The 72,089-nt window shown below is 48.4% G+C and overlaps 2 protein-coding genes and 1 pseudogene across 3 annotated transcripts in view; all 3 read right to left on the minus strand.

The window, feature by feature from the left end:
* Positions 1 to 4: 4 nt before the first annotated feature.
* Positions 5 to 797, minus strand: LOC145339817 (protein FAM110B-like; annotated as a pseudogene).
* Positions 798 to 13,802: 13,005 nt separating this feature from the next.
* On the minus strand, positions 13,803 to 38,184 carry LOC145339818 (uncharacterized). 2 transcript variants are annotated; one of them, XM_080184346.1, is made up of 6 exons: positions 38,109 to 38,184; positions 37,892 to 37,993; positions 29,634 to 29,762; positions 25,809 to 25,889; positions 20,704 to 20,811; positions 13,803 to 14,095 (listed from the first exon to the last, which is right to left on the minus strand). In XM_080184346.1, exons 1-6 carry the CDS (start codon positions 38,149 to 38,151, stop codon positions 14,046 to 14,048), a joined length of 513 nt encoding a protein of 170 aa, XP_080040472.1. In that variant the 5' UTR covers positions 38,152 to 38,184; the 3' UTR covers positions 13,803 to 14,045. The 2 variants fall into 2 exon arrangements, with proteins under 2 accessions (XP_080040472.1, XP_080040473.1); XM_080184347.1 differs by lacking the exon at positions 29,634 to 29,762.
* Positions 38,185 to 54,283: 16,099 nt separating this feature from the next.
* Positions 54,284 to 72,089, minus strand: part of LOC145339816 (uncharacterized) — a 23,933-nt gene continuing 6,127 nt past the window's right edge. The window contains exons 4-8 of the mRNA XM_080184345.1: positions 69,583 to 69,711; positions 63,090 to 63,170; positions 61,905 to 62,012; positions 59,101 to 59,189; positions 54,284 to 54,391 (exon numbers count right to left, since the gene is read on the minus strand). Of these exons, the coding sequence (XP_080040471.1) occupies positions 59,116 to 59,189; positions 61,905 to 62,012; positions 63,090 to 63,170; positions 69,583 to 69,711 (392 nt within the window). The 3' untranslated portion in view covers positions 54,284 to 54,391; positions 59,101 to 59,115. The remainder of the gene's footprint in view (positions 54,392 to 59,100; positions 59,190 to 61,904; positions 62,013 to 63,089; positions 63,171 to 69,582; positions 69,712 to 72,089) is intronic.

Below are 72,089 nucleotides of genomic sequence, written 5' to 3' on the forward strand. Positions count from 1 at the left end.
TGATGGAGACTCCGTAGGAAATGGCCTTTGCCGTCCTCTCTCCGGGGGGTGTGTGGGGGGTGTGCTGTGAGCTGCAGGCGCTGACGCTCTGCAGTTTGAGGGACAATCTGAGCCAGGCTGAGCTAACTGCTGTTCCAGCTCCTCGGGATCCAGGCCACAGTAATTGAAGAAATGCTCCAGGTCAGCCTGGGCTGGGCAGCATTGCTCACTGGACTGTGACTCTGACCGGCAAGGTGATGGCTTTCTCCTCGGGGTCAGCTCGGAGCACCCTTTCCGTGGGGAAAGCTGCGACCTGGCCGGAGAGGGCTCCGGCCACCTCCGGAAACGCCTGCAAATGTTTGGTCTCACGTCCACCCTCCTCACCACCCCTCGGTAAGCGGGCACCGAGGGACTGGGCTGCAGGTGGGTGCTCTCTCCTTCTGGGTGGTTGGTGCTCTGTAGGTAGCCCACTCCCCAGGGGCTCAGGATCTCCGGGTTTGGGGTTGCCTTCTCCGTTCTCCCATGCCCTCCAGGTTTCCTGGGAGTGCTGTGACCTTGCGAGACGGCGAGGTGGGGCACTGGTTTACCCGGCCTGACCGGCTCCTGCCTGGCACCCACCACTTGCCGGCTCTTCACGTATTTTGCTTTGTCGGCCTCCAGCCTCTCCACGGCACTCAGGGTGGGAGGCACCTTCCTCGCCGGCTTCTGGAAGTACTCCGGCCCCCTGTTGAGGATCCGGAGAGGGGGGCCTGAGCAGAAAGCAGCAGGAACCGGGTTTTGGTTCAACATTTCCCCAATCTGTCCAGCCTGTGTCTGGGAGTAAGAGTCTCAGCCGTTAGTGGAAATGTACCGAATGCTCCTGCTGTGAGAGATCAGCAGCTGTAAACCTGTCAGGCCCCTTCTGAAATATAAAAATATAAATATTAATTATCAGGAGCCAGAGGGAAATGAAAGATTCACTGGAGACTCTGGGTTCAACAAGGCCCACTTTAACCACCTCCAAAGGGGCAATTAGGAAGGGGTAAAAGATGCTGCCATTGACACACTCCCCACTCCCTGTTCCCCTCCCACTCACTCACTCACCCTCCCTCCCCCTCACTCACTCACCCCCCCCTCGCCTCCACTCACTCACTCACCCTCCCCTCACTCACTCACCCACCCTCCCCCTTACCCTCCCACTCACTCACTCACCCTCCCTCTCCCACTCACTCACGCACCCTCCCTCTCCCACTCACTCACCCACCCTCCCTCCCCCTCCCACTCACTCACTCACCCTCCCCCTCACTCACTCACCCTCCCCCTCACTCACTCACCCTCCCCCTCACTCACCCTCCCTCCCTCCCCCTCCCACTCACTCACCCTCCCTCCCTCCCCCTCACTCACCCTCCCTCCCTCCCCCTCCCACTCACTCACCCTCCCTCCCTCCCCCTCCCACTCACTCACCCCCCCTCCCTCTCACTCACCCCCCCTCCCCCCCCACTCACTCACCCCCCCCACTCACCCTCCCTCCCTCCCCCTCCCACTCACCCCCCTCCCCCCCCCACTCACTCACCACCCCCACTCACCCCCCCTCCCCCCCACTCACCCCCCCTCCCACTCACTCTCACCCCCCCTCTCCCTCCCTCCCACACACACACTCTCTACCCCTCCATCTCCCTCCCAGTTTGTCTTCCTCCATTTCCTTTCACACCTCCGCGTTTGACAATTTCTCCCAACCACCATTGCCCCCTCCTGTTTCATTCCCCCCTCTCTCTCTAATTACCCCCCCACTGACAGTTTCTAATCCCCCCTCACTCTCCAATTGCCCCCCCCATTGACAGTTTCTAATTCCCCCTCACTCTAACTGTCCCCCCATTGACAGTTTCTAATCCCCCCTCAAACTGCAACACCCCCCCATGACAGTTTCTAATTCCTCTCTCACTCTCTAACTGCGCCCACCCCTCACTGACAGTTTCTAATCCCCCCTCACTCTCTAATTGCCCTCCTCACTGACAGTTTCTAATGCCCCCTCAATGACAGTTTCTAATTCCCCACCCACTCTCTAACTGCACCCACCCCTCACTTTCTAATTGCCCCCTCACACCACAGACAGTTTCTTATCTCCCTCACTCTCTAACTGCCCCCCCTCCACACAGACAGTTACTAATTACCCCCTCTCACAGTTTCTATTCCCCCCCACTAATTGCCCCCTCCTCACTGACAGTTTCTAATCCCCCTCACTCTCTAACTGCCCCCTCCTCACTGACAGTTTCTAATTTTCTAATCCCCCTCACTCTCTAACTGCCCCCTCCTCACTGACAGTTTCTAATCCCCCTCACTCTCTAACTGCCCCCTCCTCACTGACAGTTTCTAATCCCCCTCACTCTCTAACTGCCCCCTCCTCACTGACAGTTTCTAATCCCCCTCACTCTCTAACTGCCCCCTCCTCTGACAGTTTCTATTCCCCCCCACTAACTGCCCCCTCCTCACTGAGGTTTCTAATCCCCCTCACTCTCTAACTGCCCCCTCCTCACTGACAGTTTCTAATCCCCCTCACTCTCTAACTGCCCCCTCCTCACTGACAGTTTCTAATCCCCCCCACTAACTGCCCCCCTCCTCACTGGCAGTTTCTATTCCCCCCCCCCACTAACTGCCCCCTCCTCACTGACAGTTTCTAATCCCCCTCACTCTCTAACTGCCCCCTCCTCACTGACAGTTTCTATTCCCCCCCCACTAACTGCCCCCTCCTCACTGACAGTTTCTAATCCCCCTCACTCTCTAACTGCCCCCTCCTTACTGAGGGTTTCTAATCCCCCTCACTCTCTAACTGCCCCCTCCTCACTGACAGTTTCTAATCCCCCTCACTCTCTAACTGCCCCCTCCTCACTGACAGTTTCTAATCCCCCCCCACTAACTGCCCCCCTCCTCACTGGCAGTTTCTATTCCCCCCCCACTAACTGCCCCCTCCTCATTGACAGTTTCTAATCCCCCTCACTCTCTAACTGCCCCCTCCTCACTGACAGTTTCTAATCCCCCCCCCCACTAACTGCCCCCTCCTCACTGACAGTTTCTATTCCCCCCCCCACTAACAGCCCCCCTCCTCACTGGCAGTTTCTATTCCCCCCCCACTAACTGCCCCCTCCTCACTGACAGTTTCTAATCCCCCCCCACTAACTGCCCCCCTCCTCACTGGCAGTTTCTATTCCCCCCCCCACTAACTGCCCCCTCCTCACTGACAGTTTCTAATCCCCCTCACTCTCTAACTGCCCCCTCCTCACTGACAGTTTCTATTCCCCCCCCCCACTAACTGCCCCCTCCTCACTGGCAGTTTCTATTCCCCCCCCCCCCACTAACTGCCCCCTCCTCACTGGCAGTTTCTATTCCCCCCCCCCACTAACTGCCCCCCTCCTCACTGACAGTTTCTAATCCCCCTCACTCTCTAACTGCCCCCTCCTCACTGACAGTTTCTATTCCCCCACCCACTAACTGCCCCCTCCTCACTGACAGTTTCTATTCCCCCCGGCTGCCCCCTCCTCACTGACAGTTTCTATTCCCCCGGCTGCCCCCTCCTCACTGACAGTTTCTATTCCCCCGGCTGCCCCCTCCTCACTGACAGTTTCTATTCCCCCGGCTGCCCCCTCCTCACTGACAGTTTCTAATCCCCTCACTCTCTAACTGCCCCCCCCCCCCTCACTGACAGTTTCTATTCCACCCCCCCCGGCTGCCCCCTCCTCACTGACAGTTTCTAATCCCCCTTCTAACGGTCTCTCGCACCTGTTCGCCTCGAGTCCGGGTTTAAAATTGGGATCTGCTGCTCGCTCGCGGCCTGGAACCAATCAGCATCCAGTGGGACGCGTGATTGACAGCTGCCAGCAGCCAATGGGAAGCAGCGTAGAGCCGTCGATCGGGGCGTCAGGCGTCCAATCAGAACCCTCGGCCTCGGGGGCGGGAAATTTGAAATGTGCGGAGCCCCGCCCCCTGCAGCAGCCGCAACAGAGGTCAATGAAAGGTCAACGAAAGGTCAATGAAAGGTCAAATGTGGATTTTATAAAGTTTATTTACTGATCACAATATAAAAGCAAATATAAAGGAGCAAATCTAGATTAATATAGAAACAGGGAAGATTATAAGAGCAGATATGGGGTCAATGTTCCCTAGAAATTGGTAACGTTTGAAAATAAATCCAAATTTCCAGCTTTGAAAGATCCACCAGATTTCACATTTTAAAATTTGCTGAAAATTACACAATAGAACATTAATAACTGAGATAAAAGCCATTTTCATTTTGTCTGCATTTTATAATGAATGTGCTCGAAGGGCCGAATGGCCCACACCTTTTTTCTAGTTTTTGTGTTATGTTCAAAGCTCTGGAATGTAATCTGCCTCTTCCTTCTGTTTGGTGACCCCCGCAAATCCCGATTTATTATGTAGACATCCAATTCTCCTGGGCTGTAATATAGGACACACAAGGGCTGTAAAATACCAACACAAGGGCTGTAATGTACAACAGACAAGGACTGTAATATACCACACACAAGGGCTGTAATATACCACACACAACAGCTGTAATGTACAACACAGAAGGGCTGTAATATACCACACACAAGAGCTGTAATGTACAACACAGAAGGGCTGTAATATACCACACACAAGAGCTGTAATATACCACACACACAAGAGCTGTAATATACCACACGCAAGGGCTGTAATATATGACACAAGGGCTGCAATATACCACCCACAAGGGTTGTAATATACCACACTCAACAGCTGTAATGTACAACACAGAAGGGCTGTAATATACCACACACAAGAGCTGTAATATACCACACACACAAGAGCTGTAATATACCACACGCAAGGGCTGTAATATATGACACAAGGGCTGCAATATACCACCCACAAGGGTTGTAATATACCACACTCAACAGCTGTAATGTACAACACAGAAGGGCTGTAATATACCACACACAAGAGCTGTAATATACCACACACACAAGAGCTGTAATATACCACACGCAAGGGCTGTAATATATGACACAAGGGCTGCAATATACCACCCACAAGGGTTGTAATATACCACACTCAACAGCTGTAATGTACAACACAGAAGGGCTGTAATATACCACACACAAGAGCTGTAATATACCACACACACAAGAGCTGTAATATACCACACGCAAGGGCTGTAATATATGACACAAGGGCTGCAATATACCACCCACAAGGGTTGTAATATACCACACACAACAGCTGTAATGTACAACACAGAAGGGCTGTAATATACCACACACAAGAGCTGTAATATACCACACACACAAGAGCTGTAATATACCACACACAAGGGCTGTAATATACCACACATTAGGGCTATAATATACCACACAAGGGCTGCAATATACACAGACAAGGGCTGTAATATACCACACAAAGGGACTGTAATGTAACACACACAAGGGCTGTAGTATCCCACACACAAGGGCTGTGATGTACCACACACACACAACCGTAATATAACCACACACAATTTCTTGAAAATATGCATGCCAAGCTTTTCCATACACTGACATGAGCATCCACACAGCCAATGGGACATTTATCACAGGTGTTTTTTACTTAAAAGGATGATCCTGTGCTGTGTGAATTTAGAATGTTTCAGGCTGAAATCAACAACAGCAAAAGAACAGGAACAGGCCCTTCGGCCCCTCCAAGCCTGTGCCGATCACGTTGTCCTACCTAGACCATCTGTTTATATCCCTCTATTCCCCGTTGGTTCGTGTGTCTATTCGGATAAGTCTTAAGTGTCACTACTGTGTCTGCATCAACTACTTCACTATGGCAGTGCATCCCAGGCCCCCACCACCCTCTGTATAAAAAACATCCCCCCCCACACATCTCCGCTGAACCTTTCCCCCCTTATCCTGAACTTGTGCCCCCCTTGTAATTGTCATTCCTGCCCTGGGGGGAAAAAAAGCTTCCAACTGTTTACACCATCAGGTCACCCCCCCCAGCTTCCATCTTTCCAGGGAGAACAATCCCAGTTCATTCAACCTCTCCTCATAGCTGATGCCCTCCATACCAGGGCAACGTCCTGGTAAACCTCTTCTGCATTCTCTCCAAAGCCTCCACGCCCTCCTGGCAGTGTCGATGCAGATGAAAAGATGCTGGGTTGGGGTTCGAGCAGTCACTAAGTGGTAAAGGTAGGTGTTGCCTTGAAAAGTCCTCCCACTTTGGCCATATCTATACCTACGTCAATCTCTTGATATAAGGGCTGTCGGCTCAGTTTTACCAGCAGACTTCCCCCGGCACGAGGATGGGCTCCAGGCTGGACAGCCAGCAGCCGCCCGCGATGGGGGGCTGCCTGCGCGTCAGATCTCTGGCAGACACGTGGCGGGTGGAGGAGAGCCTGACCCATCTGCAGACGGAGAGGGGGCTCCAGCTGCACTACGAACAGACCTACTTCAGCCGCAGCAGGACGTGCGGATGGTCGGTGGGGAGGTGGGTGCTGCGCTCAAGTGGGGCGCTGTGCCGCCGTTTACAATCCTACAGCCGCCAGCGGGATGCCCAGGAGGTCCCAGCCTCCAGTGGTCAGCTGCTGATCCAGTGTGCCAAAGATGCTGGGCTTTTCCTCCTGAGCGCCGTGCCCTGGCTGTGCTGCCTCTGGTGTTTGGCTTGTCTGTTTGCCTCGAGTTCGCAGCCCTGTCCTACTTGTCCGCACTGCCTCTGGGGCCTGCCCTGCCTGTGGCTATTACCCTGCCTCTGTTACCTGTGGACTCTCTGCATTCGGAAGCCTGCCACGTTGTACGTCCTTTACCACGCCAGCACCCTGGACACTCTGAAGCTGACAGACGCGCCTGACTCTCTCTATCACCTGTATCTACAATACATGACATTGAAAGTTGGTACGTGTGCTTTGTTCCTTATCACAGCTAAAAATTAAACAAACACGGGCTGTTCTCCTGTTCACAGAAACAGTTTAACCTTACACTCAATGTCAGCAACAAAAGGAACCAAAGACCCAATTCCAGTCCATTCCAACACAGTGTCCACTTTGTATTCATAAGAACATAAGAAATAGGAGCAGGAGTTGGCCATCTGGCCCTTCGAGCCTGCCCCGCCATTCAATAAGATCATGGCTGATCTGTCGTGGCTCAGTTCCACATTCCCGCCCTCTCCCCATAAACCTTAATCCCCTCTCTTATCAAAAACTCATCAACCCGCGTCTTAAAAATATTTAGCGAGGCAGCCTCCACCACTTCAACGGGCAGAGAATTCCAGAGATTCACCACCCTTTGAGTGAAGAAGTTCCTCCTCAACTCCGTTCTAAACCGCCCCCCCTTTTATCTTGAGGCTGTGCCCCCTAGTCCTATTGTCTTTTTTGAGCGGGAAGAGTCTTTCCACCTCTATCCTATCCATCCCATTCATCATCTTATACGTCTCAATGAGATCTCCTCTCATTCTTCTAAACTCTAACGAGTACAAGTCCAGTTTATTCAGCCTCTCCTCATAGCTCAACCCCCTCAACTCCGGTATCAGCCTAGTAAACCTCCTCTGCACTCCCTCCAAGGCCAAAACATCTTTGCGCAGGTGCGGTGCCCAAAACTGCACACAGTACTCCAGCTGCGGCCTCACCAATGCCCTATACAGCTGCAGCAAGACCTCCCTACTTTTATATTCAATCCCCCTCGCTATGAAGGCCAGCATCCCATTTGCCTTCCTGACCACCTGCTGCACCTGCAAGCTGGGTTTTTGCGATTTCAGATATTCAGATGGGTTAAGGGTGGCACAGTGGTTAGCACAGCTGCCTCGCAGCGCCAGGGACCCGGGTTCAATCCTGGCCTTGGGTCACTGTCTGTGTGGAGTTTGCACATTCTCCCCGTGTCTGCGTGGGTTTCGTCCGGGTGCTCCGGTTTCCTCTCACAGTCCAAAGATGTGTAGGTTAGGTTGAATTGGCCATGCTAAATTGCTCCTTAGTGTGCAGGTTAGGTTGATTCTAACAGGACTCGACAGGGTAGATGCAAGTAGGACATTGCTGGTGGTGGGGGTGTCCAGAACCAAGGGTCACAGTTTGAGGACGGGGGTCGACTGTTTGGGACAGAGATGAGGAGACAATTTTTTCACCCAAAGAGTGGTGAGCCTGTGGAATTTGCTACCACAAAAAGTCGTTGAGGCCAAAACATTGAATGTATTGAAGAAGCAGTTAGATAGAGCACTGGGGGTGAAGGGGATCAAAGGATTTGGGGGGAAGTGGGGAATCAGGATATTGGATTGGATGGTCAGCCATGGTCATAATAAATGGTGGAGCAGGCTCGAAGGACCAAATGGCCTCCTCCTGCTCCTATCTTCTATGGATTGGCCATGATAAATGTGTGGGGTTACAGAGATAAAGGGCAGAGAGGGTCTGGGTAAGACACTCTGTCAGTGAGTTGGTGCAGATTTGATGGGCCGAATGGCCTCCATCTGCACTGTAGGGATTCTAGAATTCTGTGAACATCCCCTCTGTTCGAGTAGCGGACAGGCAGATACTTGTCCACGGGCTGACTGGCCCGGAGGGGTGTGGGAGACAGGATGGGGGGATGGGGAATGCTCAGGCCATTGTAACTTGTTGCTTTCTATTCACAGGGAGAGAAAATCTCATTGCTATAATTGATGGTGTGGTCAATGCCCAAGCTGTTAAAGAATCCATTGAGAGGGAACAGCCCACTCTAGGCCAGTGCTGCGCTGGGGTCTTCATTTTCCAGGAGTTCAAGCAGGAATGGGAGACTGATTCCAATGCTGGGGAGGCACGGCGACTGAAGGATTACATGGCCAGTTATTTCAGTACGTCTCAGCCTGCAGAAGATTGATTCCACAAGGTCACTGGCCCATTAAACTGCCCACCAGATCTCCAGTGACCAACTGTTCAGATGTCTCTCCGGTTGTAGGGGGAAGGGGTTCAGTTATTCTGACTAACTGCAATCATGTCTCCAAGGAAGGGTTACTTTGCAGCAGTTGATATTGCATGTTTGAGTTTGGGCTCCCCTGTACTTTCCTAGATGGTTAAGTGCCAACTTGACCAGATGGGCTAAACTCCTAAAGTCTTAAAGAAATCGCTGCAGAGTTGGTAGCTGCGTAGATCTTCAGAAATTTCTTCAGCTCATGTTCTGTGGACCTGGGTTCGAATCCCGCCACAGCAGATGGTGGAATTTGAATTCAATAAAAAAAATCTGGAATTGAGAATCTACGGATGACCATGAAACCAGTGATGATTTTTGGGAAAAAAACCCATCTGGCTCACTAATGTCCTTTAGGGAAGGAAATCTGTTGTCCTTACCCGATCTGACCCACATGTGACTCCAGAGCCACAGCAATGACTCTCAATTTCTCACCCAAAGGTGTAAGAAGGAATTTAGAATAATTTGGGATTAAAAGACTAATGGATCAGGGTAAATTAGATCAGAGTGAATAGAGGATAGAGAAGTTACAAAGTGCCCGAAAAATACCATTTTTGCACAGCGACACCTATAATCACTGTTAGAAAATTTAGACATGTATTTTTGAAAACATATTCTATATTAAAAGCATATACTTTGGTTAATAACACAATGCTTGTAAGGCATGATAGGACGTAGTTAAGTAAAAAGAATCACATTTCTCGGAACAAGGTAACTACTGAGCAAAGAGAAGAGTAACTCATATCAAGGGCCAGGCAGTCCTGATGAATGGGGCACTCATTGCAGCAGATAAGAGAGTCTGGAAAGTATCAGGAGATTGTGAGAAAGACTCTTAAGGTCCACAAACTGATCATGTATTCCCATGCTGTCAGACGGTAAATGTTATTGGCTAAGGTAAGTAATCTATACTAATAATGATTGGCTCATACCCAGCTGGGGACAGCAAGAGATGGGCAAATGGTTTCAAAAATTGTGTAATTGTAATACTGAGAGTGATATAATCCCAGAGTAGATTTGGAACCGCCTCAAATCTCTCTCCCTCAGACATTGCTCAAGCTTGGAAAATAAAGAAACATCTTTTACCAGAATACTCGTTTCTGGGAACAAAGGAAAAGATAAGTTTATTTTGGGCGGGGGGGGGGGGGGTTCTCAGAGCAGTAGGGTAGGAGAGATCTAGGGGGCACGGTGGATAGTGGGGGATTGGCATATTGGGGGAGAGGCCTGCAGATGGAAGGAAGGAGGTCAGCAAGCTCAACAAGACCTGTTCCCACCACTTCCTGCCCGTGGCCTCCACCTGAATTCAGGCTAGGCCTGAAAGGGACCCTCAAGTGGACAATAACTGGCCACTTAAGGGCTTCACTCAAGGGCACGAACCTGGCCTCCCTCCACAGCACAAGGTCACTGACAGGTCGAGGCTGGTGGGGCAATAACGGGAAACTCACTTATTCTACTTCACATTCATCCCCCTCCACATTTGTAAACCTGCCAGCAAGTTAGCACAGCCGCCTCACAGCCCCAGCAATCCAAGTTCAATTCCAGCCTTGGCTGACAGTCAGTGCAGAGTTTGCACATTCTCCCCATGTCTGCGTGGGTTTCCTCCCAGTTCAAAGATGTGAAGGTTAGGGGGATTGGCCATGCTAAATTGCCCTTTGTTTCCAAAGATGTGTAAATTAGGTGGATTGGCCATACCAACTTTCCTGTTAGTGTCCAAAGATGTTCAGGTTAGGGTGGATTGGCCATGCTAAATTCCTCCTTGGTGTCCAAAGATGTGCAGGTTAGGGTGGATTGGCCATGCTAAATTGCCCCTTAGTGTCCAAAGATGTTCAGGTTAGGTGGATTGGCCATGCTAAACTGCCCCTTAGTGTCCAAAGATGTATAGGTTAGGGTGGATTGGCCATGCTAAATTGCCCCTTAGTGTCCAAAGATGTGTAGGTTAGGGTGGATTGGCCATGCTAAATTATCCCTCAGTATCCAAAGATGTGCAGGTTAGGGTGGATTGGCCATGCATTGGAGCACACCTGGACTTGTAAAATCTCACTAACTATCCTGCCTGGAGACAATACACATCTCTTTAACCTGTGCTTAACCGTCTCTCCACTCACATTGTCTGTACCTTTAAGACTTGATTACCTATAAAGACTCGCATTCCAACCACTATTTTGTAAATTGAGTTTGTGTCTTTATATACCCTGTTTGTGAATAGAACTCCCACTCACCTGATGAAGGAGCAGCGCTCTTAAAGCTAGTGGCTTGTGCTACCAAATAAACCTGTTGAACTTTAACCTGGTGTTGTGAGAATTCTTACTGGGGATAGAAAGCAATGGAAGGGAGGTTGGAGACAAGCAATATTCCACATGGATCAGTGCTGGGGCCACTGTTGTTTGTAATATATATAAATGATTTGGAGGAGTACGTAGGTGGTCTGATTAGTAAATTTGCAGATGATACAAAAATTGGGGAAGTAGCGGATAGTGAGGAAGTTTGTCAGAGGATACAGCAGGATATAAATCAACTGGAGACCTGGGCCAAAAATGGCAGATGGAATTTAACCCAGAGAAATGTGAGATGATGTGATTTGGAAGGTCTACTGCAGAAAGAAAGTGTACAGTAAATGATAGAGCCCTTAGAAATATTAACATACAGAGGGATCTGGGCGTGCAGACTCACTGTTCCCTGAAGGTGGCAACTCAGCTGGGCAAGGTGGTGAAGAAGGGGTATGGCATGCTGGCCTTCATCGGTCGGGGCATTGAGTAGAGGAATTGGAAAATCATTTTGCAGCTGTATAAGACTTTGGTTAGGCCGCATTTGGAGTATTGTGTACAATTCTGGTCACCACATTATTGTAAGGATGTTGAAACATTGGAAAGGGTGCAGAAGAGATTCCCCAGGATGGTGCCTGGTTTGGAGGATATGGATTACGAAGAAAGGTTGAACAAGCTTGGATTGTTTTCATTGGAGCATCGGAGGATGAGGGGGAAGCTGATAGAGGTTTACAAGATTATGACAGGCTTGGATAGAGTGGATAGTCAGAGTCTTTGTCCCAGGCTCGAAGGGTCAATTACTGGGGGCGTATAGATTGAAAGTGAGAGGGGGCACAGTTTAAAAGAGATGTAAAGGGGCAGGTTTCTCACACAGAGAGTGGGGAATGCCTGGAACGCACTGCCGGAGGGAGGTGGTGGAAGCAGGTTCTATAACAATATTCAAGAGGGATCTGGATAGATACATGAGTAGGGAGGGAATAGAAGGATATGTGTATGTGACGTACACACACAGACAGAGACAGGCACACAGACAGATACACACACACACACACACACACAGACAGTCACACAGACAGATACACATACACAGACAGAGACAGGCACACAGACAGATACACACACGCACAGACAGAGACAGGCACACACAGATACACACACACACACACACACACACAGACAGTCACACAGACAGATATACACAGACAGAGACAGGCACACAGACAGATACACACACACACACACACAGTCACACAGACATATATACAGACAGAGACAGGCACACAGACAGATATACACACACACAGACAGTCACACAGACAGATAGATACACACACACAGATGCAGGCACACAGACAGATAGGCACACACACACACAGAGATACACACACACAGACAGGCACACAGACAGATATACACACACACACACACACACACACAGATACACACAGACAGACAGACACACACACACACACAGGCAGACAGACAGACACAGACAGATACACAGACAGACACACACACACACAATGTGAATTATTCATTACTAGTAAAGTTAGATCACACAAAAAAACCCAAAGGATTGATTGGGAGAACACATCCCTGACTATTCTTTGATAAACTAATTCAAAATATCTTCTGTCTATCAACAGGCGACAAGAGGAAATGAGTAGTGTTTAACTGTCTCTCCTGTGTCTGTCACAAGACCCAATAATGAAACTGATCTATTCTAGATGATGAGGTTTAGCTGTAATAAATAGCCTTCCCATTGAAACACACTACTTCAAATTTATCTGTCTGGCACTTCATTTGCCCATTCTGAGTATTTATTAACATCCTCCTGTAATTTTTTGCAGTTCTGTTCGGTATTGGCTGTTGTTCAGAACCATGTGTAATCTTTAAGTTGAATATATAAGAAAGGTGAAATGGTTTCAGTTTAATTTTTATTTCCGGGTTATGAGCCTTGGTGCCTGGATAGACTCCTGACCTTTGGATCAGGTCTGTTAGATTTGTTTGCATAAATTTTTGAAAGAGGTTTTACAAGCTATGTGAAAGACATTGGTTTAAAGTTTAGTGATTCTGGGGAGAAAAGTACAAAAATGCTTTACTGTTTACTAATGATAGTGGTCCAACGATATAGAAAAAAGTCAGGAGTTGGGAGAAGAGGGTTCAATGTGTGTCAGAGAGAGAAGGCAGGGATTTTAAATCTCCAAGGGTTATTGGACACTAATACTAAAGGATCAATTGTAAAACTCAGTAAAGTGATTAGCTTAGTAGTGGTGCTATTAGGAGACTGAAATTAGAGAACTGGTGTGTTTGCTCTGCAGTTGAAGAAATAGTGAATTGAGAATGTTGTTTTCTGTATCTTGGGAAAGATGCAAGTTGGGTGTAATGCATCAAATGAATGCTCAGGAATGCACTGGGTGAAAACTGTTTGAATCTGTGCCAGTCCCAAGCATGAATCCTTTGTGTCAAGCTAGTGCTAACTCTTCACTGCTGTATGTGTCTGTACAGGTTTGGGGAAAAAGGAATAGTGTGATCTTGAAATGCTTTCTTGTGTTTGTATTGAGATCTTTCCAACTTTGTTTCCTGATGGAATATTGTTCATTTGCCTTGTTTAAGAAATATTTTATTCTTTGTGTTAAAAATTCACCAGCAGACTCCTGCGAGTTTGTTCAGTCACTTTCTTCCATGGTTTCAAACAACAAGTTACGATTTGACTTATTCATTTTTTACATTGGCTGGGACATAACACTATTAATATGGGTGTTACTGTGTTGTAAAGTGTTTCAGATTCCTGCAATCAGTAGTCTTGTATTCCCTATCCAGCAAGGACAAATTCTTCTTCTTCATATTTTGCCTCATGGCAGCTGAGTTAGCGCTGAGCCTGTAGGAACCTTCATCTTAATGAGAGGCGACTCAGCCTTCGAACTTTAGTCCACTGCAGCACTGTGAACAAAATACAAAAGACATCATATTTTTTGTTCTCTACAATTTTGACTACAGTAATTTGTCGATAGTAATTTTCTTCCATTCTCCAGGTCATTTATATTAGAAACAGTTGCAGTCCTCGCACTGATCCCTATGGAACTCCGCCGGTTACAGGTTGCCAATGTGATAAATAACCCCTTATCTCCACTTGCTGTTTCCTGCCCATTAGCCAATTCTTTACCTGTGCCAATATACTATCTCCAACACCATGGGCTCTTATGACTGAACCTTTTGTGAAGTAACTTGTTGAACAACTTCTGGAAGTCCTAATATAACGGATCTATCCACTCTAGTCAAAACTTCATCAAAAAACACTAATAAATTAGTCACGATTTCCCTTCCCTGAAGCCATACTGACTGCTTGATTAGATTCGGATTTTCCAAATGTGCCACTATTACTTCCTTAATAATCGATTCCAATCTTTTTCCAACAATAGATGCTAGGCCAATCAGCCTATAGTTACCTGCTTTTTGCTTCCCTCCCTTTTTGAATAGGAGTGTCACATTGGCAGTTTTCCCAATCCTCCGGTATTTCTCCAGAATCCAAGGATTTTTGGAGAATTAGAACCAATGCATCCAATACCTTTGTAGCTACTTGTATTGGGATCCGAGTCTGCAAGCCATCAGGGCCAGGGGACTCACCTGCCTTTAGCCCCATTAACCCTCCTTTTTTAGTGATGGTACTGAATTCCTCCCCGTGTTCTTTAAAATTAATGGGACATTCAAAGTTATCTTCCACCATAAAGATATTTAACACCTCTGCCTTTCCCTTGTCCACAGTAACTTTCTTCCCAGGTTCTTTTTCTAAGGGGCCTATGTTCACTTTGACTTTTCTCTTATTATTTTTGTATTTTAATAAGTCCTTTTGTCAGTTTTTATATTCCTTGCTCATTTGTCCTCCTAGTTTATTTTCTCACTTTTTAGTCCCCCTTTGCTGGATTCTGAATTTATTGCAATCTTTGGGGCTATCACTGACTTTTATCTCCTTATAAGCTTTTTCTTTCAGTTTAACTTCCTTGGTTAGCCATGGTTGGTTTATCCCTCACAAAGAACAAAGAAAGCACAGGAACAGGCCCTTAGACTGACTGAACTAAAACCCCCTACCCTTCCGGGGACCATACCCCTGTATTCCCATCTCATTCATGGATTTGTCATGAATTCACTACCGTTTCCACTCCCTCCCCCGGCAGCGAGTTCCAGGCACCCACTACTCTCTGTGTAAAAAATCTGCCTCATACATCTCCTTTAAACCTTGCCCCTCACACCTTAAACCTGTGTCCCCTATAATTGACTCTTCCATCCTGGGAAAAAGCTTCTGACTATCCACTCTGTCCACACGTCTCATAATCTTGTAGACTTCTATCAGGTCTCCCCTCAACCTCTGTCGCTCCAGTGAGAACAAACCAAGTTTCTCCAACCTCTCCTCATAGCTAATGCCCTCCATACCAGGCAACATCCTGGTAAATCTTTTCGGTATCCTCTCCAAAGCCTCAACATCCTTCTGGTTGTGTGGCGACCAAAATTGAACACTATATTCCAAGTGCGGCCTCACCAAGGTTCTATAAAGCTGCAACATGACTTGCCAATTTTTAAACTCAATGCCCTGGCCAATGAAGGCAAGCATGCCGTATGCCTTCTTAACTACCTTCTCCACCTCCACTTTCAGTGACCTGTGTACCTGTACACCCAGATCCCTTTGTCTGTCAATAATCGTAAGGGTTCTGCCATTTACTGTATATTTCCTATCTGTATTAGACTTTCCAGAATGCATCACCTCACATTTGTCTGGATTAAACTCCATCTGCCATCTCTCCGCCCAGGTCTCCAACTGATCTATATTCTGCTGTATCCTCTGATGGTTCTCATCGCTATCCACAAATCCACCAACCTTTGTGTCATCCGCATACTTACTGATCAAACCAGTTACATTTTCCTCCAAATCATTTACATATATTACAAACAGCAAAGGTCCCAGCACTGATCCCTGAGGAATGCCACTTGTCACAACCCTCCATTCAGAAATGCACCCTTCCACTGCTACCCTCTTGTCTATGACTGAGCCAGTTTTGTATCCACCTTGCCAGCTCACCTCTGATCCCATGTGCCTTCACCTTCTGCACCAGTCTGCCATGAGGGACCTTGTCAAAAGCCTTACTGAAGTCCATGTAGACAACATCCACTGCCCTACCCTCATCAATCACTTTCTTGAAAAACGCAATCAAGTTCGTGAGCCCCTTCACAAAACCATGCTGCCTCTCACTACACGTCCACGTATTTCCAAGTGGGACTAAATCCTGTCTCGAAGAATCCTCTTCAACAATTTCCATACCACTGATGTAAGGATCACCGGCCTGTAATTACCTGCATTATTCTTGCTACCCTTCTTAAACAAAGAAACAACATTGACTAATCTCCAATCCTCTGGAACCTCCCCTGTAAGAAGTTTCACAACCCAGGTTAAAGTCCTACAGGTAAGGAGCAGCGCTCCGAAAGCTAGTGCCTTTTGCTACCAAATAAACCTGTTGGACTTTAACCTGGTGTTGTGAGACTTCATACTGTGTTTACCCCAGTCCAACGCTGGCATCTCTACATCATGACATCCCCTGTAGTCAGCGAGGATACAAAGATTTCTCTCAAGGCCCCAGCAATTTCCTCCCTTGCCTCTCTCAGTATTCTGGGGTATATCCCATCAGGCCCTGGAGACTTGACTATTGTAATGTTTCTCAAGAACCCCAATAGCTCCTCATTTTTGAGCTCAACATGACTCAAACTATCTACGCATTCTTTCCCAGACTCATCATTCACCAAGTCCTTCTCTTTGGTGAATACTGACGCAAAGTACCCATTTAATACCTCGCCCATTTCCTCTGGCTCCACACATAGATTCCCTCCCCTGACCTTGAGTGGGCCAACCCTCTCCCTGGCTACCCTCTTGCTCTCTTAGAACCTTTCCTCCTTACTGACATAACTTAGCTGTCAGTCATGAGTTGTCCCCTTCAACATCTGGCACTAATTGCTGAGTGTCTTTCCGGCTAATCTAATCGCCTAGTCCACCTTAGCTAACTCAATCTCATTGTCATCCTCTTTATTTAAATGAAACCCAGTTATTTCAATCCCACATTTCTCACTCTCAATCTGAATATTAGATTCTATATGTTATGATCACTATTTCCTCGGGGATCTTTTACTCTGAGATTGTTTATTAAACCTGCCTTGTTACCTATGACAAATCCAAGATAGCCTGTTCCCTGGCTATCTCTAAGAAACTATCCCAAATGTACTCTATCAATTTGTTGTGGTTCCAGCTGTGTTACTGGTACCAATATGGATCTCAATCGCTTCAAGTTCATCCACTGCCCTCAGTGTTCTCTGAGGTGACATGGTGGCACAGTGGGTTAGCGCTGCTGTCTCACAGCGCCAGGGACCCGGGTTCCATTCCCAGTGGCACAGTGGTTAGCACTGCTGTCTCACAGCGCCAGGGACCCGGGTTCCATTCCCGGTGGCACAGTGGTTAGCACTGCTGTCTCACAGCGCCAGGGACCCGGGTTCCATTCCCGGTGACACAGTGGGTTAGCACTGCTGTCTCACAGCGCCAGGGACCCGGGTTCCATTCCCGGTGACACAGTGGGTTAGCACTGCTGTCTCACAGTGCCAGGGACCCGGGTTCCATTCCCGGTGACACAGTGGGTTAGCACTGCTGTCTCACAGCGCCAGGGACCCGGGTTCCATTCCCGGTGACACAGTGGGTTAGCACTGCTGTCTCACAGCGCCAGGGACCTGGGTTCCATTCCTGGTGACACAGTGGGTTAGCACTGCTGTCTCACAGCGCCAGGGACCCGGGTTCCATTCCTGGTGCACAGTGGGTTAGCACTGCTGTCTCACAGCGCCAGGGACCTGGGTTCCATTCCCGGTGACACAGTGGGTTAGCACTGCTGCCTCACAGTGCCAGGGACCCGGGTTCCATTCCCGGTGGCACAGTGGTTAGCACTGCTGCCTCACAGCGCCAGGGACCCGGGTTCCATTCCCGGTGACACAGTGGGTTAGCACTGCTGCCTCACAGCGCCAGGGACCCGGGTTCCATTCCCAGTGACACAGTGGGTTAGCACTGCTGTCTCACAGCGCCAGGGACCTGGGTTCCATTCCCGGTGACACAGTGGGTTAGCACTGCTGCCTCACAGTGCCAGGGACCCGGGTTCCATTCCCGGTGGCACAGTGGGTTAGCACTGCTGTCTCACAGTGCCAGGGACCCGGGTTCCATTCCCGGTGACACAGTGGGTTAGCGCTGCTGCCTCACAGCGCCAGGGACCCGGGTTCCATTCCCGGTGGCACAGTGGTTAGCACTGCTGTCTCACAGCGCCAGGGACCCGGGTTCCATTCCCGGTGACACAGTGGGTTAGCACTGCTGCCTCACAGTGCCAGGGACCCGGGTTCCATTCCCGGTGACACAGTGGGTTAGCACTGCTGTCTCACAGTGCCAGGGACCCGGGTTCCATTCCCGGTGACACAGTGGGTTAGCGCTGCTGCCTCACAGTGCCAGGGATCCGGGTTCCATTCCCGGTGGCACAGTGGGTTAGCACTGCTGCCTCACAGCGCCAGGGACCCGGGTTCCATTCCCGGTGACACAGTGGGTTAGCACTGCTGCCTCACAGCGCCAGGGACCCGGGTTCCATTCCCGGTGACACAGTGGGTTAGCGCTGCTGTCTCACAGCGCCAGGGACCCGGGTTCCATTCCCGGTGACACAGTGGGTTAGCACTGCTGCCTCACAGCGCCAGGGACCCAGGTTCCATTCCCGGTGACACAGTGGGTTAGCACTGCTGCCTCACAGCGCCAGGGACCCGGGTTCCATTCCCGGTGACACAGTGGTTAGCACTGCTGCCTCACAGCGCCAGGGACCCGGGTTCCATTCCCGGTGACACAGTGGGTTAGCACTGCTGTCTCACAGCGCCAGGGACCTGGGTTCCATTCCCGGTGACACAGTGGGTTAGCACTGCTGTCTCACAGCGCCAGGGACCCGGGTTCCATTCCCGGTGACACAGTGGGTTAGCACTGCTGTCTCACAGCGCCAGGGACCCAGGTTCCATTCCCGGTGACACAGTGGTTAGCACTGCTGCCTCACAGCGCCAGGGACCCGGGTTCCATTCCCGGTGACACAGTGGGTTAGCACTGCTGTCTCACAGCGCCAGGGACCCAGGTTCCATTCCCGGTGACACAGTGGTTAGCACTGCTGCCTCACAGCGCCAGGGACCCGGGTTCCATTCCCGGTGACACAGTGGGTTAGCACTGCTGTCTCACAGCGCCAGGGACCTGGGTTCCATTCCCGGTGACACAGTGGTTAGCACTGCTGCCTCACAGCGCCAGGGACCCAGGTTCCATTCCCGGTGACACAGTGGTTAGCACTGCTGCCTCACAGCGCCAGGGACCCAGGTTCCATTCCCGGTGACACAGTGGTTAGCACTGCTGCCTCACAGCGCCAGGGACCCGGGTTCCATTCCCGGTGACACAGTGGGTTAGCACTGCTGTCTCACAGCGCCAGGGACCTGGGTTCCATTCCCGGTGACACAGTGGGTTAGCACTGCTGCCTCACAGCACCAGGGACCTGGGTTCCATTCCCGGTGACACAGTGGGTTAGCACTGCTGCCTCACAGCACCAGGGACCTGGGTTCCATTCCCGGTGACACAGTGGGTTAGCACTGCTGTTCACAGCGACAGGGACCTGGGTTCCATTCCCGGTGACACAGTGGGTTAGCACTGCTGTCTCACAGCGCCAGGGACCCGGGTTCCATTCCCAGTGACACAGTGGGTTAGCGCTGCTGCCTCACAGCGCCAGCGACCCGGGTTCCATTCCCGGTGACACAGTGGGTTAGCACTGCTGCCTCACAGTGCCAGGGACCTGGGTTCCATTCCCGGTGACACAGTGGGTTAGCACTGCTGCCTCACAGTGCCAGGGACCTGGGTTCCATTCCCGGTGGCACAGTGGGTTAGCACTGCTGCCTCACGGCACCAGGGACCTGGGTTCAATTCCCGGGTTGGGACACTGTCTGTGTGGAGTTTGCACATTCTCCCCGTGTCTGCGTGGGTTTCCTCCGGGTGCTCTGGTTTCCTCCCACAGTCTGAAAGATGGACTGGCTAGGGTGCATTGACCCAAACAGGCGCCGGAGTGTGGCAACTAGGGGAATTTCACAGTAATTTCATTGCAGTGTTAGTGTATGCCTAATTAAAAAAAAACACTCAGTGATATTTTGACTTTCCAATTTGACTTTGGAGGATTCCAGTGGAGTCGCTGGGCTGGATTCTGGGAAATTCCTGGTTGTGACAGGATTTTCACATTCTTTTGTTGCTACAGAATGGCCTCTTTGGTATTCTTTGTCCCCAGATTTGTTTGGTTTAGTTTAGTTTGATTTGGCCACTGTAGCTGGCGGGCAATGCAAAATGTTGCAGACATCGTTGGGAAGCAGGAAGCAGGTTATCCGGGCCAATGATGAGCTGATGGTGGGAGGAGAAAGCAATGAATATATTCAATACAGTTCCTCATCACTGATTAGTTATTGGCAGATCCAGCACTTACTTTGTGAGACAAGCACAACGACGATGAGACCTATACCAAATGTGTAAATGAGGGCTGCAGCCATTACTGATCCTAATATATAGCTGGCAGGAAGTTGGCATTGTTTAACTGTGAAGACAGAATCAATATTGTCTGTGAAGTTATTGAAACATTTTCAAATGTTATTTCTCTTTTTGATAAGGTTCAGTTTCAAATTTCCATAATTATCACCGTAAAAAGGAAATATTCTGAGAGAAGTTAATAAGTCCAGTCCATAACGTACAGCGTACGGTGCGTAACTTTAAGTGACAATAGCAGAAATTATCACTCTGTAAAACATCACCCTCGCCTGGTTCAAACTAATACATCAGAAGTAACACACTCCGCATTACTTTGCTTGTTCTGTGGTATCATTATTTCCGTTAGTGGGAGAGACTAGGATCCGAGGGCACAGCCTGAGTGAGGGGACGATCCTTTAAAACAGATGAGGAGGAATTTCTTGAACCAGAGAGTGGTGAATCTGTGGAACTCTTTGCCGCAGAAGGCTGTGGAGGCCAGATCATTGAGTGTCTTTAAGCTGGGGATGGATAGGTTCTTGATTGGTAAGGGGATCAATGGTTATGGGAAACGACAGGAGAATGGGGTTGAGAAACTTATCAGTCATGAATGAATGGCGGTGCAGATTGGATGGGCTGAATGGCCTCATTCTGCACCCACATCTTATGATCATTGGAGTGTGGAGAGTGAAGCAGCCATGGGCTCCATGAATAACAATTGTTTCCCCAATGCTAAATACTGAGAAATATTGGCCAGTGATCCACCCAAAGGGCGACTCATGATGGAAGCAGCAAAATCTTTTGGCCTTCTAACATTTTGAGGACATCTCCATGGATTTTCCTATTTGATCGGCAAGTATCTTATTGCACTGGATGGTTCTAAACTTCAGTCCCAATGTGGGGCTGGGGGAGCGGGTGGCGGAAATCTGACAATTGTGCAAAAATAGCATGGATTAATTTAAATTTAGCTTGTCCATCCATGGGACTATATCCATACAGAGATCAGAATTAGGAGCAGGGGTAGGACATTCGGCCCCTCGAGCCTGCTCCCTCATTCAGTAAGATCATGGCTGATCTGATTGTAACATCAGTCTCCCCATTCCTACCCAATTCGATAACCTTTCACCCCCCCTTATTAATCTATCTTGCTGTGTCTTAAAAATATTCAGAGATTCTGCTTCCGTTGCCTTTTGAGGAAGAAAGTTCCAGACAGTCACCAGCCACTGAGAGGAACAGAATTCTCCCCATCTCTGTTTCAGGAGAGTAACTCATTTGTTAGCAGAACCAATTGGTTTTAAAACTGTGCCACCGGGAATGGAACCTGGGTCCCTGGCGCTGTGAGGCAGCAGCGCTAACCCACTGTGTCACCGGGAATGGAACCCGGGTCCCTGGCGCTGTGAGGCAGCAGCGCTAACCCACTGTGTCACCGGGAATGGAACCCGGGTCCCTGGCGCTGTGAGGCAGCAGCGCTAACCCACTGTGTCACTGGGAATGGAACCCGGGTCCCTGGCGCTGTGAGGCAGCAGCGCTAACCCACTGTGTCACCGGGAATGGAACCCGGGTCCCTGGCGCTGTGAGGCAGCAGCGCTAACCCACTGTGTCACCGGGAATGGAACCCGGGTCCCTGGCGCTGTGAGACAGCAGCGCTAACCCACTGTGTCACCGGGAATGGAACCCGGGTCCCTGGCGCTGTGAGGCAGCAGAGCTAACCCACTGTGTCACCGGGAATGGAACCCGGGTCCCTGGCGCTGTGAGACAGCAGCGCTAACCCACTGTGTCACCGGGAATGGAACCCGGGTCCCTGGCGCTGTGAGACAGCAGCGCTAACCCACTGTGTCACCGGGAATGGAACCCGGGTCCCTGGCGCTGTGAGACAGCAGCGCTAACCCACTGTGTCACCGGGAATGGAACCCGGGTCCCTGGCGCTGTGAGACAGCAGTGCTAACCCACTGTGTCACCGGGAATGGAACCCGGGTCCCTGGCGCTGTGAGGCAGCAGTGCTAACCCACTGTGTCACCGGGAATGGAACCCGGGTCCCTGGCGCTGTGAGGCAGCAGAGCTAACCCACTGTGTCACCGGGAATGGAACCCGGGTCCCTGGCGCTGTGAGGCAGCAGCGCTAACCCACTGTGTCACCGGGAATGGAACCCGGTTCCCTGGCGCTGTGAGGCAGCAGTGCTAACCCACTGTGTCACCGGGAATGGAACCCGGGTCCCTGGCGCTGTGAGACAGCAGCGCTAACCCACTGTGTCACCGGGAATGGAACCCGGGTCCCTGGCGCTGTGAGGCAGCAGCGCTAACCCACTGTGTCACCGGGAATGGAACCCAGGTCCCTGGCGCTGTGAGGCAGCAGTGCTAACCCACTGTGTCACCGGGAATGGAACCCGGGTCCCTGGCGCTGTGAGGCAGCAGTGCTAACCCACTGTGTCACTGGGAATGGAACCCGGGTCCCTGGTGCTGTGAGGCAGCAGTGCTAACCCACTGTGTCACCGGGAATTGAACCCGGGTCCCTGGCACTGAAATAAAATTCACAAACGTGTCTGAGGGCTGGTATCTGGGTACAATCATGCTGCGCAGACACATATGGCATAATTTCTCTACGGATAGTTTTTACAAGTCAGCAGATCCCTCAGACAGCTCCGCAGTAGCTCTGCCCCTGGAGTGGGGTATTAGAAACGCACCCACATTCCCTTTCCTTGTCACCCACACTCCTCCCACCCTCTCTGGCAGCGCCCAGTGAATTACAGAGCGCGTTTCGCACTGGGTGGCCATCGCTCCTGCTCCCACCCATGCCGCGCTGACATTGGGTACACCCCTCAAGAGAATTTCAGGCCCAAATTGGAGGCAGTTGAGGGAAGATTCCTGGATTGAAAGGGTTTCTCTTCGGAAGAGAAGCTGAGCAGGTTGAGCCTGTGCTGACTGGAGTTCAGAAAAAGGAAGGTCATCTTATTGAAGCAGATAAAATCCTGAGTGGCTTTGACAGGATAGATGCTGAGAGGATGGGGGTAGGAGAACAGATTTAAAATATGGAAACTCCCATTTAGAATCATACAACGCAGGAGAGGTCCATCAAGTCCACACTGACACATCAGAAACATCTCAACTCCCACCTAATTCCATCTCTCTGCACTTGGCCCATAGCCCTGAATTTAAGATGGAGGGTTGTTAGATTTTACACAGCCCCCCGGGCGCTCACTGTTACACAGCCCCCGGCACTTACCGTTACACGGCCCCCGGCACTTACCGTTACACGGCCCCCCGGGCGCACACCGTTACACGGCCCCCCGGGCGCACACCGTTACACGGCCCCCGGGCGCTCACCGTTACACTGCCCCCGGCACTTACCGTTACACGGCCCCCGGCACTTACCGTTACACGGCCCCCCGGGCGCACACCGTTACACGGCCCCCCGGGCGCACACCGTTACACGGCCCCCGGGCGCTCACCGTTACACTGCCCCCGGCACTTACCGTTACACGGCCCCCGGCACTTACCGTTACACGGCCCCCCGGGCGCACACCGTTACACGGCCCCCCGGGCGCACACTGTTACACGGCCCCCCCGGCGCACACCGTTACACGGCCCCCGGGCGCTCACCGTTACACTGCCCCCCGGCGCTCACCGTTACACTGCCCCCCGGCGCTCACCGTTACACTGCCCCCCGGCGCTCACCGTTACACTGCCCCCCGGCGCTCACCGTTACACGGCCCCCGGCGCTCACCGTTACACGGCCCCCGGCGCTCACCGTTACACTGCCCCCCGGGCGCACACCGTTACACGGCCCCCGGGCGCTCACCGTTACACTGCCCCCCGGCGCTCACTGTTACACGGCCCCCGGCACTTACCGTTACACGGCCCCCGGCGCTCACCGTTACACTGCCCCCCGGCGCTCACCGTTACACTGCCCCCTGGCGCTAACCGTTACACTGCTCCCGGCGCTTACCGTTACACTGCCCCCCGGCGCTCACCGTTACACTGGCCCCTGGCGCTAACCGTTACACTGCTCCCGGCGCTTACCGTTACACGGCCCCCGGTGCTCACCGTTACATGGCCCCCGGCGCTCACCGTTACACTGCCCCTGGCGCTAACCGTTACACGGCCCCCCGGGGTGCTCACCGTTACACGACCCCCGGCGCTCACCGTTACACTGCCCCTGGCGCTAACCGTTACACGGCCCCCGGCGCTCACCGTTACACAGACCCCGGGCGCTCACCGTTACACTGCCCCTGGCGCTCACCATTACACTGCTCCCGGCGCTTACCGTTACACTGCCCCCGGTGCTCACCGTTACACGGCCCCCGGCGCTCACCGTTACACGGCCCCCCGGGGTGCTCGCCGTTACACGGCCCCCGGCGCTCACCGTTACACTGCCCCTGGCACTCACCGTTACACGGTCCCCGGCGCTCACCGTTACACGGTCCCCGGCGCTCACCGTTACACAGATCCCGGGTGCTCACCGTTACACAGATCCCGGGTGCTCACCGTTACACTGCCCCTGGTGCTCACCGTTACACTGCCCCTGGTGCTCACCGTTACACAGACCCCAGGCGCTCACCGTTACACGGCCCCCGGTGCTCACCGTTACACTGCCCCTGGTACTCACTGTTACACTGCCCCTGGCACTCACCGTTACACGGTCCCCGGCACTCACCGTTACACAGATCCCGGGTGCTCACCGTTACACTGCCCCTGGTGCTCACCGTTACACTGCCCCTGGTGCTCACCGTTACACAGACCCCGGGCGCTCACTGTTACACGGCCCCCGGTGCTCACCGTTACACGGTCCCCGGCGCTCACCGTTACACAGACCCCGGGCGCTCACCCTTACACAGACCCCGGGCGCTCACCGTTACACAGACCCCGGGCGCTCACCGTTACACAGACCCCGGGCGCTCACCGTTACACAGACCCCGGGCGCTCACCGTTACACAGACCCCGGGCGCTCACCGTTACACAGACCCCGGGCGCTCACCGTTACACAGACCCCGGGCGCTCACCGTTACACAGACCCCGGGCGCTCACCGTTACACAGACCCCGGGCGCTCACCGTTACACGGCCCCCAGTACTCACCGTTATACTGCCCTTGATATATTGGGAGAGCTGAAAGAACAATCATAAACCCTCCACTCGTCAGAAAAATATTACGACGTTCTGTGAACAAATCAAATGAGAAGGTGTAAAGCGGGGGGAGTGTAACACAGCACAAGCTGACAGGCAAGCAAGGTCTCTCCACTCACACTGTCTGTACCTTCAAGACTTGATTACCTGTAAAGACTCGCATTCCAACCATTATTCTGTAAATTGAGTTTGTATCTAATCTGTTTGTATCTATATATGAAGGGGCAGCACTCTGAAAGCTTGTGCTGCCAAATAAACCTGTTGGACTTTAACCTGGTGTTGTGAGACTTCTTACTGTGCCCACCCCAATCCAACGCCACCAACTCCACATCATATTTTAATTTAGAAATGGAACATTGCCAAATCCCTGTGAATGTGACAGCTCGTTCTCATCTCCTGGGGTGGCGGGGTAACGCTGGGGGGGGCGGGATTGGGGGGGATGGGGATGGGGGTGGGTGGGATGGTGCTAATTGAATGTTGGTGTTACTGGGTGGATTACGGGTAAAACTGGAGTTCAATGGGTGCTATTCTGGTTGGCAGTTGGTGACTAGTGGAGTGCCGCAGGGGTCGGTGCTGGGGCCTCAGCTATTTACCAGTTATATAGATGATCTGGAGGAGGGGGCTGAGTGTAGGCTGACGAAATTTGCTGATGACACGACGATGAGTGGAAAAGCAAATTGTGCGGAGGGTGTGGAAAGTCTGCAGAGGGATCTGGATAGGCTGAGCGAGTGGGTGAGGACCTGGCAGATGGAATATAATGTTAGCAAGTGTGAGGTTATCCACTTTGGTAGAAATAATAGTAGGAGGGATTATTATTTAAAAGGTGAAAAGCTGCAGCATGCTACGGTGCAGAGGGACCTGGGGGTCCTTGTGTATGAGTCGCAAAAACCCAGTCTGCAGGAGCAGCAGGTGATCAAGAAGGCAAATGGGATGTTGGCCTTTATAGCAAGGGGGATAGAATATAAAAGCAGGGAGGTCTTGCTGCAACTGTACAGGGCACTGGTGAGGCCGCAGCTGGAGTACTGTGTGCAGTTTTGGTCCCTTTTTTTGCGGAAGGATATATTGGCCTTGGAGGGAGTGCAGAGGAGGTTCACTAGGCTGATACCGGAGATGAGGGGGTTGGCCTATGAAGAGAGACTAAATAGACTGGGTCTGTACTCGTCGGAGTTTAGAAGGATGAGGGGGGATCTTATAGAGACGTATAAGATAATGAAAGGGATGGATAGGGTAGAGGTAGAGAGATCCTTCCTGCTTAGAAAGGATAGCAGAACTAGAGGGCACAGCCTCAAAATTAAGGGGGGGGCAGTTTAGAACAGAGTTGAGGAGGAACTTCTTCACTCAAAGGGTGGTAAATCTCTGGAATTCTCTGCCTGTTGAAGTGGTGGAGGCTACCTCGCTGAATACATTTAAGACGCGGGTAGATAGGTTTTTGGTAGGCAAGGGGATTAAGGGTTATGGGGAGAAAGTGGGAAAGTGGAACTGATCCACTTCAGATCAGCCATGATCTTATTGAATGGCGGGGCAGGCTCGAAGGGCTAGATGGTCCTCCTGCTACTCCTGCTCCTATTTCTTATGGATACAGGATATCAGAACATCGAGGATTGTGGAATATTTGGGAATATGGTGTCTGGAAAGAAAGGATTAAATCTTATCCTTCCAACCATAGTTTTTGCAGCGTCCTCACTGGCAAAGGGAAGTAAGCAATCAGTGGTAGTTTCTTAAAATTCATTCCGTGGGTCATTACCCATTCCTGGTTGCCCTTGTTCAGAAAGCTGTTGAGAGTCAACCACATTGCTATGGCTCTGGAGTCACATATAAGCCAGGCCAGGTAAGGACGGCAGATTTCCTTCCCTAATGGACATTTGTGAACCAGGTGGGTTTTTCCGACAATCGATAATGGTTTCATGGTCATCAGTAGATTCTTAACTTCAGATATTTTTATTGAATTCAAATTTCACCATCTGTCATGGCGGGATTTGAACCCAGGTCCCCAGAACATTCTCTGAGTTTCTCGATGAATAATCTCGTGATAGTACCACTACGCCATTAAGTGACACCTATTTTCCAAGAAGGGGCTTACCCTCTTGGTACCAGCACATTGTTGATCTCGGGAGCAATGGATGAATGTTCTAACTCGAACCCAGTTTAACACCAAGGTGTCCTCCTCAAACTGAGGTCAATGACGGGGCTTTTGTCGGGGATGGGTGGGAGGGGGAAGGCTGGTGTATGTCAGGGTTTTCAGAGGAAAACCCAGGCTGTAATCATAACTGACACACAGGACAATGATTGGGATTGTCAGGTGTCACAGCACATATCTATAGACAGGTCTCCTTGGCTCAATACCTTCCAGGATAAAGCAACCAATATTCCATGCACCAATTTCAACACTCACTCCCTCCACCACCGACACAGCCATGTGTACCAGCCGTACTTATGCAAGGATATTTTGGCCTTGGAGGGAGTGCAGAGGAGGTTTACTAGGCTGATACCGGAGTTGAGGGGGTTGAGCTATGAGGAGAGGCTGAATAAACTAGGCTTGTACTCGTTAGAGTTTAGAAGAATGAGGGGAGATCTCATTGAGACGTATAAGATGATGAATGGGATGGATAGGATAGAGGTGGAGAGACTCTTCCCGCTCAGAAAGGATAGTAGGACTAGGGGGCACAGCCTCAGGATAAAGGGGGGGAGGTTTAGAATGGAGTTGAGGAGGAACTTCTTCACTCAAAGGGTGGTGAATCTCTGGAATTCTCGGCCCGTTGAAGTGGTGGAGGCTGCCTCGCTAAATATTTTTAAGAAGCGGGTTGATGGGTTTTTGATAAGAGAGGGGATTAAGGGTTATGGGGAGAGGGCGGGAATGTGGAACTGAGACACGACAGATCAGCCATGATCTTATTGAATGGCGGGGCAGGCTCGAAGGGCTAGATGGCCTACTCCTGCTCCTATTTCTTATGTTCTTATGTTCTTATCTACAAGATGCACTGCAGCAACTCACCAAGGCTCCTTACGCAGCATCTTCCAAACCCATGCCCACTTCCATCCAGAAGGACAAGGGCAGCAGATACCTGGGGAACACCCCCACCTGGAGGTTCCCCTCCAAGTCACTCACCATCCTGACTTGGAAATATATCAGTCGTTTCTTCACTGTCGCTGGGCCAACAACCTGGAGCTCCCTCCCTAACAGCACTGTAGGTGTACCTACACCACAGGGACTGCAGTGCATTCAGAAAGGTGGCTCATGCACCACCTTCACAAGGGGCAATTAGGGATGGGTAATAAATGCTAGTCTAGTCAATATACACATTCTGTGAATGAATTTAAAGGAGTCAGTTTTTGCTATGTGTACCACGTTGGGTAATAAATGCTGGCCCTGCCAACAACACTCAGACTGATTTGGGGCATGGCTTTAAATTAAGGGGTGGTAGTTATAGGACGGATGTCAGGGGTAGGTTCTTTACCCAGAGGGTGGTGAGGGATTGGAATGCCCTGCCTGCTGCGGTTGTAAATGCGCCTAGTTTGGGGGCGTTTAAGAGATCCGTGGATAGGTTTATGGATGAAAAGGGATTGGTTTAGGTTAGTGGGTCATTGTTTTTTAACTGGTCGGCGCAACATCGTGGGCCGAAGGGCCTGTTCTGCGCTGTAATGTTCTATGTTCTATGATTCTCAATAACAACATTTCCCAGTGCTGTTCTCTGCTCAGTCACAACACTCAGCTGTGAAGGTGGGAGAAAGTAATACAAACAGAAATAATCGCAAAGGAATACTTAATCTTAATCTTACTTTTCTTAACCAAAAATGACTGTTTGAGTTGACTTTCACGTTGGAGGTAAAGGATAAGAACATAGACAATCTGTGCTACAACAAAGATAAATACCAATCCTCCGATGATTCTGTATACCAGCAGGAAGCCTGGAAAAGCCAAATAAAGAGTGTGTGAAATGAAAACTATAAAAGCACTGAGTAATAAAAGATTAATTACCCCTCATCAGGGGAAAACCTAGTTTTCATGATTAACCCAAAACCTCGCTTTGTCTCAAGGAGTCGGAGATTTGTGGGTTCGAGACCCAGTTTGGGAAGACCCCTCAGTGCAACACTGAGTTAACCTGGAGGTAAGACGTTAAGCTGGCTGTGTTAAGGGGTAAACACAGGAAGAAGTCTCACAACACCAGGTTAAAGTCCAACCAGTTTATTTGATAGTAATCCCACAAGCTTTCGGAAACGCTGTTCCTTTGTCAGGTGTGTGGAAGGAGACTTCCTACATGTTTGCTCCAGTCCAATGCTGGCATCTCTACATCATGCATTAAGGGATGTCAGTGTGACATTATCTGAGGAGAGAATCCTCTTAACCAAAATTTTATCCCTTAAACTCACACCATCAAAAACAGTCGTGCTGTTTGTGAGACCTTGCACTGGGTGTTGAGTCTGACTACCCAATTAATGAGGTGACATGGTGGCACAGTGGTTAACACTGCTGCCTCACCGTGCCTGGGACCCGGTTCGATTCCGGCTTTGGGTGTGTGGGTTTCTGTGCAGAGTTTGCACATTCTCCCTGTGTCTGTCTGGGTTTCCTCTGAGTGATCCAGTTTTCTCCCACAGTCCAAGGATCTGTGGGGTTAGGTGCATTGGCTGTGCTAAATTGCTGCCTAGTATCAGGGGGATTAGTAGGATAAATATGTGGGTTTATGGGGATATGGCTTGGGTAGGGACTGTTGTCAGGCAGGCTGGATGGGCTGAATGGCCTCCTTCTGCACTGTAGGATTCTAATGACAACCTCCAAAAGTAATTACTGACTTGAGCTCATTCTGTAGGCTGACATTTTAGGGCAGTATTGAGGGAGTGCTGTACTATCAGAAATATTGTCTTCCAATTGTGCAGTTAAAGGGGGAACCAGACTTGTGTAAAAGACGCCTCTGTAGCATTTGAAAAGCAAGTAATTGTCCAGTTTCTCCCACAACCAAAGACATCAAAATGGATGGCCCATTCTTTCATACATTTGCTGTTTGTTGTGTCTTACCAACATCTCCACAAACACCATCCCATGTGCTTTCAGATGGTCTAATGGCCTCATGAATCGCTGTATAAATGCAAAGCTGTCTTTTCCTTGTTAACTGGATCCATGCCAGTTGGTGAAAATTAAAACGAAAGAAACAATGGTTTTCTTTGCTGGAAAGAGTTTGTTGAATAACAGTTGTTTGGTAGCTTCCGGAGTTTCGGGGGTTGAACTATGAGGAGAGGCTGAATAAACTAGGCTTGTACTCGTTAGAGTTTAGAAGAATGAGGGGAGATCTCATTGAGACGTATAAGATGATGAATGGGATGGATAGGATAGAGGTGGAGAAACTCTTCCTGCTCAGAAAGGACAGTAGGACTAGGGGGCACAGCCTCAGGATAAAGGGGGAGCGGTTTAGAACGGAGTTGAGGAGGAACTTCTTCACTCAAAGCGTGGTGAATCTCTGGAATTCTCTGCCCGTTGAAGTGGTGGAGGCTGCCTCGCTAAATATTTTTAAGACGCGGGTTGATGGGTTTTTGATAGGCAAGGGGATTGAGGGTTATGGGGAAAGGGCGGGAAAGTGGAACTGAGCCACGACAGATCAGGCATGATCTTATTGAATGGTGGGGCAGGCTCGAGGGGCTAGATGGCCTACTCCTGCTCCTATTTCTTATGTTCTTATGTAGCAAAGAGCCTGTCTAGTGCTGAAAACATTCTGTCGATGCAATGTTCCTTGCAGACAGTAAGAACAGGTACACTCATTGTGTCGGTTTTAACTCAACAAAATAAGTGATAGCCATTCGCTTGTTCATTCCTCAGGACAATGATAAATTAGGTTTATCATTAGGTTGCCTGGTTTAAATTTTCAAACAATGCTTGGCAGTTTACTGTCTGTCACCATCAACTGCTGCATTCTCCAATGCAATACCCTTACAATCAGAGTTCGCTTGCCAACCAATCAGCACACTCTTCTCATACACTATATAATTTTGGTGCGGCCCTGTTATTTTTCTGAAGAGGGCAAGGTACAGAGCTTCTGACAAAATGTCCTAATTGTCTTAATTCACGGGCAACATGATTCTACCCTGCCAGTGCCCGAGCCATCCCCATTTATGGATAAAATTAATCAACCAAATAAAAAAACTGGGGGATAGATTGAAAGGAATGCCCCCTTAAAGGGACACCAGGCGACACTGTAACACAGCGGTTAGAACCGCTGCCTCACAGTGCCAGGAACCCAGGTTCGATTCCTGGCTCGGGTCACCGTCTGTGTGGAGGCTGCACGTTCTCCCCGTGTCTGCATGGGTTTCTTCCGGATGCTCCGGTTTCCTCCTACAGGCTGAAAGACGTGCTGGTTAGAGTGCATTGGCCGTGTTAAATTCTCCCTCAGTGTAACCCGAACAGACGCCGGAGAGTGGCGACTCGGGGATTTTCACAGTAACTTCACTGTCATGTTAAAGCCAGCCCATTTTTGACATTTTTTAAACTACAACATATAAACAAAATCGCAAAGGAAGCTTACAACATCAAATCCATGGGATTGAAGTGCTCGCATGTTTAAGGTGTACCAGGCAGTTGTTTAACTGTGTCTGATACACGGGCACAGTTAAACTGTGCCTGGACTGTGCTCTCTCCCGACGTTTCCATCTTTTTATTCGGTGAGTGGTATTGAAACGTGGCCAGTGTGTGAATTTATCACAGCACAACACACTTAGCGGGGTGTGAATTTAACACGGTACAGCACACTTACCAGGGTGTGAATTTAACACGGTGCAGCACACTTACCGGGGTGTGAATTTAACACGGTGCAGCACACTTGCCGGGGTGTGAATTTAACACGGTGCAGCACACTTACCAGGGTGTGAATTTAACATGGTACAACACACTTGCCGGGGTGTGAATTTAACACAGTACAGCACACTTACCGGGGTGTGAATTTAACATGGTACAACACACTTGCCGGGGTGTGAATTTAACACAGTACAGCACACTTACCGGGGTGTGAATTTAACATGGTACAACACACTTGCCGGGGTGTGAATTTAACACAGTACAGCACACTTACCGGGGTGTGAATTTAACATGGTACAACACACTTGCCGGGGTGTGAATTTAACACAGTACAGCACACTTACCGGGGTGTGAATTTAACATGGTACAACACACTTGCCGGGGTGTGAATTTAACACGGTACAGCACACTTACCGGGGTGTGAATTTAACATGGTACAACACACTTGCCGGGGTGTGAATTTAACACAGTACAGCACACTTACCGGGGTGTGAATTTAACATGGTACAACACACTTGCCGGGGTGTGAATTTAACACGGTACAGCACACTTACCGGGGTGTGAATTTAACATGGTACAACACACTTGCCGGGGTGTGAATTTAACACGGTACAGCACACTTACCGGGGTGTGAATTTAACATGGTACAACACACTTGCCGGGGTGTGAATTTAACACAGTACAGCACACTTACCGGGGTGTGAATTTAACACGGTGCAGCACACTTATCAGGGTGTGAATTTAACACAGTACAACACAGTAACCGGGGTGTGAATTTAACACGGCACAACACACTTACCGGGGTGTGAATTTAACACGGTACAACACACTTACCGGGGTGTGAGCTTAACACGGCACAACACACTTACCGGGATGTGAATTTAACACGGCACAACACACTTACCGGGATGTGAATTTAACACGGTACAGCACACATACCGGGGTGTGAATTTAACACGGTGGAGCACACTTACCGGGGTGCGAATTTAACACAGTACAACACACTTACCGGGGTGTGAATATAACACAGCACACTTACCGGGGTGTGAATTTAACACAGCACACTTACCGGGGTGTGAATTTAACACGGTACAGCACACTTACCGGGGTGTGAATTTAACACGGTACAGCACACTTACCGGGGTGTGAATTTAACACAGTACAGCACACTTACCGGGGTGTGAATTTAACACAGCACACTTACCGGGGTGTGAATTTAACACAGTACAACACACTTGCAGGTGTGTGAATTTAACACGGTACAGCACACTTACCGGGGTGTGAATTTTACACCGCACAACACACTTACTGGGGTATGAATTTAACACAGCACAACACACTTACCGGGGTGTGAATTTAACACAGCACAACACACTTACCGGGGTGTGAATTTAACACAGCACAACACGCCTACCGGGGTGTGAATTTAACACAGTACAGTGCACTCAGCGGGGTGTGAATTTAACATGGCACAACACACCTACCGGGGTGTGAATGTAACATGGTACAACACACTTACCGGGGCGTGAATTTAACTCAGTACAACACACTTACCGGGGTGTGAATTTAACTCAGTACAACACACTTACCGGGGTGTGAATTTAACATGGTACAGCACACTTACCGGGGTGCGAATTTAACACGCTGCAGCACAGTTACCGGGGTGTGAATTTAACATGGTACAACACACTTACCGGGGTGTGAATTTAACACAGCACACTTACCGGGGTGTGAATTTAACACGGTACAGCACACTTACCGGGGTGTGAATTTAACACGGTACAGCACACTTACCGGGGTGTGAATTTAACACAGTACAACACACTTACCGGGGTGTGAATTTAACATGGTACAGCACACTTACCGGGGTGTGAATTTAACTCAGTACAACACACTTACCGGGGTGTGAATTTAACTCAGTACAACACACTTGCCGGGGTGTGAATTTAACACGGTACAACACACTTACCGGGGTGTGAATTTAACACGGTACAACACACTTACCGGGGTGTGAATTTAACACGGTACAACACACTTACCGGGGTGTGAATTTAACACGGTACAGCTCACTTACCAGGGTGTGAATTTAACACAGTACAGCACACTTACGGGGGTGTGAATTTAACACAGTACAACACACTTACCGGGGTGTGAATTTAACACAGTACAACACACTTACCGGGGTGTGAATTTAACACAAACAGGACAGCACACTTACCGGGGTGTGAATTTAACACAAACAGGACAGCACACTTACCGGGGTGTGAATTTAACACAGTACAACACACTAACCGGGGTGTGAATTTAACACAGTACAACACACTTACGGGGGTGTGAATTTAACACAAACAGGACAGCACACTTACCGGGGTGTGAATTTAACACAGTACAACACACTTACGGGGGTGTGAATTTAACACAAACAGGACAGCACACTTAACGGGGTGTGAATTTAACACAGTACAACACACTAACCGGGGTGTGAATTTAACACAGTACAACACACTTACGGGGGTGTGAATTTAACACAAACAGGACAGCACACTTAACGGGGTGTGAATTTAACACAGTACAACACACTTACCGGGGTGTGAATTTAACACAGTACAGCACACTTACCGGGGTGTGAATTTAACACAAACAGGACAGCACACTTACCGGGGTGTGAATTTAACACAGTACAACACACTTACGGGGGTGTGAATTTAACACAGTACAACACACTTACGGGGGTGTGAATTTAACACAGTACAGCACACTTACCGGGGTGTGAATTTAACACAGTACAACACACTTACCGGGGTGTGAATTTAACACAGTACAACACACTTACCGTGGTGTGAATTTAACACAGTACAGCACACTTACCGGGGTGTGAATTTAACACAGTACAACACACTTACCGGGGTGTGAATTTAACACAGTACAACACACTTACCGGGGTGTGAATTTAACACAGTACAACACACTTACCGGGGTGTGAATTTAACACAGTACAACACACTTACCGGGGTGTGAATTTAACACAGTACAGTGCACTTACCGGGGTGTGAATTTAACACAGTACAGCACACTTACCGGGGTGTGAATTTAACACAGTACAGTGCACTTACCGGGGTGTGAATTTAACACAGCACAACACACTTACCAGGGTATGAATTTAACACAGTACAACACACTTACCGTGGTGTGAATTTAACACAGTACAACACACTTACCGGGGTGTGAATTTAACACAGTACAACACACTTACCGGGGTGTGAATTTAACACAGTACAGTGCACTTACCGGGGTGTGAATTTAACACAAACAGGACAGCACACTTACCGGGGTGTGAATTTAACACAGTACAACACACTTACCGGGGTGTGAATTTAACACAGTACAGCACACTTACCGGGGTGTGAATTTAACACAGTACAACACACTTACCGGGGTGTGAATTTAACACAGTACAGTGCACTTACCGGGGTGTGAATTTAACACAAACAGGACAGCACACTTACCGGGGTGTGAATTTAACACAGTACAGCACACTTACCGGGGTGTGAATTTAACACAGTACAGTGCACTTACCGGGGTGTGAATTTAACACAGTACAACACACTTACCGGGGTGTGAATTTAACACAGTACAGCACACTTACCGGGGTGTGAATTTAACACGGTACAACACACTTACCGGGGTGTGAATTTAACACAGTACAACACACTTACGGGGGTGTGAATTTAACACAGTACAGCACACTTACCGGGGTGTGAATTTAACACAGTACAACACACTTACCGTGGTGTGAATTTAACACAGTACAACACACTTACCGGGGTGTGAATTTAACACAAACAGGACAGCACACTTACCGGGGTGTGAATTTAACACAGTACAACACACTTACCGGGGTGTGAATTTAACACAGTACAACACACTTACCGGGGTGTGAATTTAACACAGTACAACACACTTACCGGGGTGTGAATTTAACACAGTACAACACACTTACCGGGGTGTGAATTTAACACAGTACAACACACTTACCGGGGTGTGAATTTAACACAGTACAACACACTTACCGGGGTGTGAATTTAACACAGTACAGTGCACTTACCGGGGTGTGAATTTAACACAAACAGGACAGCACACTTACCGGGGTGTGAATTTAACACAGGACAGCACACTTACCGGGGTGTGAATTTAACACAAACAGGACAGCACACTTACTGGGGTGTGAATTTAACACAAACAGGACAGCACACTTACCGGGGTGTGAATTTAACACAGTACAACACACTTACCGGGGTGTGAATTTAACACAGTACAACACACTTACCGGGGTGTGAATTTAACACAGTACAACACACTTACCGGGGTGTGAATTTAACACAGTACAACACACTTACCGGGGTGTGAATTTAACACAGTACAACACACTTACCGGGGTGTGAATTTAACACAGTACAACACACTTACCGGGGTGTGAATTTAACACAGTACAACACACTTACCGGGGTGTGAATTTAACACAGTACAACACACTTACCGGGGTGTGAATTTAACACAGTACAGCACACTTACCGGGGTGTGAATTTAACACAGTACAGTGCACTTACCGGGGTGTGAATTTAACACAAACAGGACAGCACACTTACCGGGGTGTGAATTTAACACAGGACAGCACACTTACCGGGGTGTGAATTTAACACAAACAGGACAGCACACTTACCGTGGTGTGAATTTAACACAGTACAACACACTTACCGGGGTGTGAATTTAACACAGTACAACACACTTACGGGGGTGTGAATTTAACACAGGACAGCACACTTACCGGGGTGTGAATTTAACACAGTACAACACACTTACCGGGGTGTGAATTTAACACCGTACAACACACTTACCGGGGTGTGAATTTAACACAGTACAACACACTTACCGGGGTGTGAATTTAACACAGTACAACACACTTACCGTGGTGTGAATTTAACACAGTACAACACACTTACCGGGGTGTGAATTTAACACAGTACAACACACTTACCGGGGTGTGAATTTAACACAGTACAACACACTTACCGGGGTGTGAATTTAACACAGTACAACACACTTACCGGGGTGTGAATTTAACACAAACAGGACAGCACACTTAACGGGGTGTGAATTTAACACAGTACAACACACTTACCGGGGTGTGAATTTAACACAAACAGGACAGCACACTTACTGGGGTGTGAATTTAACACAAACAGGACAGCACACTTACCGGGGTCGAGAATGCAGAACAGTGATTCGATCAGTAATGAGATAGAGGAGATCATTTTGAAAAAGACAAATACAGCAGTCAGCTCCACATGCCTCTTGTGAACTAGAAACATAATCAAATGTTAGAGGGAGGGATTCAGAAGAACATGAGAAATTGCAGCCCAGCAACACCATTTGGCCCATCCAGCCTACCCCGCTAATCAGGTCTCCCACCTCACCTTCTTGTAATTTCCTCAGATCCCTCAGTCCCTTCAGGTTCATGTAAGGACAGCTCAAATTGTCCACAGTAGTCCAGTTGTGTCCTCACCTTTCTGGACGGTATGGGCTCCTGCTCTGCCCGACACTACAAGAAACTACAAAAGGTTATGAATGAAGCCCAATCCGTCACACAAACCAGCCTCCCATCCACTGACTCTGTCTACACTTCCCGCTGCCTCGGGGAAAAGCAGCCGGTATAATTAAGGACCCCACGCACCCTGGACATTCTCTCTTCCACCTTCTTCCATCGGGAAAAAGATACAAAAGTCTGAGGTCCCGTACCGACCGACTCAAGAACAGCTTCTTCCCTGCTGCTGTCAGACTTCTGAAGCCTTATATTAAGCTGATCTTTCTCTACACCTCAGCTTTGACTGTAACACTACATTCTGCACCCTCTCCTTCCCTTCTCCCCTATGTACTCTATGAATGATTTGCTTTGTCTGCAAGGAACAATACTTATAACTGCATACCAATCCATGTGGCAATAATAAATTAAATCTGAATAATTGTGTTAACAAGTCTGCATTCTTGTCCCCCAATCCTCTTCGAAGAGAACCTAACATGCTACTTGCCTTCCTGATCTCTTGCTGTCCTTGCTGTGGTTAATTTACTCACTGGAAACAAACTTTTCCCAGTCTCTCTCTATTTCAAACCACGCTGCACTGTAATTCCATCTGGTGTGTTCTTGCCCGCTAATCCGTCCATCTCTCTGCATCTTCTTCCACTGCCTGTTTTCCCACCTGATGTTATATTGGTAAACCTGAATACCCTACACTCAGGTTTCAAGGTACACAAATGTAAACAGCTAAGGCATCAAGGACTGATCTTTGTGATAGCCTGTAACCAGGAAATGTCCCATTTATTCCTACTCTCTGTCTTCACACTATTGCTAATACTCAGTCTATGCTAATAATGACATCCACCACTGCCAGAATTCTACGCAATAATCCTTTACTGGCTGCCTTTTGAATATTTAGATACATCACAGCCCCTGATTTCCCCTCACCCATCCTACTAGCCACATCCTCCACAAGCTTGAACAGATTTGTCAAAAGCCAGTTCCCCCTCTCAAAACTGTTTCATTCATTTCACAAAATTTCAATAAGATAAGGAGGAGGCGGTGACACAGTGCCATTGGTGCTGGGCCAATCCAGAGATGTGCAGATGCCGGCGTTGGACTGGGGTAAACACACTAAGAAGTCTCACAACACCAGGTTAAAGTCCAACCATTTTATATGATAGTAAACTCACAAGCTTTCAGAAAGGGTGTCCCTTCATCAGGTGCGTGGAAGGTTCTGATCAGAGAGGGACATATATGCCCTGTGACGAAGGAATACCGTTTCCGAAAGCTTGTGAGTTTACTATCAAATAAACTGTTTGGATTTTAACCTGGTGTTGTGAGACTTCTTACTGTGTCCAATCCAGACAGCCAGGGCAATGCTCTGGGGACCCGGGTTCGAATCCCACCACGGCAGATGGTGAAATTTGAATTCAATAAAAATGTTTATTTTATTGGTTCAATGGGATGTGGGTATCACTGGCTGACCAACACTTGTCATCACTAGTTGCCCTTGGAGGGCAGTTGAGAGTCAACCACATTGCTGTGGCTCTGGAGTCACATGGAGGCCAGACTGGGTAAGAACAGCAGATTCCCTTCCCTAAAAGGACATTAATGAACCAGATGGGTTTTTTTTAATAACAATCGACAATGGTTTCATGGTCATCAGTAGATTCTTAATTCCAGATTTTTTTATTGAATTCAAATTCCATCATCTGCCATGGTGGGATTCGAACCCACGTTCCCAGAACATTACTCTGGCTCTCTGGATTACTAGCCCAGTGACAATACCAATGCACCACCATCTCCCCATCTGAAATTAAAAGTCTAATGAAACCATTGTCAGGAAATCTGCTGTCCTTACCCGGTCTGGCCTACATGTGACTCCAGAGACACAGCAATGTGGGTGACTCTCAACTGCCCTCGAGGGTGGGCAATAAATAGTGGACCAGCCAGCGGTGTCCACATCCCAAGAATGAATAAACAAAAAGATTCTGGTGATATTGTTACGTGTACAAGCTCATGATGTAATGAAATGATAGAGGAAATGCATTTGTTACTTCTGTAAGTGTTCAGGGCGTTAAGTATTATGAAAGCTTCTGCACCGAAAGATGTTACTGAACTAATCAGAGCGATGACCGATGCCACTAAAGCGTATTCATGAAGCAACAGCAAGCCTGAAACAAGAAACTGGTATCAATCCATCTGAATTCAAATATACTTCACAGCCCAGTGTAACACAAACCCAGCAGCCATTATCTGAGATTCCTTATTCCAATTTAAATATTTCCCTGGTCCCCTCTCATTTATTTATTTTGCGCTCAGTGTATGATTGGAGTCGGAAAATCCACATTTAGAGATAAAGTCATACAGTTGTAGAGATGTACAGCACGGAAACAGGCCCTTCAGCCCAACTCCTCCATGCCGACCAGTTTTCCTAAACTGAACTAGTCCCATTTGCCTGCCCATATCCCTCTTACCCTCTCCCATCCATGTACCTGTCCAAATGTCTTTTCAATGTTGTAATTGTACCCACCTCTACCACCTCCTCTGGCAGCTCATTCCATACAGGCACCACCTTCTGTGTGAAAAAGTTACCCCCTCAGGTCGCTTTTAAATCTTTCCCCTCTCACCTTAAACATCTGCCCTCTAGTTTTGGACTCCCCTACCCTGGGGAAAATGCCTTAGCTATTCACCTTATCTATGCCCTCATGATTTTATAAACCTCCATAAGGTCACGCCATATGCTCTAGGGAAAAAAATCCCAGCCTATCCCAATTCTCCTTATAATCCAAACTTTCCAGTCCTGCTAACGTCCTTATAAATCTTTCATAACATCCTTCCTATAGCAAGGCAAACAGAACTACTCGTAGTACTCCAAATGCGGCCTTACCAATGTCTTCTATAATTATAACATAATGTCCCAACTCCTGTGCTCAATGCATTGACCGGTGAAGGCAAGTGTGCCAAACTCCTCCTTCATCACTGTCGACCTGTGACGCCACTTCCAAGGAACTATGTACCTGCAGCCCTCGGTCTCTCTGTACAACAACATTCCCTAGGGCCCTACCATTAACAGTTATGCTTATCTTGCACTGAGGAGGTATTCTTGGTGGGCATTTCTTCAAGGGAAATGGGTCAATTCTTACAACACTTTGTTGTGAGGTGTTGGGGAGGTTAGTGGTTTTCTTTGGGAGTTCATTAGTAGATCAACTGTAAGTAATAACTACTAGAAACTATAGAGGTGGGTATGGCAAACGCCCAATCTAAGTGCTATCACCATGCTTCCTTCTAACACAAGACTCTGCCCAACACTGTGCTTACCCCAAGGTGTGGGTGATGTGTTCTCTTCCGTCACTGTGTGGATGGTGCTGTACTCAGTCCAATATTAACCCACTACATTTCTTTTCATTCATTCGTAGGACATGGGTGTCACTGGCTGGGCCAACATTTATTGCCCATCCCTAGTTGCCCTTGGAGGGCAGTTGAGAGTCACCCACATTGCTGTGTCTCTGAAGTCACATGTAGGCCAGACCGGGTAAGGATGGCAGATTTCCTCCCCTACAGGGACATTAATGAACCAGATGGGTTTTTCCGAGAATCAACAATCGTTTCATGATCATCAGTAGATTCTTAATTCCAGATATTTTTATTGAATTTAAATTCCACCATCTGCCGTGGCGGGATTCGAACCCGGGTCCCCCAGAACATTAGCTGAATTTCTCGATTAATAGCCTAGTGATAATACCACTAAGACACTGCCTCCCCATTACATGCCAGGGCCCTTTACCACAAACTCCCTGCCTACAGACTTCTAATTCCTTTTCTCTTTACAACACATGGCCATGATGTGGAGATGCCAGTGTCGGATTGGGGTAGGCACAGTAAGAAGTCTCACAACACATGGCCCACAGTGTTTGGGCCAATGTGGGGAATTAGATGTGGGGAACTTGTGTTTTGTATCATCCCAACATTAATATGTATCATCTTGCTGAGGCCATAGCAGAGTATTGTGTATAATTCTGGTCTCAACACTATAGGATGTGATTGGATTGGATGGAGAGAGAGTGCTGAGGAGATTCACCAGGATGTTACCGGGGATGGAATGTTCCAGCTATGGAGAGAGGCTAGTTAGGCTGGGATTATTTTCCTTAGAGCAGAGAAGGCTGATTGAGGTGTACAGAATGATGAAGGAATTAGTTAATTATGAGGGGTATAGATGAGAACCTTTCCCCTAAGTAGAGGAGTCAATAAGCAAGGGGTGTAGATTTAAGATAAGGGGCAGGAGGTTTAGAGGGCATGCGAGGAAAAGCTTTTTCATTCAGAGGGTGGTGGGAATTTGGAACTCACTGCCTGTAAAGATAGCAGGGGTGGGAACCCTCTCAACATTTAACAGGGGCGATGTGGAATGGGGTTGCTATGACAGGGGAGTCTTGAATTGATGGGGCATTGTGAGAAATGCTGCTCACAGTCAAACAATTTAGTCGAGTCAAGCTCTGAAGGAGCAAGATATTTTATTTAACGTTCTTGCAAGACCGGGTGTCCAAAGAAATAGGCACACCTTACATCGAGTTTAACCAAGTGTTTTATACTATTCTTACAAGCATACTAATCAATTCACAATATGTTGTTCTCCCCTAATTGGTCCCTATCCCATTTATGTGTTGTCATTCCCCTATTGGCTGAAGATGCCCCAAGTTCCCATCCCCTCTACTCCCCTTCTAACCATGTCTTCTGTTATCACAAGAGTGCATGTTTGTAGTGTTGATTTAATGTCCTTACTTGATTAGTCCCTATGGGTACCCATCCATCTTATCTGAAACTGTTTACGTGTCCAGTTCAGACCAGCTGTAATCAATCCTTTGCTAACGTATTCACTGCTGTCCTGACTATCTCAGTGACCTTTTTCCCCCTTTTATGCTCAGTTGTAGAAACAACACACCTTGCTTACCATTTGTTTTTACAACCTGGACCTTATACATTCCTTCAGGATGTGGTGTATGCTTCACTGCACACCACGCATCTGGTGTTATTCCTACACCACAGGCAGTCTCTTTATTGTCCCTGATGATTGCTCTGTTAGCAGCAGCAAGAATTTTATGTCCTGTGTTTGTGACTAAAATCACAGTTGTTCCCATAGTGTGGGTTATCAACGTGCCTGACTATATCCAGTCTACCAGACTTTAAGCAATTTTTCTATGGTGTACAGATATATGTGTTAACAGCATCTTTACAGGTTGTTCACAATTCCCCCTTTTCTTTTAGCTTGCTGTTAACACGTCCATCGCAAACCTTTACATTTCAAACTCCTGGAGCATCTTTTTCACTGTGTTATCTATTTCGTCATCCAGTTCATTTCCCATTTCTAATAAGTTCATTCGTTCCCCATGTTCTACTACAGACATGTTCTTGGCCTATTTCTTTGGACACCCGGTCTTGCAAGAACGTTAAATAAAATATCTTGCTCCTTCGGAACTTGACTCGACTAAATTGTTTGACTGTGAGCTGCGTTTCTCACAGACATGAAGGAGAAACATGTCAGGGGTCATGAAGGGGGATTATTGGGGAGGGCCCTGATGCTGGTGATCTGCGTCAGGCAGTGGGTAGGGAAACATGCCACCAAAGGGGGTGGGGAGGTCTTGATGTCTGTGGGGGATGGGGGAAAGGGTCTGCTAGTGCACTGTGAGATTGGGGGCACCCTTTTAAAATGGCACCAACTACTTTGCAGCCAGGCTCACTGGCATATTTAGGCCTCACTCCCTCCCAGAACCATGCGCAACTCACCGATCTCCCAGATAAACCCCGCGGGGCGAATGTGCGCAACTCACCGATCTCCCAAATAAAACCCGTGGGGCTAGTGTGAGCGACTCACCGATCTCCCAAATAAACCCCGCGGGCGAGTGTGAGCGACTCACCAATCTCCCAGATAAACCCCACGGGGCGAGTGTGAGCGACTCACCGATCTCCCAAATAAACCCCGCGGGCGAGTGTGAGCGACTCACCGATCTCCCAAATAAACCCCGCGGGCGAGTGTGAGCGACTCACCAATCTCCCAGATAAACCCCACGGGGCGAGTGTGAGCGACTCACCGATCTCCCAAATAAACCCCGCGGGCGAGTGTGAGCGACTCACCAATCTCCCAGATAAACCCCACGGGGCGAGTGTGAGCGACTCACCGATCTCCCAAATAAACCCCGCAGGGCGAGTGTGAGCGACTCAATGATCTCCCAGATAAACCGTGTGGGGCGAGTGTGAGCAACTCACCGATCTCCTAAAAAACTGTGCGGAATGACTGGGCTCATGCGTACCAGTCATTGGTTTCTTGTCATTTTCTCACTTATGACTCTAATATCTAGTTAAATAATCACAAGACTTGGAGGATGAAAGAAAGACCTCTTGTTCTATATTTGTTTCAATGTGGTATTATCACTAGAATATTAATCCAGAAACTCAGCTAATGTTCTGGGGACCCGGGTTCGAATCCCATCACGGCAAATGGTGGAATTTGAATTAAATAAAAAATATCTGGAATTAAAAACCTAATGATGACCATGAAACCATTGTCGATTGTCAGAAAAACCCATCTGGTTCATTAATGTCCTTCAGGGAAGGGAATTCTGCCGTCCTTACCCAGGCTGGCCTACATGTGACTCCAGAAACACAGCAATGTGGTTGACTCTTCACTGCCCTTCAAGGGCATTAATCACCAGCCAGCCAGCCAGCGATGCCCATGTCCCATGAATGAAGTTCTGTTGGCTTTAATGTTACTTCAAACATTTAACAGGTTTTGGTATGAATTTAACCCCAGACCAATAGTCGATTCTCAGTCAAAACAAAAACCCTGGACAGTTATCAGTCTTAATATCACTCTGACGTAGTTCATGAACTTTAAACAGAAACTTGAGAGAACTGACCACTGATATAGATCAAATGAGAGGTCCTGCTCTCACTGAATTTGTTCTTAACCACGCAAGTAAATAGCTGGCAGTTTGGAACTCTTGGAGCATCAATGATCACTGTTCTGTTGTTGAACGATATCTCATAAATTGCATCAGATGTGAGTAGTTCACCGTTTTTCAGCCACAAGACTTCACTGGCTACCCCGGATCTGACCACACAGTTTAGATGAATAACAGCGTTTTCACCACCCATTTCTTGAAGTATCATTGGTGGTGGCAAAATGTCTGTCCACAGAGAAACATTGCACAGAGTTAGTTGTTGAGCTTGATGCTGTTATCCATTAAAATAGCACCTATAGAATCCCTACAGTGCAGAAGGAGGCCATTCAGCCCATTGAGCCTGCACTGACAAAGGTGGCACAGTGGTTAGCACTACTGCCTCATAGCGCCAGGGACCGGGTTTGATTCCTGGCTTGGGTCACTGTCTGTGCAGAGTCTGCACATTCTCCTCGTGTCTGCATGGGTTTCCTCCGGGTGCTCCAATTTTCTTTCGCAGTCCGAAAGACATGCTGGCTTGATTCATTGGCTGTGCTAAATTCCCCCTCAGTGTAACCTGAACAGGTGTTGGAGTATGGCGACTTGGGGATTTTCACAGTGACTTCATTGCAGTGTTAGTGTAAGTCTTACTTGTGACAAATAAATAAACCTAAACTTAAAACCATTGCCCATGTATTTACCTCACTAAGGGAAATTTAGCATGGCCAATCCACCTAACCCACACATCTTTCAGACTGTGGGTGGACTCTGGGGTGGTTCCCGCAGATTGGAAAAGAGCAAATGTGATGCCACTGTTTAAAAAAGGAGGTAGACAAAAGGCGGGTAATTATAGGCCAGTTAGCTTAACTTCTGTAGCAGAAAAAATGCTTGAATCTATCATCAAGAAATAGTGAGATATCTGGATATAAATTGTCCCATTGGTAAGACATAGCATGGGTCCATTAAAGGAAAGTAATGTTTCACTAATTTGGTGGAATTCTTTGAGAACATTACGTGTGCAGTGGACAATGGGGAACCTGTAGATGTGGTGTACCTGGATTTCCAGAAGGCATTTGACAAAGTGCCACACCAAAGACTGCTACATAAGATAAAGGTGCACGGTGTTATGGGTAATGTATTAGCCTGGATAGAGGATTGGTTAACTAACAGAAAGCAAAGAGTGGGGGTAAATGGGTGTTTTTCTGATTGGCGATCAGTGACTAGTGGTGTGCCTCAGGGATCAGTGTTGGGACTGCAATTATTTACAATTTACATTGATGATTTGAAGTTAGGGACCAAATGTAGTGTGTCAAAATTCACAGATGACACTAAGATGGGTGGCAGAGCAAAGAGTTCAGAGGATGCTGAAAATCTGCAAAGGGATATAGTCTAAGTGCGTGGGCGAGGGTCTGGCAGATGGAGTACAATGTTGGTAAATGTGAGGTCATTCATTTTGGTAGGAATAACAGCAAAATGGACTATTATTTAAATGGTAAAAAATTGCAGCATGCTGCTGTGCAGAGGGATCTGGGTGTCCTTGTGCAAGAATCTCAAGGAGTTGGTTTGCAGATGCAGCAGGTAATTAAGAAGCAAATGGAATTTTGTCCTTCATTGCGAGAGGGATGGAGTTTAAAAACAGTGAGGTTATGTTGCAGCCGTATAAGGTGCTGGTGAGGCCATACCTGGAGTAATGTGTACAGTTTTCCTTACTTGAGAAACGATATACTGGCACTGGAGGGGATGCACAGGAGATTCACTAGGTTGATTCCGGAGTTGAGAGGGTTGGCTTATGAGGAGAGACTGAGGCTATACTCATTGGAATTCAGAAGAATGAGGGGAAATCTTATGGAAACATATAAGATTATGAAGGGAATAGATAAGATAGAAGCAGGGAAGTTGTTTCTACTGGCGGGTGAAACTGGAACTAGGGGGCATAGCCTCAAAATAAGGGGAAGCAGATTTAGGACTGAGTTGATGAGGAATTTCTTCACACAAAGGGTTGTGAATCTGTGGAATTCCCTGCCCAGTGAAGCAGTTGAGGCTACCTCATTGAATGTTTTTAAGGCAAGGATAGATAAATTTTTGAACAGTAAAGGAATTAAGGGTTATGGTATGCGGGTGGGTAAGTGGAGCTGAGTCCACAAAAAGATCAGCCATGATCTTATTGAATGGCGGAGCAGGCTCGAGGGGCCAGATGGCCTACTCCTAGTTCTTATTAAACCAGAACACCCAGAGGAAATCCATGCAGACACGGGGAGAATGTACAAACTCCACGCAAATAGTCACCCAAGGCTGGAATTGAACCTGGGCCATAGGCTGGCAGATATCAGATACATTTCACTTTGAACCCAAGTAAATTTCATAAAAGAGAATCACTACAGTGCAGATGGAAGTCATTCAGCCCATTGAGTCTGCACTGACTACAATCAAACCCAGCCCCTATCCCTGTAACCCCTCACATTTACCCTAGCTAATCTCCTACATCAAGGTCAATTTAGCATGGCCAATCTATTGAACCTGCACATTTCTGGACTGTAGAAGGGAATAGAGCACCCGGAGGAAACCCACGCAGACATGGAGAGAACATGCAAACTCCGCACAAAGCCGGGGATGGAACCCGGGTCCCTGGCGCTGTGAGACAGCAGTGCTAACCCACTGTGTCACTGGGAATGGAACCCGGGTCCCTGGCGCTGTGAGGCAGCAGTGCTAACCCACTGTGTCACCGGGAATGGAACCCGGGTCCCTGGCGCTGTGAGGCAGCAGTGCTAACCCACTGTGTCACCGGGAATGGAACCCGGGTCCCTGGCGCTGTGAGGCAGCAGTGCTAACCCACTGTGTCACCGGGAATGGAACCCGGGTCCCTGGCGCTGTGAGGCAGCAGTGCTAACCCACTGTGTCACCGGGAATGGAACCTGGGTCCCTGGCACTGTGAGGCAGCAGTGCTAACCCACTGTGTCACCGGGAATGAAACCCGGGTCCCTGGCGCTGTGAGGCAGCGGTGCTAACCCACTGTGTGACCGGGAATGGAACCCGGGTCCCTGGCGCTGTGAGGCAGCAGTGCTAACCCATTGTGTCACCGGGAATGGAACCCGGGTCCCTGGCGCTGTGAGGCAGCAGTGCTAACCCACTGTGTCACCGGGAATGGAACCCGGGTCCCTGGCGCTGTGAGGCAGCAGTGCTAACCCACTGTGTCACCGGGAATGGAACCTGGGTCCCTGGCACTGTGAGGCAGCAGTGCTAACCCACTGTGTCACCGGGAATGAAACCCGGGTCCCTGGCGCTGTGAGGCAGCGGTGCTAACCCACTGTGTGACCGGGAATGGAACCCGGGTCCCTGGCGCTGTGAGGCAGCAGTGCTAACCCATTGTGTCACCCAATGGTCAGAGTCCGAATACTATTTCACTTTGCCTGATGGCCATTCTTGCAATGGTTGGAATTGTCCCCAAAAAATTCTAAATGTTGAATTTGTGTAAAAACTTTTTCTGTGGATTTCTCCTCAAATTCCCTCCCCAATGACTCTTACACCACCTTGTCTCACTGAATTCCGGCTTTCATATACTTTATTTCAAATTCCGCTTTCAAAAAGATACACTTCCAAATCCAAAAAGATCTGGGTGTATATGTCCACCAGTTACTGAAAGTAGCAATGCAGGTAGATAAGGTAGTCAAGAAAGCATATAGATTCGTCCATGTCCAAAGATGTGCAGGTTAGGGTGGATTGGCCATGGTAAATTGCCCCTTAGAGTCCAAAGATGTGCAGGTTAGGGGGATTATTCATGATAAATGTGTGGGGTTACGGGGACAGTGCGAGGGCAGATATTCTGTCAGAGAGTATCTCCATTGGTCGGGGAATTGAGTATAAAAATTGGCAAGTCATGTTGCAACCTAATAGAACCTTAGTGAGGCCGCACTTGGAATATTGTGTACAATTCTGGTCACCTGATGGGTGTGGAGGCTTTGGAGAGGGTACAGAAAAATTTTACCAGGATGTTGCCTGGTATGGAGGGCATTAGCTATGAGGAGAGGTTGGAGAAACTTGGTTTGTTCTCACTGGAACGACCAAGGTTGAGGGGCAACCTGATAGAAGTCTACAAGATTACGAGAGGAATGGACAGAGTGGATAGTCAGATGCTCTTTCCTAGGGTAAAAAAGTCAAGTGCTCGGGGACATAGGTTTAATGTGCGTGGGGAAAAGTTTAGAGGAGATGTGAGAGGCAGGTTTTTTCACACAGCGGGTGGTGAACGTCTGGAACATGCTGCCCGGGGAGGCGATGGGAGCAGGTACGATCGTGGCATTTAAGGGGCAACTAGCTGAATACATGAATAGAATGGGAATGGAAGGATGCGGGCTCCGTAAGTGCATATGGTTTTAGTTACGGCATCGTGATCAGCGCAGGCTTAGAGGACTGAAGGGCCAGATCCTGTGCTGTTCTTTATTCTGTATCCACCTCCTCCCCGCACCACTTTCAACTGATCTTGCTGTCCTAATGTGGGCCTCTGGTTGCTAAGCAACAGTTTTTTTAAAAAACCCTGTATTTGCTTCAATGTCATACGATCCTCATTACAATGCAGGCATCTAAACTAACCTACAGACTTATAGGCACCATTTTAAAATCTAAACTAAAACTGAAGTTTTAATCATTTCTTAGTCCACAGATACAGAAACGAAAGACTAAGCTGATTTAATGCTACACGGTGGCTCAGGGACCTGGGTTCAATTCCGGCCTCAGGTCATTGTCTGTGTGGAGTTTGCACATTTTGCCTGTGTGCGCGTGGGTTTCCTCCGGGTGCTCTGGTTTCCTCCCACAGTCTGAAAGATATGCTGGCTGGATGCCTGGAACTCGCTGCCAGGGGAGGTAGCCAAAGCGGATATGATAGTGACTTTTAAGGGGTGTCTGGACAAGTACGTGAATAGGATGGGAATAGAGGGATATGGTCCCCGGAAGGGTAGGGGGTTTTAATTCAGTCGGGCAGCATGGCCGGTGCAGGCTTGGAGGGCCGAAGGGCCTATTCCTGTGCTGTAATTTTCTTTGTTCTTAGGTGCAACGGCTATGCTAAAATGCCCCTTATTGTTCAAAGATGTGCAGGTTAGGTGAATTGGCCATGATAAATATATGGGGTTATGTGGTTATGGGGATAGGGCAGAGGAGAGGACATGGATGAGATACTCTGTCAGAGTCAATGGTCAAATGACCTCCTTCTTCACGGTACGGATTCTATGAACTTCTGTACACCTTATTTCTCATACCCACATATACAAATTGCTGAAATCTAGCTCTATTTCAGAACATCAGCTGCAACGGAAGCAAAAAATGCTGGAAAATACTCCACAGGTCAGGCAACATCTGTGGTGAGAGGGAGAAGCTGAGTTAACCTTTCAGAAATCTATTGCCCTTACCTTGAATGGAAAGGATAGTGTTATAGTATATCTTGTCAGCGGTAGAGTTAGGAGGTGTGAAGATGGTCTCATAAACACCGCTATCTTTAATTTCCGCATTCAGCAGTAAGAGAGATCCATTCTCTGTGTTGTATTCAACGCGGTACTGGTAATACTGACTGTAACTAACGTCAGGACTCCCAAGGGTGTGGACCACAACTAATGAAATAAAGAAAGGGTGAAGAACAGACCATCTGACGGAGGTACCCACTGGAGGTGTTCTGCCTTGATAACCTGCCAGCAACACATCGGAATTCTGGAAACCCGACACGTAAATATTTCCAGCAAAGGTTTTAGGAGCGTGCGACACCAAATGAACTGGGAGCAAAAGGACACAGTTTCAGTTAAAGTCAACCCTTTAAAACTATCCCCCATCCACCCCCCCAATCTCCCCACCCACCTCTCATCCCCCTAACCCCCTCTCACTCCCCCCAGCCCCTCTACACCCCATCACCCCCCCTCACCCCCTCTACAGCCCTCCATCCCCCTCTCACCCCCCAATTCCCCCCTCACCCCCCCATTCCCCCTCTCACCCCCCAACCCCCCTACAGCCCCCCATTTCCCCCTCACCCCCATTCCCCCTTTCACCCCCCACCATCCCCCACTCACCCCCCCATTCCCCCTCAACCCCCATCCCCCTCTCACCCCCCAATTCCCATCCCCCTCTCACCACCCCATTCCCCTGATCCCCCATCCCCCTCTCACCCCCCAATTCCCATCCCCCTCTCACCACCCCATTCCCCTGATCCCCCATCCCCCTCTCACCCCCCAATTCCCATCCCCCTCTCACCACCCCATTCCCCTGATCCCCCATCCCCCTCTCACTCCCCAATTCCCATCCCCCTCTCACCCCCCCATTCCCCTGATCCCCCGTCCCCCTCTCACCCCCCCATTCCCCTGATCCCCCGTCCCCCTCTCACCCCCCCATTCCCCTGATCCCCCGTCCCCCTCTCACCCCCCCATTCCCCTGATCCCCCGTCCCCCTCTCACCCCCCCATCCCCCTGATCCCCCATCCCCCTCTCACCACCCCATTCCCCTGATCCCCCATCCCCCGTCTCACCCCCCCATTCCCCTGATCCCCCACTCACCCCCCCATTCCCCTCTCAACCCCCATTCCCCTGATCCTCCATTCCCCTCTCACCCCCCATCCTCCCATACCCCCTCCCTCCCACCCTCATCCCCCCCATACCCCCTTCCTCCCTCCCATACCCCCCTTCCCTCAACCCTCCCACACCCCCCTTCCCTCATCCCTCCCATAGCCCCCTTCCCCCATCTCTCTCCCTCAAACCCTCTGTAACCCCCTCCCTCATTCCCCTTTAACCCCCTCCCTCTGGGCCCCCCTCATCCCCCCACCCTCATCACCCTGTAACCCCCTCCCTCATCCTCCCTCAACCCCATAACCCCCTCCCTCATCCCCCATACTCCCTTTCCTCCTCCCCTGTACCACCCTCCTACCCCCCATCCTCCCTTCCCTCCTCCCCCCATCCTCCCCCCCGTATTCCCCTCACTCATCCCCCCTCCCTCGCCCCCACTGCACCCCCTCCCTCACCACCCCTGCACCCCCCTCCCTCATCCCCCCTGCACCCCCCCGGTACCCCCCTCCCTCACCCCCCCCCGGGTACCCCCCTCCCTCACCCCCCCCCCCCCCCGGTACCCCCCTCCCTCACCCCCCCCCCCCCCGGTACCCCCCTCCCTCACCCCCCCCCCCCCCCCCCCGGTACCCCCCTCCCTCACCCCCCCCCCCCCCCCCCGGTACCCCCCTCCCTCACCCCCCCCCCCCCCCCGGTACCCCCCTCCCTCACCCCCCCCCCCCCCCCCCGGTACCCCCCTCCCTCACCCCCCCCCCCCCCCCCGGTACCCCCCTCCCTCACCCCCCCCCCCCCCCCCCGGTACCCCCCTCCCTCACCCCCCCCCCCCCCCCCCGGTACCCCCCTCCCTCACCCCCCCCCCCCCCCCCCCGGTACCCCCCTCCCTCACCCCCCCCCCCCCCCCCCCCGGTACCCCCCTCCCTCACCCCCCCCCCCCCCCCCCCCGGTACCCCCCTCCCTCACCCCCCCCCCCCCCGGTACCCCCCTCCCTCACCCCCCCCCCCGGTACCCCCCTCCCTCACCCCCCCCCCCCGGTACCCCCCTCCCTCACCCCCCCCCCCCCGGTACCCCCCTCCCTCACCCCCCCCCCCCCCGGTACCCCCCTCCCTCACCCCCCCCCCCCCCCGGTACCCCCCTCCCTCACCCCCCCCCCCGGTACCCCCCTCCCTCACCCCCCCCCCCGGTACCCCCCTCCCTCACCCCCCCCCGTACGCCCCTCCCTCACCCAGAGAGACACAGTTGGGGAGGATCAGGATTTGGATCCACATCCTGCTCGCGGGGCAACGGCTGCAGCGGGGGGCGGGGCAACGGCTGCAGCGGGGGGCGGGGCAACGGCTGCAGCTGGGGGCGGGGCAACGGCTGCAGCTGGGGGCGGGGCAACGGCTGCAGCTGGGGGCGGGGCAACGGCTGCAGCGGGGGGCGGGGCAACGGCTGCAGCGGGGGGCGGGGCAACGGCTGCAGCGGGGGGCGGGGCAACGGCTGCAGCTGGGGGCGGAGCTCGGCATTAAACAGAGTTCCTGAGCCGGCGCTCGGTGCCGGGTCTGGGAGCCGGCGCCCGGTGCCGGGTCTGGGAGCAGGCGCTCGGTGCCATACTCAGGCAGAATCTGTCTGGAGGGACTGCCGATGCCAGGCTAGAATTAGAGGCAACTATAAGGCTGAGGGTCTGCATGGAGGGGTTCGGAACCATAATGATATAAGGGATGGGGCATGGGCTGGGGATATGAGGGGTAGGGCTGAGCAGTGAGGATGTGAACTGTATAGCAGGATTGGCAGGCAGGCAGGTATGTAAAGCTCTCCTGTGGACAGTGCCCACACTGAACTGTTCACCATGCATTGCAGAAACTCACAAATACACCAAATACTATCACTGTCGGAATTTCTGGTCTTTCTCAAATCACCCTGGAAAAGCAAAGCACCTCAAAACTCCCAGTGAGAAGCATGCAGTTCCACCCTGCCACTATACAGTAGTGAGGCGAGTAGTATTTTCCACTAACAGGATGGTGTTCCAGAAAGAGCTTGTGAATGTCTGTCTGGGTGTGCGGCGAGGTACATCAGAGTGATTAGCTGACAGTCAAACAGCACAATCCTTCAGATCCTTCTGAATGTACTGAGAGCCCATGCTTGCAAAGCATCTACTGTTAGATATGAATCTGTGATTGGACAGCACTTGGTGAACAATCCTAAGTGCACTAATAACTAATCAGTAAGCTTATAACACACTTGTTGCAAACCACATCCGTCGTACATTTATAGCACGATGCATTTCAGAAGTTCATTTCACAACCTGAACACATTCTAATAATATTGTCAATGAAGCATTTTGAAGGAGTCAATTTGCATATAGCAAACTCCCATGAACAGCAAAGTGATTGTGACCAGATCCTCTGTTTTTGTGGTGTTGATTGAGAGATAAATATTTATCATAAAGAACTCCTCTAATCCTGAAATGAGACTCGATCCTACAACCTTGGAGACAAATGTTACCACCTGAGTTGAAGTTTAAATAATCCAGGACAGTGCCCTTTGTATGATAATGAAACTACATATATAAACAATCTAACCACATCAACATTTTATTATCTTTAAGTTATACTAGCCCAAATATTGGCGTCTATCTGTACAGGTAAAGATGAGGTGCTCCACAATGCCAACAGCTCCAATAAAAGGGGAGTGAGAGATGCACATATAGAGTGCAGGATGGCCCTCTCCCCCCAGTGACAATGTTCCTGTGGGAAAGAAAGATCAGTGAAGCATTGTGCCAAGCAATGTTAATAATCACTGAAAGTTGAATCATGTATAGATTGTTAACAATACAAACAGCACAATGTACTCTTAGGAAACAGTAATCATAATATAACTGTATCACCCAGCCACTCTTGGTGATGGAAACTGAAGTCCGCCACCCTCAATGCTTCCTCCAAGTCAAGTTCAACATTTAATTTCTTTCAACTTATTATTGTCACATGTATTAACATAAGTGAAAAGTATTGTTTCTTGCACACTATGCAGACAAAGCATTCCTTTCATAGAGGATAGTGCAGAACAAGTTGGGCCGAAGGGCCTGTTTCCATGCTGTAAACCTCTATGGCTTTAAACTTAATACAAGGAGGACTCCTGATTCATCAGCTGAGAGCAGGGGGTGGGGGGAATGGAGAGGTGGTGGAAAGAATACACAGTTAGCAGCACAATGTTTCCTTACTCATGTTTCACCTGAGACTTCATGGGGTCCAGAGTCAACGTTGAGGATGCTCAGGGCAACTCCATCCCGACTGTATACCATTGTGCCACCATTGCTACTGGTTCTGTCTTGCCAGTGGGGCAGGACATCCCCAGGGATGGTGATGAACAATATCTGTAAGGTATGTCCGGCTATTGCTTGACTAGTCTATGAGACAGCTGTCTCAATTTTAGCACAAGCCCCCAGATGTTAGTAAGGATGACTTTTCAGGACTGTTGTTGTTTCCAATGTGGGTGGTCTGGCTGGTTTCATTAACTTTCTGGTGGTTTGCTTGGAAAGACAATACACATCCCTGAGCTATAAGCAGCACCTTTCCGTGAGATTCCTTTTCCCTGTACTCATGCTTCCAAGCAAGCATACCCAGTAGGCCAGACTGGGTAAGGACAGCAGATTTCCTTCCCAAAAAGAGACGTTAGTGAATGCCTATTACAACAGTCAACAATAGTTTCGTGATTATTCTTTAGGAATTAAAATCAAATTTCACCATCTGCCATAGTGGGATTCAAACCTGTGACCCCGGGTCTCTGGGTTACTGTCCATTGACAATACCTATACACACCACTGCCCCAATCTAAAGACCAGCACAGAATGTCTAAATAAGGAAGGAGAAATTAGTATAGACAAGAGAACTAGCTTGAAATATTAGAACACATTAAGAATTCCTCCAGGTATTTACAGAGGAAAAGAAGTAAAGTTTGCACTGGTCAGTAAGTGGAAACAATACCACTGGAGGTTCACCTCCGAGTCACTCACCGTCCCGACTTGGAAATGTATCGGCCGTTCCTTCACTGTGGCTGGGTCAAAATCCCGGAGCTCCCTCCCTAACAGCACTGTGGGTATACTACACCTCAGGGACTGCAGTGGGTTCAAGTTGACAACTCCCAACACCTTCTCAAGGTGCAATTAGGGATGGGTAATAAATGCTAGGGCTGAGCTGGGACACCCACGTTCCCTGATTGAGTTTTTAAAAAAGCACAGGGAACTTCAATCAGTAATACTTACAAAATCATAAAATGCCTACAATGCAGAAGAGGCCATTTGGCTCATCGAGCCTGAACTGACTCCCTGACAGAGAATCTTAGCCACGCCTTTAGCCCTGCCCTATCCCTGGCTAATCCATCCTAACCTGCACATCTTTGGACATTAAGGGGCAATTTAGCATGGACAATCCATCTAACCTGCACATCTTTGGAGTGTGGGAGAAACTGGAGCACCCGGAGGAAACTCACGCAGACACGGGAAGAACATGCAGATGCCACACAGAGAGTCACCCAAAGCCAGAACTGAACCTGGGGCCCTGGTGCTATGAGGAAAGCCCTGAAAGTAAGTTTTCCCCTTTAAATGTGTGTGATATCAGCCCCAAACCTTTACATTAAGAAACTAAATTAAATAAAAGACAATGTAGATTAATCTTCCACAGTGAAGAGTCAAAGGGAACAGGGTTGATTTTTCCAGATTGCTACAATACACATTCCTGAGGTATAGACAAAAGCTGTCAGTGAGGTTCCTTTCCCTAATTTAATCATGTTCATTTGTTTCAGTGTTTAAGATGCCCAGGTTGTCGTGATATGTTCTTCCCCATTGTGCATCTGAACCTAAGCCATCAGTTCTGAAGATAAGAGAAACATCTTTTCATTGAATGCCCCAATTGGTAACTATGCAAGACAGTTACACAAAAAACTCTGGCACCCAGTTCCTAATTACTCAGTGTAGGTAGTGCTTAAAATGAATAAATCCATACTCGGTTTTTTTACCCACTTAGTAACAAAACTATCAATTACACAGTGGTTAGCATTGCTGCCTCACAGCGCCAGGCACCTGGGTCCAATTCCCAGCTTGGGTCACTGTCTGTGTGGAGTCTGCACGTTCTCCCCATGTCTGCGTGGGTTTCCTCTGGGTGAACAAAGAGCAAAGAAAGAATAAAGAAAATTACGGCCTTTCGGCCCTCCAAGCCTGCACCGAGCATGCTGCCTGAATGAACTAAAACCTTCCACCCTTCTGGGAACCATATCCCTCTGTTCCCATCCTATTATGTATTAGTCAAGACACCCCTTAAAAGTCACTATCATAGCTGCTTCCACTACCTCCCCCCACATGCCCTTAACAATTCGCTGTTCCACCTTGGGAGAAAGCTTCTGACTATCCACTCTGTCCGTGCCCCTCACAATCTCGTAGACTTCTATCAGGTCGCCCTCTCAACCTCCATCATTCCAGTGAGAACAAATCAAGTTTCTCCAACTTCTCCTCATTGCTAACGCCCTCCATACCAGGAAACATCCTGCTAAATTTTTTCTGTACCCTCTCCAAAGCCTCCACATCCTTCTGGTAGTGTGGTGACCAGAACTGAACACTATATTCCAAGTGCGGCCTCACTAAGGTTCTATAAAGCTGCAACATGACTTGCCAATTTTTAAACTCAATGCCCCGGCCGATGAAGGCAAGCATGCCGTATGCCTTCTTGACTACCTTCTCCACCTGCCTTGCCACTTTCAGTGACCTTTGTACCTGTACACCCAGATCCCTCTGCCTATCAATACTCTGAAGGGTTCTGCCATTTACTAAGAACGTAAGAACATAAGAAATAGGAGCAGGAGCAGGCCATCTAGCCCTTCAAGCCTGCCCCGCCATTCAATAAGATCATGGTTGATCTGTTGTGGCTCAGTTCCACTTTCCCACCCTCTCCCCATAACCCTTAATCCCCTTGCCTATCAAAAACCTATCTACCCACGTCTTAAATATATTTAGCGAGGCAGCCTCCAACACTTTAACGGGCAGAGAATTCCAGAGATTCACCACCCTTTGAGTGAAGAAGTTCCTCCTCAGCTCCGTTCTAAACTGCACCCCCCCCTTATCTTGAGGCTGTGCCCTCTAGTCCTACTGTCCTTTCTGAGCAGGAAGAGCCTCTCCACCTCTATCCTATCCATCCCATTCATCATCTTATATGTCTCAATGAGATCTCCCCTCATTCTTCTAAACTCTAACGAGTACAAGCCTAGTTTATTCGGTCTCTCCTCATAGTTCAACCCTCTCAACTCCAGTATCAGCCTAGTAAACCTCCTCTGCACTCCCTCCAAGGCCAAAATATCCTTGCGTAAGTGCGGTGACCAAAACTGCACACAGTACTCCAGCTGTATACTGTATATTTCCTATCTGTACTAGACCTTCCAAAATGCATTACCTCACATTTGTCTGGATTAAACTCTATCTGCCATCTCTCCGCCCAGGTCTCCAACTAATCTATATCCTGCTGTATCCTCTGATGGTCCTCATCGCTATCTGCAAATCACCAACCTTTGTGTCATCTGCAAACTTACTAATCAGTCCAGTTACATTTTCCTCCAAATCATTTATATATATTACAAACAGCAAAGGTCCCAATACTGATCCCTGAGGAATGCCACTTGTCACAGCCCTCCACTCAGAAATGCACCCTTCCACGGCTACCCTCTTGTCTATGACCGAGCAGTTTTGTATCCACCTTGCCAGCTCACCTCTGATCCCATGCGACTTCACCTTCTGCACCAGTTTGCCATGAGGAACCTTGTCAAAGGCCTTACTGAAGTTCATGTAAACAACATCCACTGCGCTACCCTCATCAATCATCTTCGTCACTTCCTTGAAAAAAATCAAGTTGGTAAGACACAACCTCCCCTTCACAAAACCATGTTACTTCTCACTAATACATCTACGTATTTCCAAGTGGGAATAAATTCTGTCTCGAAGAATCCTCTCCAATAATTTCCCTACAACTGACGTAAGGCTCACTGGCCTGTAATTACTTGGATTATTCTCTGGATGCTCTGATTTCCTTCTGCAGTCCAAAAAAGACATTCTAGTTACGTGCATTGGCAATGCTAAATTCTCCCTTAGTGTACCCGAACAGGGCCAGAGTGTAGTGAATAGGGATTTTCACAGTAATTTCATTGCAGTATTAATGTAAGCCTACTATGACACTAATAAACTTGAAAATGGGATGTACCTATAAAAATTGACTTCCCGATCCTTTCGATCAAAATGTGCCAATGAATTGCCCATTCTGAAAATTTATCAATTCCCTCCTGTTATTTGTCTCACTCAGCCTTGCCGATACAGATAATGGTGTTACTGTGTTATAAAGTGTTTCAGATTACTGCAATCAGCGCTCCTCTAATCCCAATTCTGCAAAGACAAATTCTGCTTCTTTTTTCCATATTTTACCTCATGGCAGTTGAGTTAGTTCTGAAAGTGTAGACTCCCTGATCGTGATGAGAGGCGACTGAGCCTTTGAACTTTAGTCCATGATCGCACTGTGAATAAAATACAAAAGGAACTGTGTGAATGTGTGACTAACCTGGAGTTTTGTCAAAATGACTGACGAGGTAAAGGTTGTTTGATGAGTGTTGTGAATTGTGTTATGAAGTGTTTGTCCCTTTAAAAGCTGGTTTAGTGTTCAGTGCTTGGATGTTTAAAACACAGATTGCAACGTTTGTTAAAAAGACCAAGCATCAGGGTTGCCTTTGTAACAGGCTTTGCAGGCTTTTGCATTTTGCTAGCCTATCAGTTTAAAGAATGTACTCTGTGATTAGGACCTTATCAAATTTGAATTTTCTGTCATTGACATCATCAGACCAATCCTGGGGTAGGAAAATCAATAGGTCATCAGAGATATAAAAATAGGAACTCAACTGCCTGCCTTCAGTTCAGTTCAGTGGAGTGGAACTGAAAAACTGCCAGCTCTCAACATGTAAACAGGGCAAGAGCGGCTCCCTACCAGCTTAAGATATCTCTTAACAGAACTCTCCATCTATCTATCAAAGGGTACCAAATCAGAAAGAGTTTACCCACAGCCACATCAACGAAAGAACTCCAAAGCTTTTTTCAAAGCCATAAAACTTGTTAATGTGTTTTTGAAAGTGACAGAGTTAGTATTATTGTATTTTGGTAATGAATAGTCCTTGTATTTATTTGAACAGCATTCCAGTCAAACCTTACTCTAATTGATGTGTTACTTGTTTAGTTAAAGTTCCTGGTTGGTTAAATAAATGACTTGTTAATTATTCACTTCAAGCAAGTGTCAGGTCTTTCTGACTCTCATGAACCTCTCAAAATTAATGAAGAACAGTTAACACCATCACAAACATTTCTAACAGATTATGAAGTGAGGTAAAGGAGATTAAACTCTGCGTCATAACATGAGGCAATGCATCAGGTGTGTTGTTTGATATGTTTCAGGGAGAGTTCTGTGATTGATGTGATGGAAGAGAGCTAGTTTCTTAAAAGGGTACTGCTAGTGGGAAATAGTTCAGTGTCACAGGGATGTATGTGGATCACAATCATTGCAATGTTCACCCTCTGCCCTCAGAGTTCTCCACAACCACTCAGTGATATTTTCACATTCCAATGTGACTTGATCCTCTCCAGTTTCAAACATGCCCCTTATGGAGTGTTTTACATCTTAGGGCACTTACTGGGACATGAGCTAGGACAGGATTTGTGGGAGAGCTGCCAGGGAGGAAGGGACAAAAGGCGGAACTGACTAAATTCTCTCCCAGTGTACCCGGACAGGTGCTAGAGTGTGGCGACTAGGGATTTACACAGTTACCTCACTGCAGTGATAACGTAAGCCTTCTTGTAACATAAATAAACTTTAAACTGTAGGCTATTCAATTCAAGCAATGTTCCTCTTATAGACTTAAACCCCTCTTCAAAATCAGTTAACAGTTTATGTACTTGTAATTGTTAACACTCCTGGAGCCTTTTGAACACCTTAGAGGGAGAGAAAGAGAGAGAGAAACCTGTCTTCTGACTGTCCCAAACAGCAGCCTCCAGAGAGAGAGGGAAAGACATCTCTTGCTGCTTTCAGAACCAAGCACAAACGACTCCTTTTTCCCTGTAAGCCTAGCTCGGTTCATTAACACACGACTGACTGTCTGTGTCAATCACCTAATCAAAACCCTAAACTGAGACCCCAGGGGAAAAACCCAAATAAACAAAAATGCATTCATTTAGCTTAAAACAAACACATCCCGAGCTAAATGAGCCTGCATTCACAGCGTGAGAGCTGCCTGGTGCAGAAAGATTGGCACCACGTAAAACAAAGCTGAATTTTAAACATACATAACATAAACATTGCTAGGCCATTGCAGAGGGTATTAAAGAATCAACCACATTGCTGTGGTTCTGGAGTCACATGTCGGCCAGACTAGGTAAAGATGGCAGATTTCTTTCCCTAACAGACATTAGTTAGGTTGATTGGCCATGCTAAATTGATTGTAGTGATAAGGGGATCAGCAAGGTAAACATGTGGGTTTAAGGGGATAGGGCCTGGATGGGATTGTGATCGCTGCAGACTCAAAGGGGTGAATGACTTCCTTCTGCACTGTAGGGATTCCATGATTCTAGTGAATCAGATTGGTTTTTATGACAATTGACAATAGTTTTATGGTCATCAGTAGATTCTTAATTCCAGATTTTTATTAAATTCAAATTTCACCACCTGCTGTGGCGGGATTTGAACCCTGGTCCCCACAGCATGACTCTAGATCTCTGGATTACTAATCCAGTGATAATACCAGGAATTATATCAGATGATAGTCTGATGTTTGTGGTTGAAGGGGAGGAGATTTCATTGCTGGATATCTAATGGACAAAGATTTAGTGGATGGAAATGTGTCAATGAATGAGGAAGCATTTGCAGAATCAATTTTGTTGCTGGCAAAATGTTAACTTTGGCAAAATAGCAAGAAAGAAAGAACACGGAGACTAGAAGCAGGAGGAGGCCATTCAATATCATTGAATTCAATATCCTGATCCTCCCCTTTCTCCCTCATATCCCTCGATCCCTGTAGCCCCAAGAATTATATCTAATTTCATCTTGAAATCAAACAACATTTTGGCCTCTATTATTTTCTGTAGGAGTGAATTCCACACATTTCCCCACCCTCTGGGTGAAGATGTTTCTCCTCACCTCAGTTCTAAAAGGTTTATACATTCAATCACAATTCACATTATTCAGCACTTACTGTATTTTACAAAGGCGACGAATTGCACCCCTACAATAAAGAGATATGTCACCACTGACAATGCAATGGATCCAGGCATGAGACTCGCAGAAAGCTGACACAACTGAACTGCAGGGAGAGAATTAATATGGTTTATGAAATTATTGCAGAATTCTGACAAAGCTTCTGAGGTCACGTACCAACCGATTCAAGAACAGCTTCTTCCCTGCTGCTGTCAGACATTTGAACGGACCTACCTCGCATTAAGTTGATCTTTCTCTGTACCCTAGCAATGACTGTAACACTACATTTTGCACTCTCTCCTTTCCTTCTCTATGAACCAGGTAAAAGACTGACAGAGGCTGGATGGTGTTGAGTGAGCTTCTCGAATGCTGCTGGAGTTGCACAGATTTAGCCATGATGTTAGTCAATGGCGCAGCAGGCTCCAATGGCCAAATGATCTATTCCAGCTCCTATTTCTTACCTTTCGATGTTTCGGCAATTAGGGAGGATTCCATCATGCTCCTGACTTGTGCCTTGCAATCAGGTGAGTTGCTCACCACATATTTCCCAGCCTCTGACCCAGTTTTATAGCCACATGGCTGGTCCAGTTCAGTTTCTGATCAATGGTAACCCTCAGAATGTTGGTAGCGAGATATATCATTAACAACACCAACTAGGATTATATCCCCTGGAATGTCAAAGATGGGTTTTTGATAAGCGAGGGGATTAAGGGTTATGGGGAGAGGGCGGGAATGTGGAATTGAGCCACGACAGATCAGCCATGATCTTATTGAATGGTGGGGCAGGCTCGAAGGGCTAGATGGCCTACTCCTGCTCCTATTTCTTATGTTCTTATGTTAAACTAAGAAATGAACAAAGCCTACAGACTGACAAATTTTGTTTAGCCAAGTTAATGAGGCATGAGGGAATAAAATGGAGCTAGGTTTCAAATCAGCCATAATGTCACTGAAGGGCAGGATAGGCTAGAAGGGCTGAAGGGCCTCCTCCTGTTGCTAAGCTTCCCAAGATCTAGTATGGATGAGACCGTGGGGAATACGTGAGATTTTCATTGCTCTTAGCAAAAGGCAGCAGGGGCATACTGCTTATAACTTGCTGATTCTGGGATGTGACGTTCGAATCCATTTGGAACAGCCATCCAAGAAGCCCAGTATTGTTTCAGATTATTTTCTCAGCAGTACTCACTGATCTCGTGCTCTTTGTAAATCGGTATGAAGGAAATGCCCACAGCTACAAATCCATTGACCAGGAAAAAATTACGATGCGCTGTGTATAAACCAAACTTGAAGTTAAACGGCAGGAAGACTATAACAGATACACAAGCTGACATCTGTCTTTGTCTATGACATTTACTCAAAAACATGGAAACTAGGAGCAGGAAGAGGCCGTTCAGCCCATCGAGCCCTGCTCCACCATTCAACATGACCATGGCTGATCTTCTATCTCAATACTATATTCCAGTGTTCCCCTCGTAACTCCTGATACCTTTCGAGTCAACAAATCTATTTATTTCCTTCTGAGTTGAGGGGATTGAGCTATGAGGAGAGGCTGAATAAACTAGGCTTGTACTCGTTAGAGTTTAGAAGAATGAGGGGAGATCTCATTGAGACGTATAAGATGATGAATGGGATGGATAGGATAGAGGTGGAGAGACTCTTCCCGCTCAAAAAAGACAGTAGGACTAGGGGGCACAGCCTCAAGATAAAGGGGAGGCGGTTTAGAACGGAGTTGAGGAGGAACTTCTTCACTCAAAGGGTGGTGAATCTCTGGAATTCTCTGCCCGTTGAAGTGGTGGAGGCTGCCTCGCTAAATATTTTTAAGAAGCGGGTTGATGGGTTCTTGATAAGAGAGGGGATTAAGGGTTATGGGGAGAGGGCGGGAAAGTGGAACTGAGCCACAACAGATCAGCCATGATCTTATTGAATGGCGGGGCAGGCTCGAAGGGCTAGATGGCCTACTCCTGCTCCTATTTCTTATGTTCTTATGTTCTTATGAAATATATTCAGTGACTTGGCCTCCCCAGCATTCTGTGGTAGAGAATTCCACAGGTTCACCACCCTCTGATTCTCCTCACCTCAGTCCTAAACAGCCTCCCCTGTGTCCTGAGACTGTGACCCCCTTGTCAAGAACTACCCTCAGCCATAGAAACACCATCCCTGTATCCTGACTGTCCAGCTCTTGCTTGTTTTGAGTTTGAATTGGAACAATCCCAGATTCTTCACTAGAAGGACAACACAACATTCTAACCAGAGGCCCCAAACCAAACTTCTACCTCAGTAACCATCTATCTAACAGTCACCTCTATGACTCTATTTGCATGGATCCAGTCAGCAGTGAACCGTACCCTGAAAATATTGGGAGTCACTTTGGACTTCAGCCTCTCATACCATTATGGTGAATCTCCCTTTAAAAGCAACGCAGCAGAAGAGGGTCACCTGATTTGGGGAACAATTGGGATTGAAAGAGAGTAATCACGCCATGAGGTGGAGTCCCCTTTCAGGCAGAAGACAGTCTGAAATATGTAGAAGACATGTAGGGCCAGGGGCAGCCATTGGGCCTCTCCAGGGCAGTCGGGGGGCTGTTGGCCTCTGTACCGTTTCTCCTCGTTAACAAATACCTTTTGTGTTCCTAACGAAGTCTGAGTCTGTGTGCACCATTATATTGGCGACAAGAATGGGATGGATTATTGATGCACCAAATTCCCACTTCCAATCAAATTCCCAAATATTCACTTGGTCTCCCCTTGAAGGGTGTTGTTGTTGGGGGAGGGGAGTCCATTCCACCATTATATTCACTGACTGGAGATGAAGGTAGTTAAATCTGGGGACACTGCACTTCTACAGGAAGTAGGTCAGATGAAGGAAAGATCAAAGGGGGAAAAAGGAGATACTGAAACCTAGATGGAGTGTCAGCTTTTAAACCTCAGCCAATTACTATTCCCTATACGCAAGGTCTGCAAAGGAAGCCTATTTTATAAAGCAAGCTGCTGTTTTGCCTCAAAAGCAACTCACTGCATTGTTAGGTAACAATTACTGGATTTTTATAGATCTTAATATCTATAGGGTGTTGTGGAACAGTTTGGGGAGAGTTAGTTCCGAAGGTAGTTATGACTGTTTGCAACTGTATAAATTGGGGATACTGTGAGTAGCCATGTCTTAGTTACGTGTACTTCTAATTTGCTTTATTGTTGATTATTCTATTCCTGAATAAATATTTATTAAAATCATCATAAAAAGTCTGGGACATAATTCTCTGAATTTCAATCCTCCCTCTTACTATATAAACTTGCAAAAATCAGTTGTTTCAAGTTTTCCTTCTGGAATTTGAACATCTCAGCATTTGCCATCAGCTGTGTCCTTAACATTTCCTCAGGAGAAATTATTTTTGCTGACTGGGGAGTCTGGAACTCGGGGGCAGAATCCTAAAAATTACAACTAAACATTTCTGGAATGGTAGAAGTTTGGAATCTGCTTCTACAAATGCCAACTAGTATACATGAACAGCCAGTAATTCGGAAAGCTAATAGAATGTTACCATTTATTGTGGGGGAAATTGAATACAAGACTAAGGGAGGTTATACTGCAATTGGACAGAGCATGGGTGAGCCCATACCTGGCATATTGCATACAGTATTGGTCTCCTTATTCAAGGAAAATGTTAACCTTTGGAAGCAGTTCAAAGAAGGTTCACTAGACTATCAACAGGAACGGAGGGTTGTCATAAGAGGAAAGGTTGGAGCGGTGGCATAGTGGTTAAAACTGCTGCCTCACAACGCCAAGGACCAGGGTTCGATTCCCAGTGGCACAGTGGTTATCACTGCTGCCTCACAGCGCCAAGGATCTGGGTTCAATTCCTGGCTGTGGGTCATTGTCTGTGTGGAGTTTGCACATTTCCCCTGCGTCTGCAAGGGTTTCTTCTGGGTGCTCCAGTTTTCCTCCCACAGTCCAAAGATGTGTGGGTTAGGTTGACTGGCCATGCGAAAGTTGACCCTAGTTTAGAGGAGATTAGCAGGGTAAATATGTAGGGTTATGGGGATAGGGTGGGATTGTTGTGGGTGCAGACTCAATGGGCTGAATGGCCCCCTTCTGCACTGTAGGTATTCTGTGATTCTCAGGTTAGGTTTGTATCCACTGGAATTTAGAAGAGAGGCGATTTGATCGAAACCTGTAAGATCCTGAGGGGCGTCTCGACAGGGTGGATGTGGAGAGGATGTTTCCTCTTGTGGGAAAATCTAGAACTGGGAGGGGTGTCACTGTTTAGAAATAAGGGGTGGTCCATTTAAGACAGATGAGGAGAATCTATTTTTCTCAGAGGGTGGTGAGTCTCTGGAACTCTCTTCCTCAAAAGCAGTGGGAGCAGAGACTTTGAATATTTTTAAGGCAGAGTGAGATAGACTATTGGTTAATGAGGGGGTGAAAGGTTTTTGGGAGGGGTGGTCAGGAATATGCAGTTGAGGTTACCATTAGATCAGCCCATAGTTTTATTGAATGGCGGAGCAGGCTCGAGGGGCCCACTCCTATTCAAAAGTTAACTTCAAAATAGAAATTCATAAATTTTTGTGAACCAAAGGTAGTAGGGCATTAAATTGGAGTTAGGATGCAAAATGCTGAGCAAGTCTGACATACTAATGGCGCACTTCTGTTCCTATCTTTCCCCTAATTCTTCAGCACCAGAGTTTCAATCCCTTTGACACTGCTGGCAAGTGGCTGCAATCTGGCTGGCCAGCATTTATTGCCCATCCCTAATTGCCCTTGACAAGGTGACGGGTGCCCATTCTTAATTGCCCTTGTCCTACGAGGCTGTTTCAGAGAGCCAGCCATTTTGGAGTCAGCAGCATTGCTCTGGAAGTGGAGTCACCTGGAGGCCAGGTAAGGAGTCTACCACATTGCTACAGCTCTGAACGAGGTAAGGATGGCGGATTTCCTTCCCTAAAGAACATTAGTGAACCAGATGGGTTTTCACAACAATCGAGAATGCCTTCATGGTCATCAGCAGATTCTTAATCCAGATTTTTTTTGTGAATTTAAACTCTACAATCTGTCATAGTGGATTAATAGTCCAGTGATTATACCACTAGGCCATCGTCTTCACTAATCTCCAACTTCTCTTTTGTCACTTAGTATGCTGTTTTGGATTTGTAGTGCTTATTCTTTTGTAACTATCCCATGCATTTACCCACTAACCACACATTTTTGGACACTAAGGGGCAATTTAGCATGGCCAATCTACCTAACCTGCATATCTTTGGACACCAAGGGGCAATTTAGCATGGCCAATTCCCCTAACCTACACACCTTTGGACACTAAGGGGCAATTTAGCATGGCCAATCCACCCTAACCTACACATCTTTGGACACTAAGGGGCAATTTAGCATGGCCAATCCCCCTAACATACACATTTTTGGACACAAAGGAGCAATTTAGCATGGCCAATCCACTTAAACTACACATCTTTGAACACTAAGAGGCAATTTAGCGTGGCCGATCCACCCAACCTGCAAATCTCTGGACACTAAAGGGCAATTCAGCTTGGCCAATCCACCTAACCTGCACATCTTTGAGATGGCACAGTGGTTAGCACTGCTGCCTCACAGTGCCAGGGACCAGGGTTCGATTTCCAGCTGGGGTCACTATCTGTGTGGAGTTTGCACATTCTCCTCGTGTCTGCGTGAGTTTCCTCCGGATGCTCCAGTTTCCTCCCACAGCCCAAAGATGTCCGAGTTAGGTTGATTGGCCGTGCTAAAATTGCTCCTTAGTGTCCTGAGATGTGTAGGTTAGAGGGATTAGCAGGTAAAATATGTAGGGATATGGGGGTATATCCTGGGTGGAATTGTGGTTGGTGCAGGCCCAATGGGCTGAATGGCCTCTTTAAATAAAAAGGGCGGCAATGGCACAGTGGTTAGCACTGCTGCTTCACAGCTCCAGGAACCTGGGTTCGAATTCCCGGCTTGGGCCACTGTCTGTGTGGAGTTTGCACATTCTCCCCGTGTCTGTGTGGGTTTCCTCTGGGTGCTCCAATTTCCTCCCATAGTCCAAAGATGTGAGAGTTAGGTAGATTGGTCATGGTAAAATTGCCCCTTAGAGTCTTGACATGCATAGGTTAGAGAGATTAGTGGGTAAATGTCTGGGGATGTGGGGGTAGGGCCTGGGTGGAATTGTGATCAGTGCAGACTCGATGGGCCAAATGGCATCTTTCTGCACTGTTGGGTTTCTATGATTCTATGATCTTTGGATACTAAGGGGCAATTTAGCCTGGCCAATCCACCCAAACTACCACACTGTCACTGAGCTAGTGCTATAATCAGAGTACAAACATAATCAGATCCTTCAAACTAGACTCTGTTTCCATCAGACAAGATTACAAAGTGGTCTATTCCAGACTCAGACTCAGGTCCCTGGGTCAGCGCAGGGTTACTGCAGAAGGTCAGAGGACATGGAGTTGGGGGTAGGGTGTTAGCGTGGATAGAGGATTGGTTGTCAAATAGGAGGCAGAGAGTGGGGGTCAATGGGTGCTATTCGGATTGGCGGTTGGTGACTAGTGGGGTGCCCCAGGGGTCGGTGCTGGGGCCTCAGCTATTTACCATTTATATAGATGATCTGGAGGAGGGAACCGAGTGTAGGGTGTCGAAATTTGCTGATGACACCAAGATTGGGGGAAAGGCAAATTGTGCGGAGGGTGTGGAGAGTCTGCAGAAGGATCTAGATAGGCTGGGCGAATGGGCCAGGAAATGGCAAATGGAATTTAATGTTGGCAAGTGTGAGGTGGTCCACTTTGGTAGGAAGAATGGTAGGAAGGACTATTACTTACGTGGCGAAAAACTGCAGCAGGCGACGGTGCAGGGGGACCTCGGGGTCCTTGTGCATGAGTCGCAAAAACCCAGCCTGCAGGTGCAGCAGGTGGTCAGGAAGGCGAATGGGATGCTGGCCTTCATAGCGAGGGGGATTGAATATAAAAGTAGGGAGGTCTTGCTGCAGCTGTATAGGGCATTGGTGAGGCCGCAGCTGGAGTACTGTGTGCAGTTTTGGGCGCCGCACCTGCGCAAGGATATTTTGGCCTTGGAGGGAGTGCAGAGGAGGTTTACTAGGCTGATACCGGAGTTGAGGGGGTTGAGCTATGAGGAGAGGCTGAATAAACTAGGCTTGTACTCGTTAGAGTTTAGAAGAATGAGGGGAGATCTCATTGAGACGTATAAGATGATGAATGGGATGGATAGGATAGAGGTGGAGAGACTCTTCCCGCTCAAAAAAGACAGTAGGACTAGGGGGCACAGCCTCAAGATAAAGGGGGGGCGGTTTAGAACGGAGTTGAGGAGGAACTTCTTCACTCAAAGGGTGGTGAATCTCTGGAATTCTCTGCCCGTTGAAGTGGTGGAGGCTGCCTCGCTAAATATTTTTAAGAAGCGGGTTGATGGGTTTTTGATAAGAGAGGGGATTAAGGGTTATGGGGAGAGGGCGGGAAAGTGGAACTGAGCCACGACAGATCAGCCATGATCTTATTGAATGGCGGGGCAGGCTCGAAGGGCCAGATGGCCTACTCCTGCTCCTATTTCTTATGTTCTTATGTCTCCTCACCAGAATGTCAGAGTTAGGATGCTCTGGCGTGACTGACAAGTTTGGGGGTGGGGAGGGGGCTAGAATTTTGTAAACTCTCAAACAAACTATTACTAAATAAACTTGCCTTTCTTTATCAAAAATGATCTTTTCAGTAGAGTTTCAGGATGCAGGTAAAGGAAGAGAAGATAAAAGATCAGTGCTGTGACAAAGAGAAATCCAATTCCTTCAATGATTCTGTATGGCAGAGGGAAGTCTGGAGAAGGACAAAATAAAGAGTGCATGAGATGAAAACTGTTGAACTCACTGTGTAACAGAAGATTGATTACTCCGCGTCAGCCGAAAAGCTGGTTTTCATAATTAACCCGTACCTTTGTCACATCTCAAAGAATCGGAGGTTTGTGGGAAGAGCTGTCAGTGTGATCCTGCATGAATTGGAGCAAGATGTTTGACTGGCTGTTCAAAGGGATGTCAGACACTATCTGATAAGAGGGGAGATTTGATTTGATTTGATTTATTATTATCACGTGTATTGGGATACGATGAAAACAAAGCATGCCGTTCATAGAGTAAATAGGAGAGAGGGTGCAGAATGTAGTGTTACAGTCATAGCGAGGGTGTAGAGAAAGATCAGCTTAATGCGAGGTAGGTCTGTTCAAAAGTCTGACAGCAGCAGGGAAGAAGCTGTTCTTGAGTCGGTCGGTACGGGACCTCAGACTTTTGTATCTTTTTCCCGATGGATGACGGTGGAAGAGGGAATGTCCGGGGTGCAGGGAGTCCTTAATTATGCTGGCTGCTTTGCTGAGGCAGCGGGAAGAGTAGACAGAATCAGTGGATGGGAGGCAGATTTGAGTGATGGACTGGATTTCATTCATGGCCCTTTGTAGTTTCTTGTGGTCTTGGGCAGAGCAGGAGCCCATACCAAGCTGTGATACAACCAGAAAGAATACTTTCTATGATGCATCTGTAAAAGTTGATGAGAGCCATAGCTATATGCCAAATTTCCTTAGCCTCCTGAGAAAGTAGAAGTGTTAATGGGCTTTCTTAACTATAGTGTCAGCATGGGGAGACAGGACAGGTTGTTGGTGATCTGGGCACCTAAAAACCTGAAGTCGACCCTTTCTACTTTGTCCCCACTGATGCAGACAGGAGCATTTTCTCTACTATGCTTCCTGAAGTCGATGACAATCCCCTTCGTTTTGTTGACATTGAGGGAGAAATTATTGTTGCCACACAAGTTCACCAGATTCTCTATCTCATTCCTATACTTTCTCTCGTCATTGTTTGAGATCTGAGCCACTACGGTGGCGTCATCAGCAAACTGGAAAATGGAGTTGGAGGGGAATTTGGCCACACAGTCATAGGTGTATAAGAGTATAGCGGGGCCGGGGGGAGAGCTTGTAGGGCACCGGTGTTGAGGATGATGGTGGAGGTGGTGTTATTGCCTATCCTTACTGATTGTGGTCTGTGAGTTAGGAAGTTCCGGATCCAGTCACAGAGGGAAGTGCCGAGGCTCAGGCCACGGCGTTTGGAGATGAGTTTTGTGGGAATGGTGTTGAAGGCTGAGCTGTAGTCAATAATAGGGGTTTGTCCTTGTTATATAGTTGTTCCAGGGTTGAGTACAGGGCCCAGGAGATGGCATCTGCTGTGGACCTGTTGTGACAGTAGGCAACTGTAGTGGATCCAGGCAATCCGGGAGGCTGGAATTAATTCGTCCCATGATTAACATTTTGAAACACTTCATAACGATGGATGTCAGAGCCACCGGCCAAAAGTCATTAAGGCACGCTGCTTGGCTTTTCTTAGGCACTGGGACGATAGTGGTCTTCTTGAAGCAGATAGGGACCTCAGATTGTTGTAAAGCGAGGTTGAAAATGTCTGTGAATACCCGCACCAACTGATCTGCGCAGGATCTGAGTGCTCGTCCGGGTATCCCATCCGGGACAGTGGTTTTCTGTGGGTTAACCTTCAAGAAGGCTGCTCTGACATCTGCAATGGTGACCCCAGATACAGGTTCATCCAGGGCATGCTCTCTCTGACCTCTTACTCAAACGGGCATAGAATGCATTCAGCTTATCAGGGAGGGGGTGGGTGCGTGGTTGGAGCCAGTGATTTTACATGCTTTCATCTTCTACCTTGTTATCCTGCAGATCTTGCCATAGGAAGTTCAGGATCCAGTCGCACAGGGAGGAACCAAGGCCCAGGCCACAGAGTTTGGAGATGGGTTTTGAGCTGACAGGTATTGTATCATTTTAAGTACTTGCTTCTCTAGTGTTATTGCACAAACTTAGCAGATTTCCCACTGTCTGCTTCTCCTATTGAGGTCTACATGACGTTTCTCACAGTGGTACAGTTGTTCGCACTGCTGCCTCACAGCGCCAGGGTCCCAGGTTCAATTCCCGGCCTTATGTCACTGTCTGTATGGAATCTGCACGTTCTCCCCATGTCTGCATGGGTTTCCCCTGGGTGCTCCAGTTTTCTCCCAAAGTTTGGGGGATTGGCCATGGTAAATTGCCCCTTAGTGTCCTAAGAGGTGTACATTAGGTGGATTGGCCATGCTAAATTGTCCCTTAGTGTCCAAAGATGTGTAGGTTCAGGGAATTGGCCATGGTAAATTGCCCCTTTGTGTCAGGG

Source organism: Carcharhinus amblyrhynchos, unplaced genomic scaffold, assembly GCF_965287045.1.
Source record: "Carcharhinus amblyrhynchos unplaced genomic scaffold, sCarAmb.v2.hapA scaffold_687, whole genome shotgun sequence".
Lineage (NCBI taxonomy): Eukaryota > Metazoa > Chordata > Chondrichthyes > Carcharhiniformes > Carcharhinidae > Carcharhinus > Carcharhinus amblyrhynchos.

Excerpts from the sequence above, each read along its gene's own strand:
- LOC145339818 (XM_080184346.1), bottom strand. The coding sequence starts at position 38,151 with ATGAACCTGAAGGGACTGAGGGATCTGAGGAAATTACAAGAAG. Across the intron at positions 37,994-38,108 it reads TCTGAGGAAATTACAAGAAG|TTCACAAGAGGCATGTGGAG; the intron begins GTGAGGTGGGAG and ends TTATGTTTCTAG. Across the intron at positions 14,096-20,703 it reads CGTTGTGCTTGTCTCACAAA|TGCTGCAGTGGACTAAAGTT; the intron begins GTAAGTGCTGGA and ends TTTTGTTCACAG.